This window comes from Pleurodeles waltl, chromosome 3_1 (assembly GCF_031143425.1).
Source record: "Pleurodeles waltl isolate 20211129_DDA chromosome 3_1, aPleWal1.hap1.20221129, whole genome shotgun sequence".
In the NCBI taxonomy this organism is placed as follows: Eukaryota; Metazoa; Chordata; class Amphibia; order Caudata; family Salamandridae; genus Pleurodeles; species Pleurodeles waltl.
Genome location: NC_090440.1, coordinates 1,444,361,561 through 1,444,433,649, shown reverse-complemented (window position 1 = coordinate 1,444,433,649; position 72,089 = coordinate 1,444,361,561). Strand labels below are relative to the sequence as shown.

Genomic DNA, 72,089 nt, shown 5'->3' with positions numbered 1-72,089 from the left:
CCAATAAGTATGTAATCAATAATGCTCCCCTTCAGATTACCTGTAAAGGTTGGTATATTACAGGCATCAGCAGCCAATTTCTCTGTAACGTGTACCAGATCAAACTTACAAATAAAAAAGTTTAGGGCATCTCCTTCAGTAGTATGATTGAAATGGATTAATGACTCTCTGCCCTCAGCAGGGAAGGCACACAGTTCCATGTGTTCCTTGCTACACAGAGGAGTGTTAAAATCGCCCACCCATAGGGTAATTAGGTCACTATTTTGCAAGACATTTGATGAATCTATGAGGTCTGTTACCTCCTCCAAGTGACCCATAAGGAGGCCCCGAGGGATATTATTATAAAAATTTAAACTCAAGATATCTTTTTGTCCACTAATAGAAACTAAAACAACCATAAAATAAGGGGAAGACCAGATTAAGGACATGTTTAAAAGAGGGAGATGTTAGGAAACAAGAACTAGAAGGCTGCCACATGCTCTCCCCATTTGGGAGGTTAGTGCCGGCTGACAAAGAGAAGTAAATCCATTCAGAAGGAACGTATCCTTAGACCAGGTCTCCTGTAGACAAATTATGTCATAAGAAGAAATAAAGCTCCTCCAATCTGAATTGTCAATTTTGGACCGCAGCCCTGCTATATTCCAGCTAAGCAGTGTTAGTGGTCTAGACCCAGGACATTGAGTTAAAACTCTAGTATTTATAGGAGTTGACAAGTCCAATACAGGCTTTCCTGTGTCCCAAGTGCATTCATTATAGACATTCCCAGCTATTGATCTCTCCATGTTAGAGGAACAGGGGTAGACCAAAGCCGTCATTCAGTCATTCTCGTCAAGATAATTAAGAGCAGAAAACCGATTGCTAGTAGGTACATTTACCTGTAATTGGGACCTTTCTGGGTCAGGTCTGTGGGTTCTTAAATTAGTAACGATACGTTGTGGTAGGAGCGCGGGGTCATAAAATTGACACAGTGGATGTATTTGGATCCTATTACATGACCTGTTACATTGTTCTGAGTTGGTCAACAGATAGTCCACTGAACGAGGATTTGCAAAATTTAAAACAACATAATCTTCCTCCTCCATTTTCTTTGAATATCCAACCCTCCTCACTCTGCGGGCCATAAGAATCTTGTCATTATGATAAAAATTAGATTTAATGTTGTATTTCAACCAGTGACCAGCTTTCCTAATTAGGGATTGGGTATCTTCTGGTTTAGAACTCTCCAAAAGGGGAACATTTGAGAGAACCAAAACATACGGATTACAATCAGGGGGTAGATGTAAAGAATCTGCATGACTTGTAAATTTATTTGGACCCGTATCTTGCAACCTAGAGGAATAAACTTCCCTTGTCAGCCCTTGTGCAGGGTCGTTAGTTAAAATTCCTTGGCCAGAAACGGCCTGTAGATCAAGCGAAGGGTTACTTGCTCCTTGAGGTACCAAGGTAGAAGGAGGGTTAGTTTGGGAAGCCGGTTCTATGGATGTGAGATATTCCCGTACTTACTAATCCTGGCTTGAAAAAATTAGATAGAGTACTGGTCACGCCATTACAAAAACAATCAAGCTTCCTAGTAATCAAAGTGATAAGTTTCATCTCTATGGTTGCACAAAAAGATTTGAGTGACAAGTCTATAATACTTGAAAAATCTTCAGGGGCATCCTTTCTCAGAAAACATTCAGGGGTAGAAACCAAGGAAACTGGGACTTTGTCACTTAAAACCGGGGGGGGGGGCTATTCTCTTTTTAGGGCCCAATGCCTTTTTTCTGTTTTTAGGCTTTTTTCCCGGCTCTCCTCTTCTTCAAAGGAGGAGAATCGGCCTGAGAACTAGAGCTTTCCAGGGGTGGAATAACTAATAGGGCAGAAGAATTGTTCAAATCTGTGGGAGGGAGTATGTCGTCGCCCGACTGCATAGTACTCGAAGGCAGGATCGGTAGTAAAGGTACGGTTCTTGGAATAGAGTTTATGTGAACAATAGGTTCCAAAGGGGGCTGCTGTACAGTGCTTTGGACAGCCCCAATCCTTTCCTCTACTTGTTCTAGTTCGGATTCAATAGCCCCATCACAGAAGATAAATAGCTAGTAATCAAGGACTGGAGAGAGCTGGGCCCGCCTTCCCCCTTTTGCACATTGATCTTTCTTTTCCCCATTATGGATAATGGTCTAACACAGAACCTTTCACAGCTTCCGGAAGAAATTACCGCAAGGTGGGAGGAAGAGACGTTAGAGGGGGGGCCCAGCCCAGCCTCTTCCGGTCGATGACGGGCGAAGGACGGGCCTGCCCTTGGCCCGCGCGCTTCCCGCGAGGCGGGAGCGCTGTGAGTGATTTAAAGGGCTCCTGCCCTCTGGTGATCTTGCCGCCTCCCCCTGCTCCCGAAAGGCGCTGGCAGCGCGTGTCCCACGAGGCGGGAGCGCTGTGAGTGATTTAAAGGGCTCCTGCCCTCTGGAGATCTTGCCGCCTCCTCCTGCTCCCCAAAGGCGCTCGCAGCGTGTGTCCCACGAGGTGGGAGCGCTGTGAGTGATTTAAAGGGCTCCTGCCCTCTGGAGATCTTGCCGCCTCCGCCTGCTCCCCAAAGGCGCTGGCAGCAGCGCATCCCGCGAGGCGGGAGCGCTGTGAGTGATTTAAAGGGCTCCTGCCCTCTGGAGATCTTGCCGCCTCCTCCTGCTCCCCAAAGGCGCTGGCAGCGCGCGTCCCGCGAGGCAAGAGCGCTGTGAGTGATTTAAAGGGCTCCTGCCCTCTGGAGATCTTGCCGCCTCCTCCTGCTCCCCAAAGGCGCTGGCAGTGCGCGTCCCACGAGGCGGGAGCGCTGTGAGTGATTTAAAGGGCTCCTGCCCTTTGGTGATCTTGCCGCCTCCTCCTGCTATCCAAAGGCGCTGGCAGCGCGCGTCCCCATATACTCATAACACTTCTGGAATGAGAACATTGTACCAGGAAGAAGGACCCTGGGGCTGTCAGGAGGAACTCCCACTTTGCTGTTTGCTCTGCTGTGTTGGCATGCTACCTTCTACTTCTTACCTGGGAGTGAGAGGACTGGATCTAACTCTCTACATCCTGCAATCTAAAGTTTCTCCAAGGGCCTGGCTGAATTTGTCTCCTGTTTCTGAAGTCTCAAGGATATCAAATACTTCACCTGCATCCTTCTACCAGCACCTTGGCTCCTCTGCTCTGGGTCCTGCTCTGCCAAGTGGTGGCAAATCCAGTACTGGGTCACCTGGAATTGACGCATCCTGCTGCAGAAACACTGCTTTTTCCGCTACCTGCACTGAAGCAGTGGACCCCACTCTCTGACTGTGCAACACTATGACCCCAACTCACAATGCATCCCTGGCTTGGCAGATGCAGCACCGACGCATCGGTACCAGTACTCATCACTTCTGGCCCAATCAGGAAACCAAACATCGCCTGCAAGCATGACACATACCCTCATTGGATCAACACAACATCTCTGAGCCTCGACGCAACCAAGGTACTATCAGTAGGTATGTGGGACTCCTCTACTCTATCGTGGTCAGACTAAACGTTTGGATTTGCCCCAGCCCAGCACAACCAAATAGCCCTCGGTGAGAGCTATTGTCTTCTAAGCACTACATTTCAATTTAATTTTTCAAAATTCATAACTTGACTTGTGTATGTTGGATTTTTGTTGTTTTGGTCTTGTTTGAATTAGATAAATATTGGATATTTTCTAAATTGAAGTGGAGTCCTTTTGTGATGTTTTCACTGTGTTACTGTGAGTGTGGACAAATACTTTACACATTTCCTCTTTAGATTAGCCTGACTGCTCTGTGCCAAGCTACCTGAAGGTGAGAACAGGTAAACATTTAGGCGGTCATTCCAAGTCTGGCGGGCGGCGGTAGCCGCCCGCCAGGCGGGAACCGCCATTTGCCCGCTACACGGCCAAAAGACCGCTGCCGGCATTACAACCTTCCCGCTGGGCCGGCGGGCGCTAACCATGTTAGTGCCCACCGGCCCAGCGGGAAGGAGGCCTGCACCACAGAAGCCGGCTCCGAATGGAGCCGGCGGTGTTGCGGGCGTGCGACGGGTGCATTTGAACCCGTCGCGCTTTTTACTGTCTGCTAGGCAGACAGTGAAAAGCTGGCTGGGGCACTGTTAGGGGGCCCCTGCACTGCCCATGCCAGTGGCATGGGCAGTGCAGGGGCCCCCAGGGGCCCCAAGACACCCGTTACCACCAGCCTCTTCCTGGCAGTGACAACCGCCAGAAACAGGCTGGCGGTAAGGGGGTCAGAATCCCCATAGCGCTGCCATGGCGGATTCGCCCAGCCGGGGCAAAAATGGCGGGAAACCGCCGGCCCCGGTTTTCTGACCGCGGCTTTACCGCCGCGGTCAGAATGGGCTTGGAAGCACCGCCAGCCTCTTGGCGGTGCTTCTCAGAATGACCCCCTTAGTGTTTATCTAACTTGCCCTGACTAGGATTGTGGTCTCTACTTGGACAGAATGCAAACCTCTGCCAACTGAAGACCCAATTTCCAACAGAGATTATGTACAAATCATGAGTTGTTTATATAATTTATGGGTCAATGTAATTGAGATGTTAAGAATGAACATCATCAATCCAAGAGATGTTTTTCCAAATTAACTGCATCTAAATGAATCTCCTGATGGCACTGTGGTTGTTTATTGAAGGCCCACAAGTAGCCTTTAATTTACAGGCCATAGGCACGGGTAGTGCACATTACTACTGACTTATAAGTAAATTAAATAGACCAATTGAGGATAAGCCAATGTTACCATGCTTAAAGCAGAGAGAACATGCACTTTAGCACTGGTTAACATTGCTACACTGCTCAGAGTCCTAAAACCAGCACAAACAAGGTTAGCAAAAAGGTCTGAAGGCAAAACGTTAAGGGAAACCACATCAAGGATAAAAGTTCTAACACATGTTCCCCCACCTGACAGTGGAGAGGGCTACCCAACCCCTTGGGAGTTTTCTTCAGTAAGACAAAAGAATCTGGAGAGACCATCGGCATTGGTATGGTATGTTCCAAGATTGTGCTCCAGCATATAAGGAAATAGACCACCTCAACAGTTTTGGATTTTCACCCCTCATCTGCATTAACCATCTAAGGGGCCTGTGGTCTGTCTGAACCCGGAAGTGAGTACTTTACAGGTATGGCCTCAACATCTTCAGTACCCAGACTACAGCAAAGGTTTCCCTTTCTATTTGCTCTACCTCTGTTCCCTGGAAAGTAGTCTCCTACTGACAAAAGCTTCAGGCTGATCCAGGTCCTCTTGACTTAGCTGTGAGAGCACGGCCCCTACACCACGCTCTGAGGCATCTGTCTGTACAATTAATTCTTGGGAGACGTCAGGGGCCTTGAGGATGGGTGCTGTGCTCAGGGCCTCCTTCAGGGTATCAAAAACAGTCTGCCATGCCTCTGTCCAGATCCCTTGATGTGGTTGCTTCCTGGAAGTCTGTCAAGAGGGCAACAATGATCCCATACCCCTTGACATATCCCCTGTAGTAACTAGTGAGACATAACAAGGCTGTCACTTCTGTTTGGGTCTTGGGGATTCCCAAGCCAGAATGATTTCAATTTTGGCCTGGAGGGGCTGCACCGGCCACTGGACCCTGCCATATCTGGCACTTTCTGGCCTTGATAGTCAGGCCTGCACTCTGCAGAGCCTGAAGCACTTCCTGGAGGTGGCATAGGTAGTCCTACCAGCTAGAATTGAGGACCGCAATGTTATCTAGGTGCGTGGCAGTGAAGTTCTCCAACGCCGTTAGGGCCTTGTTGACTTACCTGTAAAAGGTGTCAGGGGTGTTTTTCAATCCAAAGGGCATTGCCCAGAACTGGAAGTGCCCTTCTGGGATCGAGAACTCAGATCTCTCTTTGGCCCCCTCAGTCAAGGCAATCTGCCAGTACCCGGACATCAAGTCAAACGTGCTGAGGAACTTCGCAGCTCCAAGCTGATCTATGAGCTCAGTCTTAGTTACTGTGCCCACGGTAGCCTCCACTGAGCCTAAGCTCAGGTGTGACACATGGAAGAGCAGCCGTGGGGAGCAATACCACTGGGCAGGACGAAGAGCTGTTTGAGGGCTCAAAAACCCCTAATGCCTGCATCTTGAAGACCTCCATCTTAATGCTGGCCCTCACCTTGTCAGACAAAATGTACATTTTGTTTTTCACAAGAGTGCTGCCTCCTGTATCAATATCATGGGTACATCATGTAGTGAGTACTAGATTAAGTGAGAACAAAGAGGCAAACTTTCCCAGCAACTCAACTGGGGGTAGTCTCTCTGTTGATCTAGGGTCAGTGTAGGGGAGAGGCTGCCACCCTCAATTGACCCATCAAGCTCCTTGGAAGACAGGAGGTCAGGGTGAGGCTCACTTTCCTCTTCCACTCCATCATCAGTAGCCAGGAGCCTAGTAAGCTCAGACCTCTCATAGTGGGGCTTGAGGCTATTGACATGAAAGATTCTTAAATGGTTCCTGGGAGTCCTGAGGTCCACCAAGTAGGCGACTTCACTCATGTGCTCTTTAAAAACATAAGGCCCAGGCCAGCTACTTGCAGGGCCCTAGACTCTACGGGCTCCATCATCCACACTTTTCTCTTCTTGGCAGGCACCTGGGTGCTTCTTCCAGGCTTCAGTTCCTCTTGAATACCATCTTGGGTACCATCAACCATGTGGTCAGGCACACCCACTCAGGCAACCCTAATATCTCCAAGTGAGACCTAAGATCCACCTCCTTCCTGGTGGTATGCTCCAGGTCATTGCCACACAGACAGGCATGGACAGACTCTCTCCTAACCTCAAGGGACCTAAGACCCCCACATTCAAAGGGAACCAGAGCCACTGGGTAGTGGTTCTCACAGTTGTCAGCTGTAACAACTTGGTGGAACACATTAGGGACTACCTTTTCTGAGGACACCAGAAGGCACCTGATAGTTATCATGCTAACTCCAGTGTCTCTCATAGCCTCCACGCTCTGCCCATTATTAGGGATCCACTGCCTGTACTGCCTAATATTACTAGGCATGTGGGTTTGCTGCATCATTTCTCCATCACAGAGGGACATTAGAGTAATCTCTAACCTGTCCCCCACACTCTCCTCCTGGGACAATCTCCTCCACAAGCACAACCCTAGCAAACCCAGGTGACTGCCCATCGATGGGGGCTGTGCCCGCTTGCAATGCTTGGCATCTCCCTTGAAGTGCCATTCCTCTTGGCACTCAAAGCACTTAGGGGATGCCTTCCCAGCAGACCTACTGTCAGGGAACTATCTTTTCATCTTCTCAGTAGGGAAATGGGAGTCCTGACCCGAAGAATGATTCTCAGGCCCTTTAGAGAACTCCTTGCTTTTGTTTTTGCCCTCCTTTCTTCAGGTGAGGACCCTGCCCACCCTTGTGGGGATCTCCCTAGATACCTTCCTGTGGATAATGGTGCTGACCCAGAGGTCCACCTTCTTAACAAGGTCAGAGAGCTTCCTGTCAATCAAATGTTGGCATAGATCTGGAAAACAAAGACTTAACATGTGCTCGTTTGCAATCAAGGTATGCAGCCACTGATAAGCCTTAACATCACTCCACTTCCACCCAACCATCAAGAGCCTTACAAAAAAAATTCAACACAATCAAACCAGGTATATTGGGATACCTTCTGACTGTCCCTGAACTTCTGCCTATACTTCTCTCGGATCAAACCATACTTTCTGATCAGGGATTATTTAATGTGGGATAGCTCATCCTGTCACCAGCATCTAGGGCCAGTAGGGTGTCCCTCCCCTCACTAGGGTTATACCTCCACAGATAAGCCCCCCAATCCCTCCCAGGGATCTTTTGCCAATCTCATAAGCATCAAACCATCTATCTGTGTCGTCTCCCACCATAAAGCCAGGCACTCTGGGAACAGGCCTCTGGAAGGAACACTGCTTCCTACCCTGGGAGGGATATCCAATCCTGTGAGTATGTTACCCCCCCTCAACAGGCCACAGTCTAGAACCCTCCTGCGGGCCTTTGTCCAGTTCCTCATCATCATCATCCAGCTCCTCCTCATCATCCTATTCTTCCTCCTCATCTGCTTGGCAGGCCGATGCCCATGCTCTCAAGGCTTTTTGGAGCTCTGCTTGTCTAGTGCTCCTCTTAGCTAGGCAGCCCCTTGTCCTGAAAAAACTCATTAAGTTGGGCTATGGTGTTGCTCTCCAAGTTGGCCATCTCGAACTCCATCTTTGCAGGTAGAGGCCAGGTAGAGAAAAAAATGATTCCAATCAGGGGAAATTGACTCAAATTGGTCTTAGTGGGGAATGATAGTGTACACCAAGTCACTGTAAGGCACTACACAAGTCCTCACTGCTGATCACCAGTGTTAAGAATTGGGTTTCTGGTTGGCAGAAGTATGCACTCTGTTCAAACAAGGACCACAATCCCAGTCAGTTAGTCACAGACACATCCTAAATTAACCTGTGCTTACCCTCTGGCAGCTTTGAACAGATCAGTCAGGATTAACTTAAGAGGCACTGTGTAAAGTATTTGCGCAACACTTTCAATAGTAAAACAGTGAAAACCCCACACAAAAAGATTCCACACCTTGCTAGAAAAATAGAGCTTAATTTAATAAATAAAACAAGACCAAAGGAACAAAACTCCGATATGTAGACATTGAGGGGGTCATTCCGACCCCGGCGGGCGGCGGGCACCGCCCACCGGACGGAAACCGCCCAAACACCGCCCGCGGTCAAATGACCGTGGGGAGCATTTTGACTTTCCCGCTGGGCCGGCGGGCGATATTCAAAAGATCGCCCGCCAGCCCAGCGGGAAAGCCCCAGCAAAGATGAAGCCGGCTCCGAATGGAGCCGGCGGATTTGCTGGGGTGCGACGGGTGCAGTTGCACCCGTCGCTATTTTCAGTGTCTGCTATGCAGACACTGAAAATCTTGTTGGGCCCCCAGGGGCCCCACGACACCCGTTCCCGCCAGCCTGGTTCTGGCGGTGAAAACCGCCAGAACCAGGCTGGCGGGAAGGGGGTCGGAATCCCCATGGCGGCGCTGCATGCAGCGCCGCCATGGAGGATTCCCTGGGGCAGGGGAAAACCGGCAGGAAACCGCCGGTTCCCCTTTTCTGACCGCGGCTTTACCGCCGCGGTCAGAATGCCCCGGAAGCACCGCCAGCCTGTTGGCGGTGCTTCCTCTGCCCTCTGCCCTGGCGGTGAGACACCGCCAGGGTCAGAATGAGGGCCTGAGATATGAATTTTTATTAAATAAACTGTGAAATAGTGCTTAGAAACAAGAAGCGCCAACTGAGGATATCAGGTTGCACCGGACAGGAACAGAGCCAAAATTTCAGGTCGACCACAATGGAGCGTGGGTCACCTACAGAGACCCTGATGGGCCCGCTGAACAAAAGTACCTTAATCCTGGTTGTGTGGAAGATGTGGGAGCAGGCTGAAGCAAGGAGTCATTGATGATCCCCACAGTGGAGGTGATGTGCAACCCTTCACATCGGTCGATTTGGTAGTTTAACACTACACAGTCTTTGCAATAGCAGGCCTGAAACATGTTTGAAGTGCTACAGAAGTGGGTGGCACAATCAGTGCTGCATGCCCCCTAGTAGCATTTAATTGACAGACCCCAGGCACAGGGAGTACACTTTACTAGGGGCTTAAAAGTAAATTAAATATGCCAGCTGTGGATAAGCCAACATTACCTCATTTTAAACAGAAGGCACATGCACTTTGGTACTGGTTAGTATTGGTAAAGTACCCAGAATCCTAAAGCCAGCAAAATCGAGGTTAGTAAAATAGGAGATCTAAAGGCAAAAAGTCAGGGGAAACCACGCCGAGGATGGCAGGTCTAACAGGACACCTAGCGAGCCTGTACTTTTCTGAAAACTAGACACATAGAGGAATCCAGCATGGTGCCACTTGTGTAGCTCCCACAAGGTTCTCTTACCTACAAACATTGACTAACAAAACACACATTTTCCTCACATTTCTTTGAGGAAAACTTGTGGAATATCTGAGGAGCCACACATTTACTACTACCCAGCATTCCCTCAAGCCTCCTGATGAAACTGAACTTCACTTGTGTAGGTAGGGCTAGTGCCAGCTGCTGGAAAGACCCCAAAATGCAGCATGGACATATTACACATTTCAACAGAAAAATGACCCTTTTTTTGCAATGTGGCTAGCTGTGGATTTTGGATTTGGATTTTCAGCAACCACCTAGGGAAACCTAGCAAAGCTGCACATTTTTTAAAACTAGACAGGAGGAATCCAGGATAGGGTGACTTGTGTGCCTCTCACCAGGTTTTCTTACCCAGCAACCCTTGCAAACCTTAAACTTAAACTAAAATAACACATTTCCGCCACATTTCTGTGATGGAAAGTTCTGGGATCTGCAAGGAGCCACACATTTTCTACCACCTACCATTCCCCCAAGTCTCTTGATAAAAATGCCCCCTCACTTGAGTACGTAGGCCTAGTGCACACAACAGGAAAGGACTCAAAATACAAGGTGGAGAAATCAACATTTCCTCTTACAAAAATGATCTGTTTTGGCAAAGAGGGTAGCAGTGTTTTTCTGACCATGGAATGACGGTCACCCATAAAAACCTACCAAAACTAGACACCAAGGGGAGTCCAGGGTGGTATACCCGTGGTGGATTCCACAATGTTTTTTACCCACATGCCCTATAAACCCCAAACTTTGCCTGAAATTGCACATTTTCCTTGCATTTCTGTGATGTAAGCTTCCAGAATCAGCAGGAATCCACAAACTTCCTACCCCCCTGCGTTCTCCTGCTTGTCTGGATACAAATGCTACTTCACCTGTGTGGCTGGGCCTAGTGCCTGTGGCAGGCACACATCAAACCAAGGTCAATGGAAGTCTTGCTGAGCATGGGTCCAAGCACTGCAGCTACGTCTATTGGTGATTTCTCCACATTGCATTTTGGGGGCTTTTGCAACATGGACGCTACGCCCAGCCACACAAGTGGGGTAACATTTTTATCAAGGAAAGTGAGGGAAGGCAGGATAGTAGAAATTTGTGGCTCCCTGAGGATTCTGTAGATTTACATCACAGGAATGGAAGGAAAATGTGCAATTTTAGTCAACATTTGAGCTCTGCAGGGCAATGTGTAAGAAAATGTGATAGGATCCACACTAGGCACACCATCTTGGACTGCCCCAGGTGTTTAGTTTTCAAAAATGTCTGGCTTTGGTATGTTTCCCCATGTGGCAGCTGACACAAACTTAAAAAGTGCAGCTTTTCAGCTTAGAAGTAGGACTTCGCCCAACTCTGCTACCCATATGAAAAAAACACCCAAAATCAAAATGACCCTACTTGCCTTAAAGATGGGGATGCTTTTGTCCCCGGGGGTGCAGAAAGACTGTTGGGGTCATATTGGGGATGAAGGCTAGGCCCAATGTGTAAAGGGGCGGGCTGGCCACCCCCACACCTTGAAGCAATAAAAAAAGACCTGTTGTGTCTAGTGGGCTTTCAACCCTCCGCTGGGGACAGATAGGAGTAAAGCAGCTCCTGTCTGTCCCCACTAGGGGGCAGAAATACTGCTCAGTGAGTGCTAGATCTAATGCCTAGGAGGGCCGCCCCCACCCACAGTGGCTCCAAAACAAGAATCCATGGTCCAAAGTTGGCTTTCCGCCCCCCCCACTCTCCTTCTTGGGTCACACTGGAGGTAACAATCTCCAATCTGCCCCCTGGGGGTGGGAGGGCAGAAATACTTTTTGGCCAGAGGGGAAGGGAAAGCATCAACCCATTGCCAGGGGGGCTGCTCAACGCTCCAAATACATTTCTTGGTGGCCCACAAGGGGGCAGATTGCGTTTGGGTAAGTGTCAAAATATTGTATATGTGTGTAACACAACATGGGCGGTCATTACAACATTGGCGGTAAAAGCCGCTTACCGCCATGCAGAAGACCGCCAACACACCGCCGCGGCCGCAGAAAACCCGCCACAGCTATTATGACCACATTTCGGAATCCGCCAAAAGTCAGACACCCACACAAGCCCGCCACACCAAAGGTCAGTGATAAACTGGCGAAAACAAAACCTCCACCGTCACGCCAACAGAAATACTCCTACACTATCACGACACACAAATCCACGCGGCGGTCAAAATACACACACTCTTACAAAACACATTGGACAATTCCAAATACACACACCTGATAAACATACACACACCACTCCCACACACCCAATACAATATAAAACACACATCCACATCACCCACAAACCCCCACGACAAAAATGTTTGAAAGAAGGCCAGAGAGAGAGACCACCAGCAAGAACAACAGCATCCACAGGCACACAACAACATCACCCACACAACTTCCACGCACCTCACACAACACACCACTACATATCACCACACTTATCACCACACACTCCCCCCCACACATCACCTACACCACCCCATGGCACGGCAAAGACACCCCAGGTTCTCGGAGGAGGAGCTCAGGGTCATGGTGGAGGAAATCGTCCGGGTAGAGCCACAGCAATTCGGATCACAGGTGCAGCACACCTCAATTGCAAGGAAGATGGAGCTATGGCGAAGAATTGACAGGGTCAACACAGTGGGACAGCACCCAAGAAATCGGGAGGACATCAGGAAGAGGTGGAACGACCTATGGAGGAAGGTGCGTTCCGTGGTCTCAAGACACCACCTGGCGGTTCAGCGGACTGGCGGCGGACCCCCACCTCCTCCCCCACAACTAACAACATGGGAGGAGCAGGTCTTGGCGATTCTGCATCCTGAGGGCCTCGCAGGAGTAGGTGGAGGAATGAACTCTGGTAAGTCAAAGCTTTACTATTACATCCCCCACCCTACCTGCATGCTATCACATACCCCCACCCTCACCCCCAGCACCCCAACTCCTCACATATGTCCCAACATCCCAAACCACACATCCCAACCCCAAGCCCTGCATGCAACAACAAAGCATAGACCCCCGTCACCAAAGCATGCCCACTGCACATACCCATACACCCCCCTAAACCATCATCACACAAGCTCCCACACAGGAATGCTAGCACTGGGGTACACGGTCACCCACCCATTGCACACCATTACACACACAGATTTAATAAACATCCTTTTATACCCCGGCAGGACCCCTACCCAACGTCACCGGACAGGAGGGTCTACACATGTCCACACCACCAACAGAAGAGGCCCACAGTGATGACAGCAACTCTGTCCAACTGGATCTAGATGACCAGCCCAGACCATTGGGGACCTCTGGACAGTCGGTTCCCCTCATACAAGCACAGGCCACCACAGACCTTCCCCCCTCTGGAAACACCAGCACAGCACCCACCCAGTGGACCCATACCTCCGTCCCCAGGACACGTCAATCAGCAGTGTATCCACCACTACAGGGAACCCAGGATAACCCACCACCCCAACAACAGGGACCTGGGGGCAGTGGTAGTGGGCACACGGTCCGGGGGATGGAGGCCCAGGAACACAGGGGATTTGGGAGGGCTGCTGTGCGACAGGGGGCGGACAGGCCAAGGGAAACCACTCTCCACGAGGCCCTCTCCTCCATCATGGGAGCCTACCACCACTCCCAGGAGACAATGTCAACGGTACCGGCCAAGTTTCAGGAGACCCAGCACATGCAGGAGGAACAGTATATGGGCTTCAGGGAGGAACTCAGAACCATCAGCTCCACCCTGGGCACCATCGTAGGGGTGCTGAAGGAACTACTCAACACCAGGAGGGACACTGTGGCACTACAAGGGGCCCCTGACACTAGCATGGACGATGAACTGCCCACCACCTCCGCTAGCACTATTGGACAGGACGCCCCGCCACAGGACAACCACAGCAGCACCCCACCCCCTGCAGAGGGAGAACCACCCCGCAAACGGTCCCTGAGATCCAGGACAAAGACAGAGCACGATGCCAAGACCCCGCCAAGAAATTAGACCACTCTGATTGTCATCCTTTTGTCCCACTTTGTCACCCTGTCCATAATTTAACTGCCCCAGCTCCACTTCCTATGCCCATATGGGCAATGCACCTGTGAGACTAATAAACTGGACTCTGCCATGGACACTCCTCCGCCATCACCCCTCACCATTTCACTACCCCCTCCAATATTGAGCATTAAAATAAACACACCTAAAGCACAAAACGAACTGGAGTCTGTCTGTGATTTTGAAATAGTCTATTAGCAATTACAGTGCTACAATGTTTTTAAAATAGTAATGCCAACATACCTATGTCACACAGCTCTAGTCCATGAGGAATCCAAACAGATGTCACACAGTGGGACCCACATCTGTGAAATCGTAAGGGAAAGTGACAACTCAGTTACCATACACTGGGTGAAAAAGACAGACAGGAGAGAGGTAGTAGTGTTAAAGTACATGTAGTAGGCAGGTTTGTATTCCTACCTGTGTCTCACAGGAAATATTGCAGGATCACTGAGTCCCTGTTGTGCATGTCTTCTTCCTCTGCTTCCTCCTCATCACTGTCCACAAGCTCCACAGCTGCCACAACACCGCCATCTGGACCATCCTCCTGCAGAAAAGGCACCTGTCATCGCAAAACCAAGTTGTGAAGCATACAGCAGGCCACGATGATCTGGCACACTTTCTTTGGTGAGTAAAATAGGGATCCACCTGTCATATGGAGGCACCTGAACCTGGCCTTCAGGAGGCCGAAGGTCCGCTCGATCACCCTCCTAGTTCGCCCATGGGCCTCATTGTAGAGTTCCTATGTCCTTGTCCTGGGATTCCTCACTGGGGTCAGTAGCCATGACAGATTGGGGTAACCAGAGTCACCTGCAAATGGCGAGGGACAACTGTTAGACACACACTAACCTGTAGGGATAACCCCAGACCCAGACAACCATTCCCAACACTTGCTTCCAGGTGCTCAGCTAATAGCCACACACGGTGCCTCTGGAGTTGACCCATCACATGAGGGATGCTGCTATTCCGCAGGATGTAGGCGTCATGCACTGAGCCAGGGAACATGGCATTTACATGGGAGATGTACTGGTCTGCCAAACATACCATCTGTACATTCATCAAATGATAACTCTTCCGGTTTCTGTACCCCTGTTCACTCCTGTGGGGGGGACCAAAGCCACATGGGTCCCATCAATGGCACCTATGATGTTGGGGATATGTCCCAGGGCATAGAAATCACCTTTCACTGTAGGCAAATCCTCCACCTGAGGGAAAACGATGTAGCTCCGCATGTGTTTCAGAAGGGCAGACAACAGTCTGGACAATACGTTGGAAAACATAGGCTGGGACATCCCTGATGCCATGGCCACAGTTGTTTGAAATGAGCTACTTGCAAGGAAATGGAGCGCTGACAGCACCTGCACTTGAGGGGGGATTCCTGTGGGGGTATTCCTGTGGGATGGCGGATTGCTGACATCAGGTCTGGCTCCAACTGGGTACTGGGTCAACCAACTCAGAGGTACGTACCCACAGTTTACACAGAACACCATCCATACACAAAAGGTGGCCTGTATGTGTGTTGAGTCTAGGCCTAGGTCTGTGTGTTGCAGTTGAAAATGAAGCCATCTGGGCCCCTGAAATGGCGGCTGCCTGACCTCTAAAGTGGGACAATGGGATGTGAGGTAACTGCGCTGGCGTTGTACACCGTCGTGGTAGGTGGTCGAAGACAGCGGCGCAATGCTGCATTGGTTAACATTGGACCCTATGGGTCCCAGGAGCCAATGACGATGTACGCCGGCGGTGACGGTACGCACCGCCGCGGACATGACCGCCATTTTCTATCTGTTCAATCACGCGATACCTGATCTTCGACAGGAGAGGACCTGCACTGCAAGTGCTGCTGTGACCTCGGTCTGGAAGAGACAATGGCACGTGCGTCTGGGGAAAGGGCCCCTGCCTTCACATCGGAGGAGTTGGAGAAACTCGTGGACGGGGTCCTCCCCCAGTACAAGCTACTCTACGGTCCTCCAGACAAACAGGTAAGTACACAGGGAGCATGTTGTATGGGCTATGCCTGTGTGGAGAGGACTGGATGTAAGAAGGAAGGGGGCAGAGTGCTGCGTGCATGAAAGACGGTGAATGCATGTGCCACATGGCAAGGGTAGGGATGTGGGCCAATCACTTTGACGGTGCAGTTGGTAATGACTTCTCTTTTTCCCCTGTACATTTCATGTAGGTCAGCACCCACCAGAAGAAAGATATTTGGCGTGCCATCGCCATGGACGTCCGGACCCTGGGGGTCTACCACAGACAGAGCACCCACTGCTGGAAAAAGATGGGAGGACATTCGCCGCTGGAGCAAGAAGACGGCGGAGGCTCAGCTGGGGATGGCCTCCCAACGTGAGAGGGGTGCCCGCCGAATCATGACCCCCCTGATGTTCAGGATCCTGGCGGTGGCCTACCAGGAGTTGGATGGGCGCTTGAGGGCATCACAGCAGACACAAGGGGGTGAGTACACTCTCATTCTGCTGACTTGCGCACAGTGGAGGTGTCTTCTGGGTGGGGGAGGAGGGCTGTGGGTTTCCCTAGGCCAGGGCGAGTTCCGTAGGCAAGGCCCCTCCATAAGGCAGGCCATGTGGCACCCCACCCCACCTCTGTAGAGTGCCAAGTACAGCTATTCATGCCCCTCTGTCATCTATGTGTGCAGATGTCGTCCATAGCCTTGTAGGCCATTTCCCAGGAATTGAACAGTGGGGACCAAGAGCACGGCGTAGTGCAGGGGCCTTCTGTGTCTGTCGTGTCCGCCAACGGTAGCGGTAATCCATGCACTCAACATGTCTTTCTTCTGTTTCCCCCCCCCCTTTTTGTGGTCTCCCTGTTCTTGTGTGCATTAGCATCATCAGGTGGAGGAGCAGTGGCACCGGAGCACGAGGGAGCTGCATCCAACATGGCCATGGAGGGCGACACTACGGAGTCTGAAGTCACCAGTGGGATGGAGGGCGAGTGGAGCTCCACTGCGGGGACAGGAGCTGAGACCAGCGACATGGACTCATCCTCTGATGGGAGCTCCCTTGTGGTGGTGGCAACATCTGTGCCCCCCGCATCTACAGGTACAGCCGCCACCCCCTACCAGCACCGCCCTCCCAGCAGCCCCTCAGCCTTTGCCCCGTGCCCGCTCACCCAGGAGGGTGGGCATCACCTTCACCCCAGGCACCTCAGGCCCTGCCCCAGTCACCCCGGCTGCCCTCATTGAGGAGGCCATTGACCTCCTCAGGTCCCTCACTGTTGGGCAGTCTACCATTTTGATTGCCATCCAGGGTGTAAAAAGGCAGTTGCAACAAACAAATGCATTCCTGGAGAGCAATCATTCTGGTCAGGCGGCCCTTCAGCGAGCTTTTCAGACTCTGGCCTCAGCACTGATGGCAGCCATTGTCCCCGTCTTTAGCCTCCCCGCTCCAACTTCCTCCACCCCGACCCAATCCCCTGTACCTCTGCCTATCCCAAGCACACCATCAGACCAGCCTGCACAAACCTCAACACACAAGGGAAGCTCAGGCAAACATAAGCACCACACATCCCACAGGCACACACGCAAGCAACACACACATGCAGACACACCAACATCCACTGCCTTCACTGTGTCCCTCCTCCCTCCCAGTCTGGTCTATACTCACACCTGAATGCACTACCTCCACAGTCACTACGTCCCTCACCAGCACACCCACCAGCACACCCCGCTCACGTTCATTCACCACCCCCCTACCATTCATACGTCCCCTGTGTCCTCTCCCAGTGTGTCTGTGACGCCCCCTCCCAAGATACACAAACGCAGTCACACACCCACCCAACTGCCATCCACATCACAACAGCCTCCAGCGCATTCACCTTCACCCAAAGTCACCAAACGTACACCTCCTACTACCACCACCTCTTCCTCCACTCCCAAACCCCCTCCAGCTACCCATCCCAGTGTGTCCCAAAAACCTTTCCTGTCCACCCTTGACCTTTTTTCCACACCTCCCCCACCCCGTCCATCTCATAGGTCCTGAAGTAGCACCTCAGCCACAACATCTCCGGGACCAGTGGTGCCTGTAGTCACCGGTATGTGGAGTGCACCGGCCACCAGGACAGCCAGTGTGGCACAGAGCCACAGCACAGACAGTCCCCCACCTGTGAAGCATCAGAAGTTGGCCAGTGCCCGGCGGGAGAGGGGGAAGACTCCAGCCACCAAAGCCGCTCCCAGGGGTCCCGTTGGGAGTGTGGAGTCAGCTGTGACACCTTCCAAGGTAGGGAAGGGCCACAAGAAACCCAGCAAGTCTGGGAAGAGCAGCATGGCGGAGAAGACCGCCATCATCCCCGCTGCCCAGGAGGCCACCACCAGCCCCAGCCCAGATGCCCAGGAGGCCATCGCCAGCCCCAGCCCAGCTGCCCAGGAGGCCACCGCCAGCCCCAGCCCAGCTGCCCAGGACGCCACTGCCAGCCCCAGCCCAGCTGCCCAGGAGGCCACTGCCAGCCCCAGCCCAGCTGCCCAGGAGGCCACCGCCAGCCCCAGCCCAGCTGCCCAGGAGGCCACCGCCAGCCCCAGCCCAGCTGCCCAGGATGTCACCGCCAGCCCCAGCCCAGCTGCCCAGGAGCCCACTGCCAGCCCCAGCCCAGCTGCCCAGGAGGCCACTGCCAGCACCAGCCCCGCTGGGCAATGAAGGACCGCCAGCACAAGCCCCACTGGGCCATGAAGGACTGCCAGCAAAAGGCCTGCTGGGCCATGAAGGACCACCAGCACAAGCCCCGCTGGGCCATGAAGGACCGCCAGCACAAGCCCCGCTGGGCCTTGAAGGACCGCCAGCACAAGCCCCCCTGGGCCATGAAGGACCGCCAGCACAAGCCCCGCTGGGCCATGAAGGACCGCCAGCACAAGCCCCGCTGGGCCATGAAGCACCGCCAGCAGCTGAGACCCTGCAAAGTTGACATCCATCTGAAGCACCGCTGAACAGGGCACCGCAATCTCAAGCACCGCTGCACAGGGCACCGCCATCTCAAGCACCGCTAGCCCATGAGCGGCAGGGGCACTGACGCAACTGGGTCCTTCACGGGGTGAGTAATTACTCTGGGCACCAGTCCCCCTCCAGAACCAGTTGAGAGATCCATCCACTACCTTTGTCCTTAACAGGATGAAGCACTCTGGGCACCACTCCCCCTCCAGAACCAGTGGAGAGATCCATCCACCACCTCTGTCCTTAACAGGATGAAGCACTCTGGGCACCAGTCCCCCTCCAAAACCAGTGGAGAGATCCATCCACTACTTCTGTCCTTCACAGGATGAAGCACTCTGGGCACCAGTCCCCCTCCAGAACCCGTGGAGACTGTCATCCACTACCTCTGTCCTTAACAGGATGAAGAACTCTGGGCACCTGTCCCCCTCCAGAACCAGTGGAGACTGTCATCCACTTGAGAGACTGTGGCTTTGTACTCCCCAGGATTGAACAGTGGGCAAGCCACCCACTGTAGAGACTTGAGAGACTGTGGCTTTGCACTCCCCAGGATATGGCAGTTGGCAAGCCACCCACTGTAGAGACTTGAGAGACTGTGGCTTTGCACTCCCCAGGATATGGCAGTGGGCAAGCCACCAACTGTAGAGACTTGAGAGACTGTGGCTTTGCACTCCCCATGATTGAACAGTGGGCAAGCCACCCACTGTAGAGACTTGAGAGACTGTGGCTTTGCACTCCCCAGGATTGAACAGTGGGCATGTGGCCCCCTCGTGGATTTGGCGTCGTGCACTCAAGCGGCTGAGGTGCCCCCCCCCCCTTTCCATCCCCCTGAGGTGCCTGTTTTCTTGCTCTCTGATGCCCCTGCAGTGTTCTCTCCGTCGTGGTCGGAGATCTTGTGTGGGCCTCGCCCATACCGTGTGGTCCCAGTGTTCCACGGACTTTCTTTGTGCAGTATCTGGACTACTATGCCTGGTATTTATTTTGTACATTGTGTATATATATATTTCTGCCTACTTGTTTTTAATATATTCCGATGGTTACACTCATTTTCTTTGGTCTTTGCATTCTTCTGGGGGGGTTTGGGAGGTGTAACTGTGATGTATTGATATGCATTAGTGTTTGTGTTGTGGTGGGTGAGGGTGGGGGTGTTGCGTGTGTGTGTCCCTGTTTTTCCCTCCCTCCTCCCCTGTGTCGTAGGTGCTGTACTCACCGTGGTCTTCGCTGCCGGCGTTCGTGCTCCTGGTAGAGGAGCAGGAAGACTATCGCAGGGAGAATTTGGAGTTCCGGTTCCATGGTGTCCTTGTTCCTCGTGGAGTGTGTAGAGGTGAGCGTTTTCCCTTCGAAATTCCTGTTTCCGCCGTGTTTTTATCCGCGGTGAATCCGCCCCTGAAAAGGTGGCGGATTGGCCTGTCATAATAGTGTGGGCGGTACATTGTCTACCGCCTGTCTGTTGGCGGTGACTGCCGCGCTATTTGTTTGTACCCCCGTGGCGGTCTGAGTGTTAAAGTGGCTGTCTTTGTTGGCGGTTTCCGCCATGGTCGTAATTGCAATTTTTTTACCGCCGCTTTAACACCGTCCGCCAGGGTTGTAATGACCACCATGATGTTTATTCCTGGTTGTTGTTCGCTAATCAGGCAGGCAGTCAGGTTAGGTCATATCGTTGCTGGCTGCTCTTCGATTGCCTATAAATTAACCCATTACCTTGATTAACAAATGATCAACATAATTTTCTTTCAACTCAGACTTGATGTGGTCTCATTCTTCCTTTGAATAATTAAATGTATGTATCAACTTCTTGACTTTACCTTGGGATAGCAAAGCTATTTAGGATGCAAAGAAGCTGCTTTTAATATATTAATATATTGTGATGAACAAGTAGCTGTTCTAATGGCTTCTCTCAAAGAGATTAAAAAGAGGTACTACTTACACTTTATCTTTGCGTGCTGTTGAATCTTTTTGAGACCGTACAAGATGTGTGGCCTCATTACAGACATCCCTTTAATGTTTTTAGTACCTTAAATGTCAGGTGGAGTACCACGGAGAAATGAGGAATAACCAAGGGAATCGGGACACAATTATTGATTCCTTGGTAATTCCTCAGTTTTTAGTGTTTACTGGGGCGTACACGTTATAATACCGGGAACCTCACCTCTCTCCCACCCCCTGGAGACACTTATGCTTCCAACATTGAGAACTCAGGGCGCAACTCAGGCTACACTCAAATGAGGCCTTTGTTGTTGTATAAAAGCACTATTTTGAAACATTACTTCATTGGAATATACAGGTACACTGAGTAAATACACGTGGCCTCGAAATTCAATAAATGTAAAAAAAAAAAGCATTATTTAGATAGTATTGAGAAATTGAACCGCAAAACAATATTCAGAATTAGGGAATTTATGGGAAAATGTACCACCTGTTATACAGTATAAGTACATTACAAGTCATCGAGGAGTTTCATAACCTTAAAGAGAACATGGCTGCACTCGGAGATGACTTACAATATGCTTGGGATGTCCATAGGGGGTAGTGCAATGCTAAACTATCAAAAAAGCTGTTAGAGATATATTGCAAAACCATATTAGCATCAGTTTGGTACAGGTGCAATAGAAACATGCAGAAAGGTTCTAACTTTTCTAGAATTACATAAGAAGCACAAGAAAATAAATATATATTTTCTGCTGCTACAGCAAGAAAAACCCAGGAGAAAAAAGAAAAGTTTCATTTTCCGACTTTAGAGAGCTGTTTTAATTATGCTTCTTGACCTGACCTATCTTCTCCCTCAGCTGATGCTCTGACAGCAGGCATTGTGATGTCAGAACTCACCTGTAATAAGTTATTACAGTTTAACAATAACGTCATATCTTTATAATAGGCGGTTGGGTGCGTCACAAGTCATCTTTTATAAAGAAATTCGAGACAGGGTTTTATACAGGGATCCTTTTTTAAGAAATACTTGGATTCTGGGCAAATTGAGCAATGATACGACTTCTTAAAAGATTTATATGGACAAAGAATTGACGCAGGGATATGTACTGGCACACCGTTATTTAGACTCTATCCTCCTGACCTTCATTCTTATTAAAGTTCCTCAGCCACACATCTATCTTAGCTGATCAATAGATTGATTCCATTTCTCAAGTAGGCAAGTGACACTGTTTTTTTTTACCATACCCGTTTTGGGTTTCAAAGCTCTTTAGAAGCTTTTTCTAGATTTAACACAAATAATAAACTGGAAGTGAATGTTAAGCAGCATAATAACAGCACAGTAGATTGCGTATGAAATTTTAATTGTCTTGGCATCTGGGTATAATACAGAGGAAGGACATGAATTATCATTTGGACTATGCTGAATTTTCACTGTTAGTAAGTGATTCATCTCCAAGTATACATAAAATAACACAGGATACATTTGTTCCTGCCCTCCTATATGTCCACAAGATGCTCCACTGTAGATCTGTAAAGTGTTAGACCTAGCTCATTGCTCAACCTTTAGTCTGAATATTTACTTCCACTTTCCACGAAATGTCAGATTAGGCAGGAGTGAGGATTAAGAGGGCAATCTGTAGCTGCTATGGAAAATGCTGATACATTTTGTTCTATAAACTTAATGGCTCCAGTAACTTGATTAAATGAATGAACTGGTGCTGCATTAATTATTTGTGTATTCAAAAGGTCTCCAATCCCTGTTCCAAATACTTTTTCGAATCACTGAATATGTTAAATTTGTCCAAAATGTGGATTAATTCCCAATCATTTAAGCAAATGGTGAAGTAGAATCTCTGTTTGTCTTCCAATAATCTGCAGGTTACTCAGTTTCTGATATCCACATGCTACCATTATGTAGTTGAAAGGTGTGACAGACTTAAGCCTTTGGTTACCTAACATTTCCCACGAATATGAATCTGCAACACAAGTTGAACCAGATTAGATGTTTCTCCTAACATAAGAGTTTAGACATGGTTGGCTCAGTTGTAAAGTTTGGTCAGGGAAGTGTTGCATATGTGACAGCCATAAACACTTGCATGCTTTATATCGGTGTTCTAAATTATCAAGTGAGCTATTTATGCTTTTGAAACCAAGTGTTTTAGATCTAGGAATCTACATATGTAAATATCAAGCTAATTTCAAGATTAGATAACTATTTTGAACATGTTATCTGCAGCAGCGGCCATCGCTTAACACATGGAGGGGGGGGTGGGGGCAGGGACGGAGTTGAGGTGAAAATAAAAAAATGAATAAAATGCAATTACCTTGCTTTCGTCCATGCCACCTCGCTCATCATTCCTCTTGTGGTGACACCAGCACAGGCTCCCCAGCAATCCTGGCACTGCTTTCATGCTAAACTTAGCATGAAAGCAGTGCTTTTATGTTAAACCTAGCATGATAGCAGTGCCAGGATTGGTCTGAGTAGCTCGGACTGCCACATAGACACAGCCCTGGGGACTGTGCAGTTTCTCCAGCCTGGCTGTTAAACACATCTGGGATGGAGAAAACTAAGTTTGCATGTGTGTTTGGCCGGCCTCAGACAGCTGGCCAAACACACAAGCACCTTTAGGTGCACTCTCCACTCTTCACCCCCCCACCCCACCTCCATCTCCTGTGGCCTAGCCCCGCCCCTCCCTGCTGTCTGTGCCAGAAGCAGAAAAATAAAACGATAGCAAACTATCATTGAATTTCCTGCTTCTGGCTCAGCCAGTGGGACAACGCTCCTTCGCCATAGCCAAGGAGCCACCCCTGGTTATCTGGTTACTGTATGGCCGCGAATAACTGGCACTGCCACTGAAAGATATTTCATCTGTACAATATTGTTCTGCATGGATTTGTTGTCTTAAGAAAGCCAATGATAATGGTCTTTGCAGGGACATCTTAAGAATTTTGGGGGCCCTGGGTGAACCATGTTTTGGGAGGCCCTGTTCCAAAAGGTTTGTGTTTATGATCCAATTTCACCTTTTCATATTCTTTTTGGCTAGGTCACTGACAGTCCACGGGCACACTTGTTAAAATTCTAATATCCAGGGATAATTACCTGTTTTCAGTATTGAAACAGAGCACCAGCTCACTAATAGTAATGAAAATAATCTGTCTGACACCCTACCATTTCCCATATGTGAGTTCTTATTTTGATCTAAAATAAACTTTTTAATGGATGTTGCATGAAACATAAACACATAATTTCTCTGCAAAATGTCTGCAATAGACCGTCACACATCACCCACATTAATAAATAAATTAAAGGAAATGGCATTGAAAGAAAACAATATTTTTAAGAATTATTCAAGGTCATCAGGACCAGTCTCTCTGCAGAACAGAACTAGCTCTATCAGGTTCTATCCTGAAAGGCAGAGGTCCTGGTCCAGAACCTACTTTGCCTATGCCTAAAATGTATCTGGATCTTGAATCTCTTAAACTTAAACTTTCAGCGTGATTTATCATACAGTGAACGTGTTTTAATTCACTGAATATTTAACAAATACTAGGCAAAATATGTTATTCGTGCTATATTGATTGTATATATTCATGTTGGAATCATTTTTATCATGGCGAATTCACCCGTTAGTTGTTTCTGTGATATGTAAGGACATGGCTGTTTAAGAAGTTGTGCTTCTTTTCTCGCATTTAAATGATTCGAAGTAACCATCAGTACATATTGACTTGAAGTGTACAAAACATAAAATGAGCCCGCCAGAAGGCCAGGTTAGAAAACATGAAAAAAGCTGATATTTTCCATGAGACTCGCTTTATTTTGTTTTGTTCATTAGGTCAATGCATTCTAACTCTTTTATACTGCTGTTTGCCCCAAAGAGAAGATATCAAACAGACACCCAACGAAAGTCAATAATAAATATATTTGAAACATGCTTTAAACAGCGCTTAATTGCATGACAATAAAGATTTTATTACCTGTGAACGAGATTCATTTTTTAAATGTTTCTCATGCCATTCTCTCATGCCCCTAACTTTCATCCTGTCCAATATATGACATCTTTTCTAAGCACACATATGCAGATATATTCTTGATCGGTGAAAGCTTATTTAATTAGAAGTAGGCAAAAGGCCAATCCAACCGAAAGTCACATGTGAGTGACCTTTTGTGTGGTTACATGCCCAAGTCCCCGCCCTTTTCGCTTTCTGCTCTAGGGCAAGGGGTTCCAGGCTGCATCATTTTCAGCTTCTCCCGATTTTTCAAAAGTTGCTCGATTGTAATAAAACGATACTGGAGCTCCCACAGGAGTGAGTCCTTCTGCTCCAGAGCATCACTTAATTCTTTGAAAACACCTGCGGAAAGTCATAAAAAGGCTGTGAATCTGCTTACGGTTTGTTGACTCTCATAGCAAGTGTAAATCTACATGTTGGTAGCATATATGATTGATAAACCCACTCTATTTACGGTTAAGCATTCTGTATTGTAATACGTGTAGTTACCAACTCGTTTCTCTCATTTTTCCATTTCTTACAAGTGTTTTATATTTTGTTCACCTAAGCACCGATACTACTTGCATGGCGTATAGTACTACGTAAACATTACATAAACATTTCATAACACATAACATTTGTGTGGGGAAAAAGGTTGGAAAATGCATGGTGCCCCATTTTAGCATGGGCGGCTTTGGTGGCAATATCAGCACCAGAATTCAACACACCTTGACTAAGGGCCTGATTTGGAGTTTGGCGGAGGGATTACTCCACCACAAACGTGACAGATGTCCCGTCCACCATATTACGATCTCCATAGGATATTATGGGATCGTAATACAGCAGACGATATATCTGTCATGGTTGTGACAGAGTAACCCCCTCCGCCAAACTAAATCAAGCCCTAAGTCAACTGTTGTACTAAGTGCTTTCTTTTTTTCCTTTGTGGGCTAGTTGTGATAAGTTTGTGCCCTTGAGTTCTTGTGTGTTTAGTAGAATTTTGAGTAGGGGAAGAATGATAGCCATAGATTAGAAAAGGAAAAGTACTGGTCGTGTGCGCTTGTTAGTATGGTAAATTGGAGGGGGACGAATGAGAAGGATGTTTGGGAGCTCATAGTAGTCAGAAATGTTTGGAATGATTCAGAGAGGAGGGATGGGCCATGAGGATGAAGGGAGTACTTAAAAAAAAAAAAAAATTGACACACATATATATATAATCAAGACTGTGCTGGGAGAAACGCATTATCTGGTGGATTAAAAGTATCTGTTTGTGATACGGCTGACTTGTGTGGCTCATCGTTTCACCAGGTCCCAGGGTCATGCCCATATATATCAAAATAAAGGAAGAGGGCGCACAGGAACCCCCTCCTGAGACTCCAGCAACCCCTCAACTCCCCACCCCCCAGGGCTTAAATATGCCCTGGGGACCACCACCTCCCTAGGGGTAGCTAAATTTAGATGCAGGGGGTGAGCGGGTGCTCTAGTTTTAACTGTAACCTCTGGGTGTGCCAGGTCCCGGGCCATTGTTTAGAAAAAGAAGGGGTGCACAGGGCCCCCTCCTGAGGCTATTGGAGCCCGGGGATGATCACCTCCCCGGGGCTTTATTTATAAAAAAGAAGGGAGCGCAAGGGGCCCCACACCTGAGGTTCTAAAAGTCCAGGGGACCACCCCTTCCCCAGTAATGGGGGGACGTGTGGACCCCCAAGGACCACCATCATCCTAGGGCTAAGTTAAATATGGATCAGGGTGGCCACGCAGAACTCACCAAACCCAAAACCTGCACCATCGACCCCCCACACTCCCAAGACCTCTGCAACTCCCTCTCCAACTATTCCACCGCAAAATTGCAGACATGCACGAGAGCTTCACATCATCAGAACCCACCATCACCACCACCGATACAACCAACACCACAACACCCTGCCGCACCAACCTACTGAACACGATGGACCCCAACCAACAATGAAGAAATCGGCAAAACCATGAGCTCCATCCACTCAGGCTCCCCAACAGACCATTGCCCCCACCACACCTTCAACAAGGCCAGCCAAATCATGGCTCCCCAGCTCCGGGCCGTCATCAACAGTTCCTTCAACACCACAACCTTCCCAGATATTTGGAAGCACGCTGAAGTCAACGCTCTTCTCAAAAAACCCAAAGCAGACCCTGAAGAACTCACAAACTACCAACCCATCTCTCTTCTTCCCTTTCCCGCAAAGGTCATGGAGAAGATAGTAACCGTAAAACTGTCTCATTTCCTAGAATACAACAACATACTTGACGTCTCCCAGTCTGGATTCCGCAAGAACCACAGCACTTAGACCGCCCTCATCGCCTGCACAGACAACATCAGGACCAGATTGGACAAGGGCGAGACCGTCGCCCTCATCCTCCTAGACCTCTCTGCAGCTTTTGACACTGTATGCCACCAAACCCTCCGCACACGCCTTTTCGACGCCGGAATTTGCCACAAAGCCCTGGACTGGCTCACCTCCTTCCTCTCTAAAAGAACCCGAAGAGTTTGCCTCCCTCCTTTCCGGTCTACAGCCGGGTCCCCCCATGATCCTCCCTCAGCCCCGCCCTCTTCAACATCTACATGGCTCCACTCGCCAACATCCTCCGCCCACACGGCATCACCATCATTTCATGCGCTGATGACACCCAGCTCATCATCTCCCTCACTAGGAACCCAGCCACCACCAAGATTAATCTGCATGCCGGACTCCTCGACATCGCCAGCTGGATGTCAGCAAGCCACCTCAAATTGAACTCAGACAAAACAGAGATCATCATCTTCGGCCCCAACAAGGCAGCATGGAATGACTCTTGGTGGCCCACCACCCTCGGACCACCCCCAAGACTGACCACCCACGCACGCAACCTTGGCATCATACTGGTCTCGTCTCATCCCATGACCCAGCAAATCAATGCCATATCATCCTCCTGCTTCAACACCCTTTGCATGCTACGCAAGATTTTCAAATGGATCCCTTTAGAAACAAGAAGAACGGTCACCCACACCCTCATAAGCAGTAGACTGGGCTACGGCAACGCCCTCTATGCAGGGACCACAGCCAAGCTTCAAAGAAAACTCCAGCGAATTCAGAACGCAGCCGCACGTCTCATCCTCAACCTTCCTCGCCACAAACACATCTCCACCCACCTCAGATCCCTACACTGGCTGCCCATCAACAAAAGGATCATTTTCAAAATCCTGGTCCACTCTCGTAAAGCCCTCCACGACATTGGACCTGCCTACCTCAACGAACGAGTCAACTTCCACATACCAACTCGACAGCTCCAGTCCTTAGGCCTCGCCCTTGCTACAGTCCCCCGCATCAAACACACCATCTCCGGCAGCAGATCTTTCTCCCACCTCACCCCCAAGACCTGGAACTCCCTCCCCACCAACCTACGCAAGACCCAGGACCTCCTAACTTTCACAAAGCACCTAAAAACATGGCTTTTTGAGCAGTAACCCCCCCCCCCAGCGCCTTGAGAACCTACCGGGTGAGTAGTGCGCTTAAGAAATTATTTGATTGATTGATTGATTGATTCCCATCTTTTGCCAGGATGATGCCCCCCCAGTGTGTTTCCCACTGACTTTGGTGGCACGTTCTTAAGTCTGAAGAATATGAGGAAATCTCCACAAAACAAAGAAGCACTTAGGTCATAGAGTTAACAGGAAGGACCCTAGTTTGGTAGAGATTTAAATCTTTATAGTCTTCTTGGCCTCTCTATATGAGGACTCATGTTATCACACAATTCTCAATAAAGATGCACCAGGAACAATCATATTGCCAAAATGCATACAAGGTCACTGGTGACATTTCCTTGTGCTCCATTACGCAGCTGTAGATGTAGAATATGTACTGGACATTTATCCAAGGAGGTAGAAACAAGTCCACTTGGGTAGATATTTTGGCAAAACTGTGGACTATTTTTTCATAAAAAGGCAGGTGAGGTTCCTTTGTGACAAAATCACTCACACAGCTACTGTCACACCCACACAGGTACTCACACACCCACTCACAGATGCACTCAGGCACACACTCACATACCACCTCAGACATTCACTCATGCACTCAGAGACCCACTTAGACTCTCATGCACCCACTCACAGACCCACTCAGAGACTCACGCACTCACTCACAGACCCACATAGACACTCATGCACCCATTCACAGACCCACTCGGACAATCACGTACCTACTCACAGACCCACTCAGACAGTCATGCAACCACTCAGAGACCTACTCAAAGAGTCATGCATCCACTCACACATCCACTCAGAGACTCATGTATCCACTGACAAACTCACTCAGAGAACTGAGACCCATGCACCCACTGACAAACCTACTGAGGTACTCATGCACACACTCAGAGACTTATGCATGGAGGTTTGGGTGATTATAGGCGGTTGGCCAGGGCTTGTGGCCAACACACACCGCACATGGCCAAAGGCTGTGCTAGTGTTGGTTGGATTAACATATAGTAATTAAAATTGTTAGGATCTGAATTTACTTAATAACACAAAGCCATGCTAATTACCCCACATATTACATCACTCATGACATCTTTGATAACATCATTGATAATTTCAATGTTACATTTGCAGTAAAATTATTTAGAAGAAAATGGCTGGAGCGCAAGTTATAGTTACCTTAGGACACAAGTTATAGTTACTTGAGCTAACTATAACTGCTGAATTTCTATGGTTTTGTCCGAGTAAATTCAGATCCTAACTATAACGTACCTATAACCTTTAGTTCTTTAAGTGGCAATAGGTTTTATATATATATATATATATATATATATATATATATACATAATTACCTAGTGGCAGTCGCACTCACTCTCACACTCAGAGAGACACTCTCACACCTATCCTTGCATCCAAAATTTTATTTTTTTTCTTCTATGAGATCCTCTGAGCCATTTGTAGCTGAACGGCATTTGAAAAAAAAAATAACTATATAAATATTCACTGAAAAAAACAAAGGTTACAGGGATGTTATAGTTAGGTAGTAGAATTTTTTTTTTAAAACTTAGAAATTCACTGAAAAAAACAAAGGTTACAGGGACGTTATAGTTAGGAAATAGAATTTAAAAAAACCTTAGAAATTCACTGAAAAAAACAAAGGTTACAGGGACGTTATAGTTTGGTTCTGAATTTACTCATACAAAACCGTAGAAATTCAGCAGTTATAGTTACCTGAGCTAGCTATAACTTGTGCTCCAGTATTACACTGCTCATGACCTCACATATTACATCACTCATGACATGATCAGTTTTGGATTACACAATGCAATCTTGCTGGCCTTAACTAAATATCTCATCTGTCATCTTCATATTGAACAAAGTTAACTTCAGCATGCTTCTGTTAAATCTCAGTTGGAATTCTTCTATAGGTTACCAATAAGTAAATGGATCTTTTTAACACGTGTTATTGAGCTTGAGGCACTTGCTGACACTTGTCCTAGTAACTCTGATGTAGTCTTCAGCTGTCTGTGTCACCTCACAAGTTCCATTCTTCTTCTCATGCACTCTTGGTTGGGCCCATGTTCCACGCTCTACAGCAAGTAGTCCTTTTTTCTTGGTTCTCACTCTAATTTTCAATATATCAGAGGCAAAAGGCTCTACACATTTGAGTGAAGGATGAGTGGTGTGTGCCTGTAAGAGTGTAGGGTGCTACACTTTAAAGCCAGAACTATTGGCATCATCAATACATGTTCTCCACCTGGAAACCATTACTCTACATGCACCTGTCCATGATCATGTTCATGTTATTCCTTTTAGGGGTGGGTAGACCTTGCAGAGTTACATAAAACTCTGCGAGATTCTGCAGAGTTCCGCCAACGGGGAGAAAATATGTAGCTCATGCTGCCATTTAGCACCAGTAGCGCGAGCAGCGCTGACTAATCAGCGCAAATGACACTTTGCATTGCACAAGAGCAAGCAGCCATTTGAGTTTATTTTGCTGCCACTCAAGTAGAAACTCTACTTGCGTGGCAGCAAATATGATTCAGCGGAAGCCCTCTGACCGTGACCATTCATGACCGCCCACCGTAGAAAATCGCTCTTGAGGATTCCAAATCTCACTCGCGCTTGACAGCTCACATTTTCTGGAGCCTCATGCGAGAAACAAATCTGCCATGAAGTGCCTGGCAGAATTTTTGGCTAGAACTCTGTGATAAAGAGTAAGGCAGAATGACCAAAATCCAGCCAATTCTGCAGGCGTAATGAAACATTCCGCATGACCCTAATTCCTTTAACCAATGTTGCTGTATTTGATGAGGAGCTCACTCTGTATTTTAAAATATTACCTCTCATAAAAGCATTACCTATTTCCACTGTAGACTTTCCCTCTGTGAATGTAGTTACCACAATTTGCTCAGCAGATTTCTGTGTGGATACCCTCATCCTGTGGACAAATAGTGTGTCACTAGACCATGGATAAGAAAGTAGGTCCAAGTAGACTACATTTTGAGGATTACTACTGAATATGTAAATGTTTTTCTTTTAGTTACATTGTTTGTAAATGTATCTTATGTGGATATCATCAACATTTGATATGTGTCTGCCTTCCCATCGAAGACTCCGACATTTGTCCATCAAATTTGCCTGTTTCCTCAAGGTAAGGTCAAAAATCCAAACACTCAATATTCCTACAAAGAATACAAAGATTTGACCATGAACCCACAGAAGAAGGAAGAACATTCAAACCCATGGGCCAAGAAGCATTTGTGCCCCTCAGGCTGTCTGAACAAAACATGCAGGTGAAATTATCACCAGAATGAGTAAGATTGATTTTATTGACGTCAGAAAGATAAAATGTTTATCTGGCCCTTACAGAATACAAAACGTGACAAATGCATGCAACAAGCGCTCAATTCACTGTGTATTTTTGTATGGTGTATAACATTCATAATTTTAAAACTACATTTAGTAACATTTAGACAGTACCTCGCACCCTGCACAGTATTTTCCGATTAATTAATTGTAGCGCATCCATTGACTTCTCTTGCACTGTAAAAGAACACAGAGGAAAACACAATCAACGAAGGAAATTGATGTAAAATGATTTTTTTTTAAACTCTGAGAGTATTCGATAATAGATTCCAGCCGCACATGTGCCAACCTTTTCCCCAAAATCCTCCATAAATTTCTGAGGAGGTTGAGAGGTGAAGATTCCCATTTGCTTTCTCTATGGAGGGAATATTTGTATCTGAATTTTATTTTGTGAATCTGTAACTCTCACAGAACATCACTATTCAGTGAAAAACAATCTGTATTGTTTTTATTCAAAGCTACATGTCTTATCACCGATTAATTTAACATTTTCAACTGGAAATTCAATTGTGTGCATCTCAGTTGCTAGCTCATGAACAAATCAGAAGCTGTAAAATTGGGCAGCAATCATCTCCTGAGTCTCCATGTGCTCTGCCAATGTGCTTTTTTCTGTTTGGCAGAGCAGGGACAATAGCTGAGCAAATTTCATTCTCCCCTTCCCCACTCCTTCTGAGGCTCTTGTGACACTGAGAGCAATGGGAAGGGGGAAGGTATGCTTCGTGCTCTCTTGGGCAGCCCCTGGCTCTCTCATTTTCTTGCAGAATCCACATAGCCTGCGGAGCGGCAGGTGAGAGGGAGAGTCAAAGGGCGTGGATTGGGACATTGGAAAGTTGGCAGCAGCTGGCTTATACCAGTGTTTATAGCCCTCTGTTGCCCCTTTGTCTTCAACGGTGCTGTCAACATTTCAGTATTCTTATACCTTGGGTTGGTGATGCTTTATTTTTTGTTTTGCATTAAATCGATATCAGCACAAAATGTTATTAATTATGTTCCTATACTTTTAAATAAACCATAGCTAATGTAGGCCTGTATTTTAAAATTGCTCCCTTTGGTTGCCATCTTCCTTTGTGATAACTATTTCTACGTGAAGGTGGAGTCCTATTTAACTAATTTGATGTCCTTTTGCCTTCTTTCCCATGTGAAGAAATGTTTTCTTTTCTTTGTGGTAATCATGGAATACTTTAATGAATAGCGCATTCAGAAGATACCTGCAGGGTATAGGCTGGTTCCTGTATCTCATCTGTTACAGAAACTTTAAGTTTGAAGAACCCTGGGAGAAGCCATATTGTGAAGAGTCCCGAGATATAATGAGCATATGATTGTATCATCTTGGGTTTAACAGGATTGTACCATCTCATTAGAACAGTTTGTAGGTGGGGTAGTGTTAGAGTTATGTTTTTAATAGTGCGCAGATTTGAATTAAGTAGTCGGAGCTTGGTTTAAGCATAGAATGGAGCAGAATAGCAGATTTTAGAGTGCTCTCCCAAGAGAGAGAACTAACTTCTCTTTGCCTTCCATGCTGTTTCGTCCTCTCATTTATATGACTTCAATTTGATTTGAACTTCATATTATGTTATGCTTTCATATTTTGATCATAAGCAGTACTAATCTGAGTTTTGCTCTCTGTAAACCTGAAATTTAATATACCTTTAAGGTTTAAAAATTGCAATCATCGTCTACCATTCTGGTGCAACCTAAAGTGCTTCATATTTCTTAAATGCATTGTTTTGTTGGCCAAGTTCAGTTTTGAACTTTGATCCATCTGATAGAGCGTTATGGTCTTCGAAATTTGCACAAGGAAAGCACTAACATAATTCATAGCCAAATCATTTTGCTGATTTACATTGATTTAAATGCTGGGTTGTATTTCATGACAGTGAATTGATACCATGTGAATGACAGTAACCGAGGTGGACTGCCTCACAGGGAATCTCCGAATTTTCCAATGCAATGTATTCGCTTGCTACGGACATCCGTTACAACTGACCTGATTTGAAGAGCCCTGTGAAAATACTTGAAATCTAGTCCTTGTCTGTGACTCTTGTGTGGCCAGAAGTTTACAAAGAATTCCATAAGTACTTTAGTTCTGCGTTTACTGGAGTAGCCTAAAGTTCAAAATTTGCATGACCCTCTTTTTCCAAGGCGAAAAAAAGCATATAACTGTAATTGAGTAGACAGTGTTTATTTGCACATGTAACTTGTTTTTAAACTCACATGGTGTCCCTACAGAGAAACGTTTTTCCATACACCCCCCCCCCCCTTCAATTGTGATGGGATTTCTGACTTTTTCCACTCTGGAAGAGCATCTAAAGGAGCCTTTGGCAGGAGTACCTTTTTACATGATTGCAGGAGGGAAACCTACCTTAAAATTATGAAGAATACATACAATTTACCATTCGTAGGTGTTCACTACATTTTTTGCAGCGCCACCTCCTGAGCCCACAATCTTCCCTGCAAATGTCAACTTGGCAAGGGCACAGTTCTACCATCTGAGGGAGTTTCCTAATTTTTTAACGCACTCACGGATGACATTTTGAAATTTGTGAATAGTCAATTCTGTGTGAGGTAGGTGTGCAAAAACAGTTGTGAATCAGGCCTAATATCTACGCCGAGACGCTATTCCTCGATATCTCACTTGTAACCCCTCCTCTTCCCTTTGGAAAACATGTACTCAGCACTCGCGGGTGGCAAAGGAGGGTTTCAGTTGTTGCACATACTTTGTTCTCTGCTGAGTGTCATTTCTCTCTCCACTTTTGTAGTAGGTGTGGTGTCTGTTTCCATATTTGAGTTGTTGCTCAGCGCAGTCTTCCCACTAGCTCGTTGGTGAGCAGAAATCGCCTCGATATGTTTTTCAGAACCTGAAATAAATCAAAGTTTGCATTAGTGAAGGATGCGCTTTGAGATAGGTTTCGTGACCCTGCACATCATGAGCTAGGTGGCTGAGTGAGTAGGCAATTGAGTACTGTGATTGGCTGAAATGGTAAGTGTGTTAGGAAGGCGACTGAGAGACACGGACGAGAGAATTAGTGCGTAGGCGAGTAAGAACGATGACAATGTGTAGGTAAATTGAGTGGAAGGGAGAGAGACAATAAGGAGACTTGTGCAGAACTCTCTCTAGTTGCTGAACGTAGTGCTCAGACCCTTTCTCCTGCTCCAGGATGTCCAATGGATGTGACATTGAGGAGCAGAATATTGTGACACCCAGTAGTTCTCCCATGATCATGAGGCAAGAGGTGCTGAAGAGGTTCATAAAGGATGTTGGGATGCAGAGTGAGAAGTCTTGATCGAATGGGCAGGTAGGTGGCGACCTATAAGGGTGTGGTAAAGAGCTCAGTGCAGGGGACAGGGCAGCTGATAGACACCTCCATTCACCCACTCCTACTGCTCGGAAGTTAATCATGAAAGCTGTTCACTGCAGTTTTCAAATTTTTTAAAACAGGCAACGTTTCAGAAACATTTTGAAGTTGCAAGTTGGAGTGTTTTAAAACTACACAGACTATTTATTAATCATAAAAGTGAGTTTGAGGATTTGTGAAAAGGAATGATATTATCAAACCTCTTTTTGCACAATAATAACTGAAGTAACAAGATGGCAATATGTTTGCTCGATAAAAAAAAATTAAATATTTAAAAGTAATGCTATGTCAGCTTAACTAATGAGGTTTCCTTTCAGCCTTTGTATCAGTCTCCTGCCAGGCATGGGGAATAGTTGGGGGTCAGTTGTTCAGTGGTTGTGGTCCACCCTTTGCTAAACATTTTTTCTCTACCACACAGGGCACATATACGGTTGCGGCTCACTGCGCACTGAAGTGGCGGGCGGCAACCGGGGAAGGGAGAATAAACATTAAATTAAAACAAACACGTACCTGCCTTGCCATAACGCCGCCGCTTCTTCTTGCTGGTCATTGGAGGCAGGCACATACTCAAAGCCTGCCCTGTGGCTAATCCGGACGCTGCTCGGAGCAGCATTTGGATTGGCTGGGAGCCCCCAGCCAGGGCGATCCCAGGCAGACTGGGAGGCTGTGTCTGCTCTCTCCAGCCTGGCAACACAGTGGAGAAACCCCAAGATGGCCGGCAAACATACATGTGCACTCCCCCTCTGTGCTTGTCAAAGCCTGTGGCCCCGTCCCTTTACAAGAAAACGATAATCAACACAGTTTATTATCCTTTTCTTGTAAAGGTTTGCAGCTGCTAATGCTGCTGCTGCTGTCGGGGTGGCAATGCTCCTCCGCCATAGCAGAGGAGCCGCTGCTGCACATACACAAGCCCCTAGTTTTGTCAACATCTGGTTACAGACAGCTTTAGCTGTCTGTTGTTGCATAATGACGTCAATGATTATTCATACAGTGCACGTGGCATACCGCAGGTGGTTACAAGTTTAGAGTCTAGGGGCCATATGTATCAAAGTGTTTTGCGATCGCAAACTGCCCAAAGGGATTTTGGTATGTAACAAATCCAATTTGCGACTACATACCGATTCGGTATTAGGAGCGGGTGTGTCAAGGGTGTCCCTTCCTAATACCGAATCACAGAGGTATGTATGATTGTTTTGTGACCCTGAAGGCGGTAACCCATTTGCAAAAGGGAAGGATTCCCCAAGAGACCACTTCCCTTTTGTGAATGCATGCAAAAACATTTTTGAAGAGCAGGCCTACTCTTAAAAAATGAAAAGAAAACTTTTCATTTTTCATTTTTAAACGCATCCTGTTTTCCTTTAAGGAAAACTGTTAGCATCTAAAAAAAAAAAAGACTGCTTTATTGAAAAGCAATCACAGACATGGTGGTCTGCTGAGCCCCGCAGGCCACCATCCCTGTGATTGTAGCCATTCGTAATGGCTCGCAAATTGTGACCTACTTCATGAATAATAATGAGGTAGGTCCATTTGCGAGCCCTTGCGAATTGCAGTATAAAACCCCTGGAGTTTCAGACATTCCAATAGCGATTACTTAATTGTGATTCGCAAAAAAATCGTAATTAGGTAATTGCTATTGGATAAATTGATACATCTGGCCCTATGCGATTGAATTCACTTTGTGGCTTTGTCACGTGGAATAGTGAATATAACTCAAAGTCCTGAAAGTCCTGACAGAAGGCAAATACTGATCCTTCAAAACAACAAATGAGGCATGGAAATGGCTGGAAGGATGGTGGCCGGGAGCTGCTGGTCAGAAAGGAGGCTCAAGGACACCGCAGAGGGCGTAGGACTGATGGGATGCACCACAAATAGATGTTGAGGCTCAGGTAATGGGCAGAGAAACACATGCCACCTGAGGCCTATCATGACCCCAAAGGACCATTTGTTGGGACTCCAAAATCATGCAAAGATCATCAAAAACAGTATACCTGGAGCGATCGGAGGCAGGAGCCACCCTTCAGTGATGCATCAGTTGGACAGTAACTGATTCCTGTTAGCACAGCTTGAGTGTTAAGAAGCTGAGGCAGGAATCTAACAATGTTTGTTGTTACGAGGAGGCAGGCATCAGGTGCATTGGGGTGGCGGGTAGCTTCAAACTCGCACCTCTGGGAAGTAGGAAGGGGCTTTATTTAGGGGTGTGTGGAAGTTGTCCAATACAGCAGCCAGCAGACACAGAGGAGGAGGAAGGAGCGGGTCCAACACTTTAGGATATCCACTAAAATAGGATGCAGAAAAGACTGGCATTGAATACAACATCTCTTTCAGTCCTTTTATGAAATGTGAAAGAGTTAGACAGTATGGTGAATAGGGTGAAAAGAAGGATGGTATCCCAGTTCTTGTACAGGCACAACCCAGACCTCATTCTGTTCCAAGAGATGCACCTGGTGGTGAACCGGTGTAGATTCCTAAGGTAAGGACATTACCGAACCGTGTTTCACCACAGACTTCTGGGTGGGTCTGCACTGCAGCCTAGCATGCAAACCAGTCCCCCTTATGGTCACAGACAGATGGACAGAACTAAGTGGCTGCTTCACAGTGCTGCCAGGAGATTGGAATGGGGACAGACTTACAGTGGCCTCATGGTACTTGCCACCCAGACTGGAGACCGAGGGATTGGGGCAGTTGGGAGATTGGTTGACAAGGATGCAAGACTCATTAACTCTCGCAGTAGGTGAGTTTAACCTTACCATGAATGGGGACCTGAACTAAATAACCTGGGGCTCTTACGCTGGGGAAGGGGACAACAGAATGTGGTCCTTCGTTTCACCCTTGGGCCTGGGACCTAAGGCGAGATGAGCATCTAGGCACCTGCAAATACTCATACATGGCAAGAACCACTCTCCAATATGCACACACATCATCTCTGCAATGCCGTTTCAGCGTTCAGAATGAAGATATAACCTAAGGGAGTTTACAGACTGGAACACCAAAAACTTAATTACAGAGGGCACAAAGCAGTGCTTTTCAGACAATCAGTCGGTCATCTAAAAAATAGTAGTCTACAAAACAGTATTGAGGGAGCAGTCGATCTCACATACCACACGAAAAAGGAGGGCCAAAATTAAGAAGGGAAGACTCTCAAGGGCAGACTGTTGGACAGGAGGCTCAATATGTACAGACCCCAACGCCACTACTCCTACACCAGGTCCACATAGCCAGAAATGAATTCTAGTGATTAGTGGAGGAAATGACAAAGACATGCTACAGAGCATGCCAACACAGACTGTACAAAGTTGTAAACAAGGTGGAGAAACTGCGAGCAAGGCTATCGAGATGTGACAAGGGATCAATGTGGATCAGAATGTTAGAAACTGCCGGGCGTATGAAAGTCAGCAAATCAGTGGAGCTAGTCCGGATATTTGTGTTGCCCTTAGACAAGTTGTATTGGGCCCTGTGTGTGGAGAACCCAGCAGATAAAGAGAGATTCATAGTGGATATTCCCACACCAGTCATCGAGGAGGACGACAGAGCAATGCTTAATCGGGACCTGGTGGAGATGGAGTTAGGAGAAGCAATAAGACAACTTAAGAGGGGGAGACCCCATGCCTGTATGGGTTTGATCCAGAGTATTTTAAAGTTGTGGTGGAGAAACTGACAGGGCCACAATAGGACATGTTTTACAAGGCTGAAGAAAGGGAATGACTCCCACACGATCTATGATCTGCAACCGTAGTCCTTATAAACAAACAGGTTGCACCAGCAGAGCAGTGCTACTCTTACAGACCATCTATGCAGCTCTAAACAGAGGTTAAGATTCTGGTGAGAGTCTTTGCGTGCTGTCTTCTACATGTCATAGCTATATTGGTAGCCATTAATCAGTCTGGCTTTATGCTTTTATATTTGACATGCCGCAACCTTCAGCAATTATTTGGATGCCTCACTAAGAGCTACTTAATACATGAACCTGCGATCATCCTGTCTTAAAATGCTGAGAAGGCTTTTCACTCAGTAGAGTGGTCCTATCTGTTCTCCACCTTGCAGAAGAAGGGGACAGTCTTGAGTTTCTTGTCATATGTACACATACAGTAGATCGACCTGGTGGCCTATGTGAGGGCTAATAGTGCATTTTCAGACATGTCAGGTTGGAAAGTGGGACCAGACGGGCATGCCCTCTGCCCCCGCTGTTCACCCTGGCATTGGGGCCTGAATCATGCTGGACGAGAATAGATGCTAAGATCAGGGGACCCTGATTGGGAAGATGTGATTTCCTTATATGCAGAGGACATGATGTTCTATCCAACCAGTCCACAACAATGAATACATTGTGCCTTGGAAGAGATATTTGGCACATACTAAGGGATCCGGATCTATTGGCATAAATCAGTGAAGTTTCCGATCACCCAGTGGAGGCCGCTAACAGAGGGAGGAGTTCCTCTGGTTTGTGCAAAAACAGGGTTCAGGTACTCAAGGAACCATGTAATACCCAACTCAACTGAGTTCTACAGGCAGTATCTCGGGTGGATCCTAGAGGAGTACCGTAGAGATGTGGACATTGGAGAGGCATCCCTCTTTTACTACTGGGCAAGGCCACCCATTACAAAATGGTGACATTGCCCATGTTTATTTACGGGCTGCAGAACACAATGTTTGAAGTCCCTAATACCTTCTTTCGTAGGTAGACACAGTGATACGCACACTGCACTGGTATGGATGGGTCCCCAGAGTGGCACTGGTGACCCTAGAAAGGGGTAAACATGACGGAGGACTCCCGCTCCCAAAACTGCAGCTCTATTACAGATCGGTCCAATTGCAGGTGGTTAATAAATAGGCAGGAGCTGGCAGCACTAGCAAATAGGCAAACTATGGACCCAGAAGGATACGTCCATAGGTTATACAGTACATAACAACTGGTCAGATCTCTCTCCCCGTAAGATGTGGGACCTGATTTAGAATTTGGCGGATGGGGTTACTGCATCACAAACATGACGGATATCCAGTCTGCCGTACTATGATTCTATTATGTCCAATGGACAATGTAATATGACAAACAGGATATCTGTCAAGTTTGTGATGGAGTAACCTGTTTACCAAACTCGAAATCTTCCCTTAGTAATCTCAATATGGAGGGCAGCAACATGTTGGATGGGATGGGGTAGGTGGTGCTGGAAACCCCCATTGTAGGGCTACGACAAGCTGAAAGAGCTCCGATCTCTGTAGGAATGGAAACAATGTGATATAGTGCCCACTGCAAAGGTGGTGGGACGTGCGAAGCCCCCAAGGGAAGCTCACCTTCCAGGAGTTCTGGGGACAAAACAAGCTTACAAGCAACAATTCTGCTACATACATCTATGCCATGCACTCATGAGATGCAGTGCTAAAATGCAAGACATAGCGGAGGAGACACCTCTATGTAGACTGCTCGCAGCCCCACTGAGGGCACATGCAGTCTCACGGATATACAAGACATTTATAGCACACACTAACCCACCATTGGTGGTATTAAAGGAGAGATGGGAAATGGATCTGGAGATCTTAGAGCAGGGGGATGGGGTGAAGCATGCCAATACCCCCAAGAGGTGGCTATCAGGGTCGGGTTTTGCCTAGTCCAGTTCAAGATTTTCCACAGGGCATGCTTCACCAGAACTAGGTAATGACACATGGAGAAAATAGACAATAGCAGGTGTCTGAGAGGCTGTGCTCAGGCAGATACACTGCTTCGCACAATATTGGACTGTTCAAAGATATGCTCCTACTAGGTACAAGTGGAGGAATAGACCACTAAGGTGATGGGAGAAAGGGTGGCTCTGACACTAGCACTGGTCTCCCTGGGAATATTGGGTGAAACAACCTTATTGAGAAATACACTGCTATTTTGAGCATAAAGATACAAAATTACGTTATGGGACAGCTCAACAGTGCTGAGATGGGAGAACTGGATACAGAATTTGGACGGGTGCATGAGGACAGAAGAGACAGTCTACGCAGCCGATCAATGTCCACAAAAAGAGCAGAAAGTTTAGGGATCCTGGAGGGCACTCCGAGATATGGAATAATCTTCGGTAGCGGGTGAGGGTGGTTGTAGTGAGGCTGCTTCCATTGGCACATCAAATGATCCCAATGGACATCGCAGGGGCTTCGGGGGTCTTTTTTACGCCACTGGATCCAGGTTTCCATACATAACGTAATGAAGCCCCAAAATTAATCTATGCCACTTAATGTGTCTGTTTACTTCCTTTCAGACTTGGAATTCACAGAGCATTACAATTCTGATGCAGCTGACCATGTTATCTCTCAAATCTCTATGACCTCCGTACAAAACATTGGCGCATACTGTTTATGGTGGAGTGCATTGTGCTCTAATATCGGTGCAAGCTAACCACCCAAGACTGCCATGAAAAACGAATTTTAACTGGAAACACAAAAACAAGAACAGCAAAGTGAATCATTGGCATTTGACTCATATTTGCCCTACTACAAGGCAGTTGTGTATTAATATCTGTGTTTGGAAACTGGGAGCCTTATTTACGAGGTTTGGGTGCAGGGCAGCACCAAAATGATTCTTACTGTGCTGCCCTGCATCAAAAGAAAGGTGCAGGAACGCGCCGTATGTCAGAGATACGCCACATTCCTGTCCATTCTCCTCTGTGCTGGTGCACAATGGGCTGCCATGCACCAATGCGGACACCCTTGCATTATGGTGCAAGGTTGTCTGAGTTGCAGGGATGCTTGTTTTTGTGCAGCAAGGGAACCCTTCCTGCACAAAAACAATCATGATAGGAGGAAAAATTAGGAGAAATAAAGATATTTCTCCTCGTTGTATCTCCCTTACACATTCCCTGGGAAGGCATAGGCTTCTGACACATTCCCAGGTTTACAAAATCTTGTAAACCTGGGAATGTGTCAAAATCCGTGGGTGTTGCATGGGAACACCGACCGCAACACCCGTGGAACACCTCTTTGACACAAAGTAAGGCAACACAGTGACTTGAGCTGCATTGCCTTACCTCATATCTAGAAGGCCATGAAAAGACATGCAAAGTGGCTTTGTCTGGCTTTGTAAATATGGGCCTGCAGACTGTGCTGCCGGTGCATCAAAAAAAGCGATGCCCCAGCGGCACAAGCCGCTTATCAATGAGGCCCTGTTTTTCTAATTTAAACGGTGCAGGACAAAGCACTGCTTTGACTGCTGCCTTCTCCGAAAGCCGGCATGAGCACTAGTAAAAAGAAAAAAGCAGCCACCAAATGAAAAAAAGGATCAACTCTGATTTTTAGGAGATATGTAAAACAGGCAGTGAAGCAGGGTTACAGATCAGTGAAGTTAGAAATCCCAATGGGTGTTACGGTCATCGCACCAGATCAATTTCAACTTCATGGCAAGGAGCTGGGGTGGGGGAGGGCATCCCTGCTAGACATTTGTAGGGCTAAAATTTGGTCAAAACGCTTCACTTTGTGTCAAACATTAGAGACTCGACTTGAGTCATTACGCTGGATCACACTCCTCCTCGTCCCGGTCCCAGTAACCTCCCTCCCCTCCCTGGATTTGCACCTCCAAATATTGATTTACTTGATATTACAAGGAGGATGGAAGTGGAAGGGATCATGGGTATTGAAATGGGACTAAAGGAATATGGTTCCTTACAAGAACTATTTGATATACTAGTGGTTCAATAGGGAAGGGGAATAACTCAACATGAAGGAACTGGGATGAGCAGGACTCTGATTTGGGAATAACAAACAGCCCAACGAATAATACTTGTCTCTGTACTAGTGGGATCAAATACACGTTATGGGGGTCATTATGACCCTGGCAGTCACTGGTGGTCTGACCGCCACATTATGACCGTGGCAGAGCCGCCACGGTCCAACCGCAACACCACCAGGCTGCCGCCAGCCTGCAGCCTGCCAGTCCCGGTGGTTGTAATCCACCACGGCAGTGCTGCAAGCAGTGCTGCCATGGGGATTACGAGTCCCCATCCGCCTGCCTCTCCATGGTCGCATTTGAAAGGCTGGCAGGATGGGGGACTCAGGGGCCCATGGGGGCCCATGCACTCCCCATGCACTTGGCATGGGCAGTGCAGGGGCCCCCAGACACAGCCCCATCACGCATTCCACTGCCCGAATTACAGGCAGTGAAATGCGCGAAGGGTGCTGCTGCACCCACTGCACCTCCACATTGCAGCCAGCTCCATTTGGAGCTGTTTGCAAAGTTAAGGCCCTGTTCAAACCATAATAGGGCCGGCGGGATTCAGGCTGCACAGGCCACCTGATGGAGATATGGCATGTGCGGGTGGCTTCCACCGCCCGCCAATGTCTTTTAAGGGATCAAAACTTTGGAAACCTTCTACCCTTGGCACACTAAAAGAAACAAATGTGGTGTGAGTTTAATCTGTGAGAAACCTCTATTTCTCTTGATTCATCACTCCAATTCATCTAAATAACAGCAACAAGAGCAAAGATAAAAACATATAGGAACCCGTGATCTCTTTAGTGTCTTGCATGGTTTGAACTGAATATTTGTGGCTCCCTGAGGACTTTGTAACAGTGTGTGATGTATTCACTAGCATAGAATGTATGAGAGTTTGCTTTAGAATGTTGGGAGTTCACAGATGCATACGGAGGAATAAAGAGATCTGATTTACACCTCAGTGTGTGGCCTAGTCATTCAGCGTGTACAAGGCTGGTGAGGATGCTACAACTGGTGATGAGATAGGGGATAAGAAACCAGAAGAAGAAAGTTCTGACCTGGAGAGTTTACCGTGCTCCAAGCAAACTGCTTGTGCATGCTCCATGTGCCTTCGTCAAAGGTCCAAGTCGACGGTTGCCATAGGTGGAGTCAAAGCACAACTCCACCGGATGTGAAGCGTGTGAATGTAAAGAGAGCTTCACAGAAAAGTTCTCGCATTGTTGGTCAAGAAACTATAACCAAGATCCTACAAAAAGGTACAGCACTGCCACACAAAATAAAGTTATACAATATACAGAGTGGTAATGCTAAAGGAGGATTCAACCAAGGTTACAAAGCACAGTTAAAGACAATTATCAAATACCAAATAGTGCCAAAGGTGGATCAACCAGGTGTGAAGCAATACAAATTGAAGTATACAAAGAATAAAGGAAAGGACTTACTGAGCCTGAAAAAGATAGTTGCTGCATTACGGCCGAAGCGGGGACAAAGAAGAAGCACATGGGTTTTGCTAAAGGAATAGTCCATATCTCCATCGGCCAGAGCTTCGACAGAGGGCTGTTCTGCCGATGAAGCACATCAAGGATGACCTTGAGTCTGGGCCCTCAAAGGGCCAGAGCTGGGACCCAAATAGAACAGATCCTGACTTCCAGTCAAAAAGGCAAGGGAAAGCAATACTCTCAACGTCAGTAGGTTCCACGTCAGTTTACAATGCTGCCGCCTTTCTTAAACCACTACCACCATTTAACACTGCCAAAAAGCTAAATATTGGTAATAGATGGGCTGCCTGGGGAGACTTTTGATGATTTTATTGATGCACTTGAAGCGACTGATAACAGAAATATTATAAATATCTCAGAAATCTTGCTGGTGATGGTGTGAAAGAAGTCATAGAGAAAATGCCGGGAACTGACAAAGAAGTCACATATGGTCAGATTAAGAATGTGTTGAATATCAAGTTTAATCCAGTACCAAACTTTGAATATGAATGCTATGTTGTAGGAAAGTACCATCTTGCCTGGCATGTTACCCCCATTTTCACTGTATGTATGTTTGTTTTTGTGCATGTGTCACTGGGATCCTGCTATGCAGGACCCCAGTGCTCATAATGTATGCCCTGTATGTATTCCCTGTGTGGTGCCTAACTGTATCACTGAGGCTCTGCTAACCAGATCGTCAGTGTTTATGCTCTCTCTGCTTTCTAAAATTGTCACTGCAGGCTAGTGACTAATTTTACCAATTCTCATTGGCACACTGGAACACCCATATAATTCCCTTTTATATGGTACCTAGGTACCCAGGGTATTGGGGTTCCAGGAGATCCCTATGGGCTGCAGCATTTCTTTTGCCACCCATAGGGAGCTCAGACAATTCTTACACAGGACTGCCACTGCAGCCTGAGGGAAATAACGTCCACGTTATTTCACAGCCATTTTTCACTGCACATAAGTAACTTATAAGTCACCTATATGTCTAACCCTCACTTGGTGAAGGTTAGGTGCCAAGTTACTTAGTGTGTGGGCACCCTGGCACTAGCCAAGGTGCCTCCACATTGTTCAGGGCAAATTCCCCAAACTTTGTGAGTGCGGGGACTCCATAACACGCGTGCACTACACATAGGTCACTACCTATGTGTAGCGTCACAATGGTAACTCCGAACACGGCCATATAACATGTCTAAGATCATGGAATTGTCACCCCAATACCATTCTGGACCCGGGGGACAATTCCATGATCCCCCGGGTTTCGAGCACAGAACCCAGGTACTGCCAAACTGCCTTTCCGGGGTTTCCACTGCAGCTGCTGCTGCTGCCAACCCCTCAGACAGGTTTCTGCCCGCCTGGGGTCTGGGCAGCCCAGTCCCAGGAAGGCAGAACAAAGGATTTCCTATGAGAGAGGGTATTACACTCTCTACCTTTGGAAATAGGTGTGAAGGGCTGGGGAGGAGTAGCCTCCCCCAGCCTCTGGAAATGCTTTGATGTGCACAGATGGTGCCCATCTCTGCATAAGCCAGTCTAAACCAGATCAGGGATCTCCCAGCTCTGCTCTGGCGTGAAACTGGACAAAGGAAAGGGGAGTGACCACTCCCCCGACCAGTACCTCCCAGGGGAGGTGCCAAGAGCTCCTCCAGTGTGTCCCAGACCTCTGCCATCTTGGATTCAGAGGTTTTGGGGCACAATGCTCTGAGTGGCCAGTGCCAGCAGGTGACGTCAGAGACCCCTCCTGATAGGTGCTTACCTCTTTCAGTAGCCAAGCCTCCTTCCGTAGTAGCCAAACCTCCTTTTCTGGCTATTTAGGGTCTCTCCTTTGGGCTATTCCTCAGATAACGGATGCAAGAGCTCACCAGAGTTCCTCTGCACTTCCCTCTTCGACTTCTGCCAAGGATCGACCGCTGACTGCTCCAGGACGCCTGCAAAACCGCAACAAAGTAGTAAGATGACTACCAGCAACATTGTAGCGCCTCATCCTGACAGCTTTCTCTACTGTTTCCTGGTGGTGCATGTTCTGAGGGCTGTCTGCCTTCACCCTGCACTGGAAGCCAAGAAGAAATCTCCTGTGGGTCGACGGAATCTTCCCCCTGCCAATACAGGCACCAAATTACTGCATCACCGGTCTTCTGGGTCCCCTCTCATCCTGACGAGCGTGGTCCCTGGAACACAGGAGCTGGGTCCAAGTGTCTCCCACAGTCTAGTGGCCCTTCTGTCCAAATTTGGTGGAGGTAAGTCCTTGCCTCTCCACGCCAGACAGCAAACCTGTATACTGCGTGATTTGCAGCTGCTCCGGCTTCTGTGCACTTTTCCAGGACTTCCTTTGTGCACATCTTAGCCTGGGTCCCCAGCACTCCGTCCTGCATTGCCCAACTCGCTGATATGAAATCTAACGTTGTGTGACCCTCCTTTGTGACTCTGAGTTGACTGCTGTCCTCAGATCTTCTAAGTGCCTGCTTTGGTACTTCTGTGGGTGCTGCCTGCTTCTGCGGGGGCTCTATGAGTTGCTGAACGCCCCTTCTGTCTCCTCCTCTAAGGGGCGACATCCTGGTCCTTCCTGGTCCCCAGCAGCACCCACAATCCTCAACTGCAACTCTTGCAGCTAGCAAGGCTTGTTTGCAGTATTTCTGCCTGGAAATATTTCTGCAACCTTCAGCACACCATGGGACATCTTCCATCCAAAGGAGAAGTTCCTAGCCCTTTTTGTTGTTGCAGAATCTTTGGCTTCTTCCACCCAGAGGCAGCCCTTTTGCACCTTCATCCGGGGTTTAGTGGGCTCCTGCCCCCCCGGGACACTTTCGTGACTCTTGGACTTGGTCCCCTTCCTTTACAGGTCCTGAGGTCCAGGAATCCATCTTCAGTGTTTTGCTGGTGCTTGTGGTTCTTGCAGAATCCCCTATCACGACTATTGTGTCTTTCTGGGGTAGTAGGGTAACTTTACTCCTACTTTTCACAGTCTTGGGTTGGGGTATTGTGGACACCCTTAGGCCCATATTTATACTTTTTGACGCACAACTGCGCCAGCGCAGTTGTGCGTCAAAAATGTTACCGCCGGCTAACGCCATTCCAACGCGCCATGCGGGCGCCTTATTTATGGAATGACGTTAGCCGGCGCTGCGGACTGGTGTGCGTCAAAAAAAATGACCCACACCAGGCAGCGCCGGCGTATTGGAAAATGGGGGTTGTGTGTCAAAAAATGGGGAAAATCAGGTCTGAGGCAAAATTCAGGCCTCAAACCGGATTTGCAACATTTTTTTGACGCCCAACCTCCATTGACATGACTCCTGTCTTAGCAAAGACAGGAGTCATGCCCCCTTGCCCAATGGCCATGCCCAGGGGACTTATGTCCCCTGGGCATGGTCATTGGGCATAGTGGCATGTAGGGGGGCCCAAATCAGGCCCCCATATGCCACACAAAAAAACTGAAAAAAATACTTACCCGAACTTACCTTTCCTTCCCTGGAATGGGTCCCTCCATCCTTGGGTGTCCTCCTGGGGTGGGCAAGGGTGGCAGGGGGTGTCCCTGGGGGCAGGGGAGGGCACCTCTGGGCTCCTTCTGAGCCCACAGGTCCCTTAATGCCTGGCGTGACCCAGGTGTTAAAAAACGGCGCACATCAGGCTGTGCGCCGTTTTTTAAGGCCCACCCCCTCCTGTGCGTCAAAATGACATCAGAGTATAAATATGGGGCACAGGCCTTAAAGTCATTTTTTGGAAGGGAACGCCTACCTTGCATATAATTAACGCAAGGCTGGTTCCCCCTTCCAGAAAATGACGCACATGGTGGAATTTTGAGGCCCGCGGGGTCGGACGTCAAAGTATAAATATGGGGCAGGGTTTGCGCCGATTGTGCGTCAAAATTTGTGACGCACATTTGGCGCAAACCGAGTATAAATATGCCCCTTACTGTTTTCTTACAGTCCCAGCGACCCTCTACAACCTCCCATAGGCCTGGGGTCCATTTGTGACTCTCATTCCACTTTTGGAGTATATGGTTTGTGTTGCCCCTAGGCCTATGTCTACCTATTGCATCAAATTGTGATTCTACATTATTTGCACTACTTCTCTTACTGTTACATACCTGTTTTTGGTTTGTGTACATATAATTTGTATATATTACTTACCTCCTAAGTGAGGGTATCCTCTGAGATACTTTTGGCATGTTGTCACTAAAATAAAGTACCTTTATTTTTAGTAACTCTGAGTATTGTGTTTTCTTATGATATTGTGCTATATGATATAAGTGGTATAGTAGGAGCTTTGCATGTCTCCTAGTTCAGCCTAAGCTGCTTTGCCATAGCTACCTTCTATCAGCCGAAGCTGCTAGAAACACCTCTATTCTACTAATAAGGGAAAACTGGACCTGGCACAGGGTGTAAGTACCACAAGGTACCCACTATAAGCCAGGCCAGCTTCCTACATATGTTTTCAGTTGGGAACATCAAAGAACTGGCAAAACAATCGATAAACTCATGGAAAGGCTTGACATACTCATCAAGCACTGTAAATTCAATTAATTTAATCATGAAGAAGGCATGAGGCTTAGAGTGATAGATGGTTGCTTGTCTGATTTATTCATACAACAAATACCTGAGAAACTCTTAGGATCGTAGAGTTTGGCGGATGGGGTTACTCCATAATAATCGTGACGGATATACTGCCTGCAGTATTGTGATCCCAATATAGCCTATAGAGATCGTAATTTGGCGGATGGGATATCCATCACATTTGTGACAGAGTAACCAGTTCCCCAAATTCTAAATCAGGCCCTTAGTCTGGAGCAAGGGTTGATAGCTGTCAGAGCTGAGAAACGTGCTGAGAGAAAAGCAGCTGACATGGAGCCTGGAGGTGCCCAGAATGAGTCAGTCATGAGTGTGAAAAAAAGTCATTAGAAACAAAAGACTGAACAACACAAAGTGATGTCTACACACAAAAAGAAGTTGTGTTTTAGATGTGGATGTGCGTTTGCACATGAATCAAAGTGTCCTGCCATTGGTCAAGTATGCAAAGGCTGTGGTAAAGAGAACCATTTTGTGATGATAAAAAGAGCGGAGGAAAAAGCATCATGGCACGAAGACAAAATGGCCACCAGATTGTTCCAGAAACAAGGCTCGAAATACATGCCCACAACACCAAGCGGCTACATCAATTGAGGCAAATATATAATAAATGAAGTTGAGCATGATCTAAATCTTCACCAAACAGTTCTTCAGCCTCAATAATTAGTGAAAGTGAAAAGAGTGATTTGGCCATCAAAGAAAAGTCGACATGTCAAAATAAAAAAATCATACAAACACTGTCCAAAGATTATACTGAAAATAAACGGATGTTGAATACCCTTGATCATCAATAGTGGTGCTTCGATACATAATGCCTAAAGAAGAATACAGTGAACTGGCTCCAGCACCGTGGGTCTTCATCAAGGACCAAAGTATTGACTTGGGCTGCATTGACACCCATGAAGAGTAAAGGTTCTCTTATAGCGCCAATGAAGCAGTTTGCTCAGTTTTCAATACAACTGCTGACATGGGACTGATTTCAGTAAATTACTACATTGAATGCTCATCATAAGATAGTAAATCGATTCTCTTCATTGTTTCATGGTTTGGGAAAGTTAAAGACTATGAAAGTAAAACTGCACATTCATGAGGATGAAGACATAGACAAGCTGCTGTTCATTTACAAGAAGCTGTTTGTTGCTAAAAGACAAAATCATTGAATGTTCCACCAGTCAGTGCCATGGGTTTCTCCCATAGTAGTGCCTAAAAAAGACCAGGAAGGATCTGTGTGCATATGCTTTGACATGCACCAAGCAAACAAAGCAATTGAACGACAGAGACATCTACAGCTGCACATTGCAAACATCATTATGCAATTAAATGGTGCCAAGGTATTTTCTCAACTTGATTTGAATAAAGGTTATCATCAGTTAGAACTAGAAAAAAACTGCCTATATATTACAACTTTTGCTACACATGTTGGTTTGTTTAGATAGAAGAGACTTAGTTTTGGTGTGTCATTGGATGCAGAACTTTTGCAAGACGGCATACAATGCATAGTTGTGAATGCATTTAACTATAGTGATGACATATTGGTTTTTGGAGCTACAAAGAAGGAGCATGATAGAGCCCTCACACAAGTATGTCAATTACTCAGTGGTGCAGGTTTGAAGTGCAGACAAGTGTTAGTAAAATAAACCAAAATTGACATTCTTTAGCCACATTTTTCTGATAGGAGCATGACACCTGATCCTTCAAAAGTACAAACTTTAACAAATGTTGAATCCCCACAGAATGTTTCAATGGTACTCTCATTTCTTGGAACGCTCAGGTATTGTTCACAATACATAAAGGACTTTGTCACTGTCAGTGGCCCACTACCAGAGTTAACCAAGAAAAATGTTTTGTTTGAATGTTCAAAAGAATATGAAAAGAGAAAATGCTACAGAAATGGCATACGTCAATCCAAAGCTCCATAATGAGATAGTAGTTGATGCTAGCCCTGTCGGGTTAGGTGCTATACTTGCACATCATGTGGACGCCCAAATGCAGGAAGACATATTTTGATCTATGCTAGTTGAAGTCTATCTCAAACAGAACATGCTTACTTACAGCCAGAAAAGGAAAGCTTGGCTATGGTATGGGCTTGTGAACATTTCTATGTATTTCTATATGGAAAACCTTTTACGCTGGTTACTGATCATCAAGCCTTGCTGACTATCTTTGGCAATCCAAAGGCAAAGATGCATTCTCGAATTGAAAGATGCGGACTGCGATTGCAGGAGTACAATTATACAATTATGCATTGACCTTGAAAGGGTCAAAATCCTGCTGACTACTTTTCAAGAGTGCCTATTCAAGGTCAAGGCAGTCCTTCCTAATTGGCTGAATCTTACATCAATTTCATTGTTAAGTCAAAAACACCAGCTTTTGGATCACTGGCCCATATTGTCACTGCTACAAATGATGATAGTGGCATGTTAAGGTTAAAAGACATTATCAGACTTCAGCGTGGAAGAAACATGATCGATCACTAAGGGGCTCATTATGAACACGGCAGTAAACACCGCCGTGTTCATGCTGGCAGTCTTTCCATAGCCTGCCGGCCCCCTTGAGACTCCGCCGGCCGCAATATGAACACTATGCTGGGCCGGCGAGCGAAAACATTGTTTCCGCCCACCGGCCCAGCAGAATTCAGGGCCGGGACATTGCCGACGGCTCCACATGGAACCGTCATCAATGCCTCAGTGCGGCGGGTGCAGCAGCACCCGTTGCGCAGATCACTGCCCGTAAATCGAGCAGTGACCTGCGCAATGGGGCATGCCAATGGCATGGGCAGTGCAAGGGCCCCCAGAGGGGCCCCAGAGCACCCCTTCTGCCATCCTTTCCCTGGCCGGGGAACCCGTCAGGTAAAGGCTGGGGGAAACAGGGTACATTATCCGGAGGGCAGCGCTGCTTGCAGTGCTGCCCTCTGGATAATGTATTCCGCCATCATCAGGCTGCCTGGCGGTGGCGGAGGGCCGCCACAGCCGGCCCTCCATGTGTATATTATATGGCGGTTCAGACCGCCATGCCAGTGGCGGTCTTTTCCGCCGCCGCTGGCATGGCGGCCTAAACCGCCGGGGTTCATAATGAGCCCCTAAGTGTTGATGGCGAATTTCAAAAGCACAAGTATGTCAAGGATGAATTATCCATAACTCAGGAAAGAATTATTCTGAGAGGATTGAGCATTCTGATTCCAGGGAGTTTACAAAAAAGTGATAGAAAGGGCTCACTAAGGACATTGTGGTATTGTTGCTACAAAAAGTGGTTCAGTTTGGTTTCCATACCTAGATGAAAGAGTTGAAAGGGAGCTCAAAGCCTGTCACATATGCAATTGCCTGTCACCCAAAGTCACTCAACATAAGTTAAATATGTTCGAACTCTCCAAATAGGCCTGGGAGAAAGAATACATTGATTTCGTTGGTCCACTTGATAATGGACATCATTTAATGGTGATAATAGGTGAATATTCACAGTTTCCACTGATTGAAGATCTTTTGTTGTGTAGCCATTTTAGCTATAGCTCCATGCACGCTAGTTTAATACACTAGGGCGCTGTGCACTTTGACCTAGATATATTTTATTCAGCTTCGCATTGTTATTTTTACAATAACCAGTTTTACGGTCTTGTTTTAGTTTCTTCTATCTAACTGTTTTGCTTAGCCCAGCACTGTGTTCTCAAACAGGACATTCTTGATCACTTTGTGCTTCAGTCAAGGCTACAGTTTGGTACATTGCCGGTGAACGTGGTAGAAGTTTAGTCTCCAACATTCGTACAAAATACACATCCTTACGTAGGCACATTTTCTTAGAGCATTAGCTGTGTTATTATAAAAACACTTCCTAGTTCCATTACACATTAAGAGGGAGATTCCAGCCAGGGAACCACGACTGTATGCTGATTACTGAATGCTTCACTGCAGATGCTAACGCAGACTACAGGCCTTTGCTTAGGTATGAGGGTCGATGTCCTCCCGGGGGAACGTGAAAGGCAGGATTAGAGTTTAGCATGTTGTGCTCAAACTATGATTCAGATAGAAAATAGTCCATCCATTCTAGGGGCTGTATGATAGCGTTATTCTTATGCTTCACTCTTATCGTCACCATTTTAATATTGTCATGTTGTGTTGTTCTGGTTATTGCAGCTCACTCTTTGCTATCTAAAGTGCAGTCGTTTTAATAAACTAGTCTTTAAAATGTATACTGTTTTCATTGTCATTTATATATGAGGCCGAATTGTGAATGAGAGAACCAGATGCGACCTGAGTGACCACGACTTCCCTGAGAAGTATGATATGTCATGCGCTCGGCTGCCCAATCATCTCTACCTTTCGGGAGGGACGAGGCACTACTAGTTAGCCGGAGCAAAACCTGGATTTAGAGCGACAGGTGTCACACACTGTGGGTCAGACTCAGTCTCCCATACTGTGGACGATCTTGCTGCTCAAATCCAGTAGTCTCATTAGATTAATGAGAGCCTACGCAACACTTTCATCCACAACACATGAAAGGCTGATCAAGACATTTGATGGCATATTTGCAACAGGTGGTTTGCCATCCGTTGTAAAGTTGGACAATGGTCCACCCTTTAACAACATAGAATTCAAGGAATTTTTGGAGCATCTGAATGTGAAACATCAAAAGATCACATCCTTGTGGCCACAGGCCAATGGACATGTTGAGCATTTTAAGAGTGCACTTAAAAAAAACAGTGCAGCATGCAGTTCTTAAGAAGCTCAATTTAAGAACAGTGCTGAACTTTACTCTGAGAGCTTATCTTCAACACCCCACTTGACTACTGGTGAAAGTCCTGCGACTCTGATGTTTGGGAGAACAATGGCAACAAAGAGAACCCATTGGACCACCAAGCGAGATACTAATGAAAACTTGATTCCTAAGAGGGACTTGATTCAAAAACAGAAGATGAAAATGTATGCAGGCAAGAGGTGACATGCCAAAGACCTCTCATTCCAAAAGGGAGATTTGGTAATTGCTCCACAGCTACATAAAAGAATATCTGATGCTCCTTACGATGCTGAACCATTCCAAGTAGTGTCTACCAAAGAACACATGGTGGCTGTCCACCGATCTGGGAAGTTGGAAAGTCCCTTACCGGAGACTCTTCTCACTTTAGGCCTGTGTTTCAACAATGGCCGACTTGAAATGCTGAAAGAAAGACTGATTGTGAAAATTCAGTGATTGTTGCTGATTCATTAACATCTTTGGCAATTTCTGATGGTGAAGACGACCATCCACAGCTTTCAGTAACCAGAACGGGTAGACAGATCAAAGCGCCTAGAGGATTATTTGAAGAAATATAGTTGTACATGTTTCTGTGTGTATATATATATATATATATATATATATATATATATATATATGTGTGTGTATGTCTAGTGATTTATTTTAAAAATGAAACTTTTCCTTTAACAGGAGGGGAGATGTAGTGTCTTGCATGGTCTGAACGGAACCTTTATGATTCCTTGAGGACTCTGTATCAGTGTGTGCCCTAATCTCTAGAATAGAATGTATGAAAGATTGCTTTAGAATGTTGGGAGTTCACAGATGCATGCAGATGAATGAAGATGTGTGATATGTAGCTCCGTGTGAGGCCTAGTCATTCAGCAGGTACCAGACTAGAGAGGACGCTCACTGCAATCTATATTACTAATATCCACAACAGCTATAATATTAGAAATATTGACACACGTGGTCTCATAATATAAAAACAACAAGAGCAATAATGATACTACAAGTGACAATAACATGGTATTTATATTGTTCTAAAATCCTCAGGCTTGTCATTTGTAAGCTCTGTAAGTAGCTGGTGTTATTACCCTTAGCCCCAAGGTTCTCATTGTATTGTCCTTGAAACGATGAAAGGATGAGTGAGTACCTCTGTGTTTTTATTCTGTGACTATATTTTCTGTGTTGGGATGGAGGGGTGTGATAAAAGATGTTGTTCTTTTGTTCAAACCTTTCACAGATTTGCCACAGATTCAAGGACATTAAGAACAAGCATTAGCAGACCTAATATGACTGGAATTGGTAAGCTGGTGCAATAAAAATGTGTTCTTTGGAACCAAAAAACAGAAAGCATGTGTGCATCTAAATGTGGAGGCCCTAAACAAATCTAAAATAAAAGCAAGTGAACAATTGCACACATTTGTATTAGAACAGTTCAAGAGCTTGCTAGTAGGTGGGTGTACTTAAGAGAGATACAGAAACACTTTTTAAATTATGGAATGCCATCACAAGATAATATGATTCTTATTGAAGAAAAGAAAATGACTATTGAGTCGAAGTAATGTAAACTGAAATACAGTTTTAAACATGAGGATGACTAAAAAGAATAAAGGATGGAAAGAATAAAAGCAAAGTAAAATATTGGTGCACCTCACAAATGTGATTAGGAAACATACAACGGAGTCAATGGACGGAGTGTGTTGTTGTTATCCAGGAACCAGGGAGGTGGAAAGCCTAAAACATGTATACATTCTATCCTCCATTTGTAATGTATTTATTGTACTCTTACTAAATAGACACCCTAGTCTGGTACTATTATTCAAACCAGCATTTTTGTCAAGATGCTCCTGTCCTGGAGATGCTGCCAAAAAGGATAAATGCCATTGCACATACTTTGAGTCATGCTTAATCACTGGGCACCTTCTGTGCACAAGTCAAAGCGGGCCTAAATTCCGGCTCTTTTGTGTTGTGATTCGCAAAGCATACCTGTGCTAAACTCAAGAAGGCCAAAAAAAACTAACATTTTGTTGTGCCCACTATCCACAACTTTAAACAACAAGGAAAGAGATATCATCCTACTTCTCATTTCCTACTTTGTAGGTATTTTTCACTCTGTTCTGTCTCTCTGGTCAATAACCTTTTTCCCGGACATGTGGCCCTCCATTCTAGCTGCCCCCTCCTATTGGTGTATCGTGACTGTGGGTTGGGAAGGGAAAAAAGCAAACCACCGGATACCAGGTAACTGCTAGGTGTTGCAAGTCCAACTGGTACTACTCCTACGGGGAAAAACAGGCAACTCAGATCGAAAGTTATTAAAATCAGCCCTCCCTTTTCATCGTGGGCGTCTTAGTACTAACTGTAGCCCTTATTCAGGCTGTTCTTGCGAGCACACATATGAATGCTTACATTTCTTTCACATGTTAACAAACGTTTTCGTAATTACAACTGAGCCCCACCACATTACATGTAAGGCATGTATTGCAGCACGCCCTGACCTTGGCAAAGTTTCAGAAAGATATTGTAACCAAAAGGCCTTTTGAACTCTACTCTTTCCACAACATTACCTGTATGTAAAAATGCAGTCAAAGGTCAATTGTAATGAAGCAAGGTCCTGGAGCCTCCTGGGTCACCGTAAGGATTTGGGAGGCCTAGTCAAAACATAATTTGCGGCCCCCTAAACGGAACAATTCTCACTTTCATTACCCATTTCAAACTCAAATGATGCCAACAAATCATAAGTTACACTTTAACAAAGCCATACATAGTTGAAATATGTCTTGCCCAGGATCCCCATAATTCTTAAGATGACAGTGGTTTTGAGAGGATTTAGGGTAATAGTAGGCAGAGAAAGAGAGGTAAGCTGGTAGGCAGTGACAGAGAGAGAGAGAGAATAGACCAGTTGTGTCTCGCTGGGGTTACAGGGGGTAGTGCGGTGCGGGGGGAAAAGTGGGTGGGGAGTATTAATAAACGTTAAAAAAACAATTTAAAAAAACGTACTGCTGCGCCGCACCGCCACTCCTCCGTCTCCGCAGCAGGCAGGCACAGGCTCCCAGCCTGCCCTGTAGCCAATCCCAACACTCCTCAGAGGAAGAGTGCTCCCAAGCAGACTGGGACCCTGTGCCTGCTCTCTCCAGCCCGGCAACACACTGCCAGGCTAGAGAGAGCACAGTGCTCATGTTTGTTTGGCCAGCCCAAGACGACTGGCCAAACATACATGTACACTGAGGGGAGTGCTCTGTGCACTCCCCTCCATGGCTGTCATTTCCAATGCCCCACCCTTTTTACTACAAAACAATAATAAACACAGTTTATTATCATTTTGTAGTAAAAGGTTTGGAGCTGCTGCTGCTGGTGGGGGGCTATATGCTCCTCCGCCATAGCACAGGAGCCGCCACTGGAATGGACGGAGGTTAATTGAGAGAAAGTTCAGCTTCCCTGGGAGCAGTGGTTTAGACGTTGGGGGCCAGGGCCAATTGTCCACTTTGGCTATACCTTTAAACGTCTCTGGTATCCTCTTAAAGGCACTGCACATTAAATTACTTAGAATAATTTTATGTTCAGCTGGCTGCAAAGTGATAGCAATTTAAATGTATTTACTTACCTGGTGCCCTACAAAAGGTGAAAGAAAGAGGTATGTGAAAGGTGTCCTAAGATGTAAGAAGCAATTTCCTGATTCCTTTCTAAACCGTACACATATTACGAACTAAGCCCAGTAAACGTCTTGCTGTTTGAATGTAATGAGAAGAAAGTTTTGCATATGACTGATACAACAAATCACCACACATTCTTTTTACATTGATTATTGCTGGCAATGTTAAAATCTCTTGTTTAATATTGCAAAATTATATAAAAAAACAATCTTTGGAACTAAAACTGACCCAATTGCAACTCCAGAAAGCAATGTATGTTGAGACATTATAGATAATTCTAATACATTACTGGCGTACAATGTTTGTGACCACCACTATTGTGTCTTATTGTACTCTTTCACCTTGTAGATTCAATACACCTTGGAAGTCCCTGATATGCTGGTTTGGATTTGTTGGGTTGTGTAACATACATGATGCAGATCGATTTATGGTGGTCGCTTTGTCCTCGTGTTGAGGTATTTTGTTATGAAGACAGTAGGGAAATAAAACCATTGAGCAACAATTAATTAGTTGTCCCGCAGCCCTTGTTAGGAGTCCATTCCTAGTCCTCCCATTTTAACTGTGTCTAACTTTAACAATATAGAACACCCTAGCTAAAATATCTTTATGTTGAAGACCTGGGGTTATATAACTTCAGTGTCAGAGAAATTGTACACAATTCACAAAAATGTAGTAAATCTTCACTATCAAAGTATTACTATGAATGGATGCAGATTTACTAGTTTTCAAGTTCACCAAAATTTCCAGTAGTGCGCCTTGAAAGAGTACAGAATTCTAGGCACACTACTGAGGACCTCATATTACCTATATCCAGGCTCTCATTTCCCAAAGGCGTAATTGTACGTTCATCCTACAACCAGCTCTTGGTTGGAGTGAATTTCTGACCATTTCTAGGATAAGAAAGTGTTGGAATTCAGTTTTTAAATGCCCGCAAATGTAAATGTTTGTGAATTTTCAAATAGTAACAAGCTAACAATGTCTTGTTCCTCCCACTTGTAACCCTTCAGTGACATTTACTACTGTGGATTTCTGAGCACTCCTGGCAGAGCAGACCACAGTTGTGAAGTCTTCCAGGATTCCTTTCGTGAATTCCTGGCAGGTGTAAACAAAGAGGGCACCCTAGACATCGGCGTATGTTTGCAGCCAAAAATAACGAATCATGCCAATAGAGCTTACTCAATTCAACACACATTTAAGAGTTTGAAAAAATAAAAATCAGTACCTCTTCTCTGATAGTTATTTTGACAACATTAGAGACAATTTTGAAAAACATACTCTAAACAAGAAACTTGGTCACACAACAGGGCCATAAGTTACACATTTTCTTACAACTAGTTATTGAGATTTCAAGAATAGGTACATCACATAAAACTTGGTAAACACATGAAAATACATTTCCAGACTTCGGCAGCAGTGACAATCCCCCGAGATCTCACTACCCTGGGCAGGCACGGGAGGCCAGAGATGCGGGTCGGCTGGAGGCTGGGGCAGTGTGGCCCCCGGAAGCGATGTGATGAGGGGTCAGAATGCACAAGCAAGGTGGCCCTTAATGCCTGACACCAGAGCTGGGGGCAGGGGGAAGAGAGTGGCAGCCTCCTGGAGCGGGGCGACAAGAAGGCTGTGCCTGTGACGCAGGTTCAGGCAGGCGGTCTGACCCCGCTTGGACAGAGACAACCTGAGGAAGCAGCCCCAGGGAACCAGGGCCAGATGTGGCCTGGGCACAGGAGAGTGGATCCTCCCCCAAGCTGCGATGAGAGTTAGTGCAAGTCCACGGGGAAATTGCTTCCCCGGTGGGCCAGCTGGGAGGACTGTGTGGCCTGCAGCAACCTGAGGAAGCAGCAGAAAAAGACTTGGATTCTCACAGACAGGAGTGGCTCCTCCACTATGGCGGAGGAGCGTGCTCACTCCGCCGCGAGCAGCAGCAGCTGCAAAACTTTATAGTAAAAACATAATAAACTCTGTTTATTATGTTTTTACTATAAAAGGTGTGGGGCCACGGGCGTGACAGGGACAGAGTGGGAGTGCACAGCACTCCCCTTCAGTGCGCATGTATGTTTGGACGGCCATCTTGGGCTGGCCAAACACACATGCGCATTGTGCTCTCTCCAACCCCGTACTATGTTGCCGGGCTGAGAGAGAGCAGGCACAAGCTCCCAGTCTGCCAGGGAGCTCCCGGGCTGGGCGCTCCATCCAATCCTAATGCTGCTTTCATGCAGCATCAGGATTGGCCGCAGGGCAAGTGGGGAGCCTGTGCCTGCAATGCAAGATGGAGCGGTGCGGCACGGAAAAAGGTACGTTTTTTTTTATTTTTAAATATTTTTGTGGGTTCTCCCAACCCTCCCCAGCTAGGTGCCACCCTGCCTCTTTTCCCTCCCTCGAGCCTACTCGCCCGAAAGATCCTGGAGGCGATTCACAATACCAAAGGCACCCTTGAATACAAGATTGAGGCAGTGGCCTGCTCCATATGGACCATAAAAAATAGGCAGACAGAGTGGCAGAAACGGAGTCAACTGTGGCACAGCTTGGACCCACAGTCACCAACCAGGACGGCAGACTTCAACAGCTGATAAACTTCCTCACAACCAAGTTAGATATTGCAGGGTGCCGGAGAAAGTGAAAAGGCCCACCGCAGAACTCTTTGTGGAAAAGTGGCTAGCGAGGACAGTACCAGGAAGCAAGGTATCAACCTTCTTCACAGTGGAATGGGCACTCAGGGTGCTGGGCTGGCAGTGGTGCCACCCAGGCCCATACAGGTGAGACGACTCAATTTCCGAGACAGGGACAGCATCCTGCAAATTGCAAAGGTCCACAGACCCTGGCAAATCAAGGAAAGCCCAGTGAGTCCCTATCCGGACTGTACCACTGCAGTGCAACATCAATGCAAAATATCCCTGAAGGTCAAAAAACATTTGCAACATCTTAATATTAAGTATACCTTGTTGTTACCAGCCCATTTGTGCATTTCAATGTGCTCTAAGACACACTTTTTTGCTACTGCCAGGGAGGCATGTGAGTGGCTGGAATGGCAGGACCACGGCACCCCACTGAAGTTGGACAGAGAGCATCCCACCAAATTGTAGGCATGGTGATTGAGGCGGTGTCTCCACATAGGGGCAAGGGCGACCCCAACGAGGGATGTAAGAGGAACAGGCAAGTTGCAGAACTACATCAAACCCTTGGTCAGAAACTTGGGGCACTTGTCAAGGGTGTCCTTTGTCCCCACTGAACTTTGCGGTAGCGATGGAACTACTGGCAAATTGGTTGACACAGGAAGCGTTCCTCAGAGGACTCATATCGAATGGAGATTGGGAGGATGTGATCTCGCTCTATGCTGATGACTTCCTGCGGATCTAGACCATTCTCTCCCAAGGGCCCTGGAAATCCTATTGATTTTTGGGCTCTGCTCTGGTATCAAGATCAACTAGGGAAAATCCATTGCCTATCCTTTGGTGCAGTGGATACTGCAGAGATGGGACCCGTCCCATGATTTGCCGGCTCTACATACCTATGTATCAAGGCAGCCACAGATTGTGATCAGTTCTACGTAAAGAACATGGGATGTATCTTAGCTAGCTTCTGTTGAGAGGTGGCACATTGGAGGAGACTCCTGCTTTTTCTGCTGAGAGCAGCCCTGTACAAAATTATTTACCTCCCCAAGTTCTTCTATTCCCTGTAGAATTCAATGTATGAGGTCCCAGATCAATTCTTCCAGCTGCTAGAGGTGGTGGTTAGGACTCTTTTGTGGAAATGCCACAGGTAGTCCTAGGTACGCTGACCAGAAGAACAACAGACAGAGGCATAGTCTTGTCCGACCTGCGTCTGTATTATTGGGTGATCCAGCTGTTGGTAGTTAATGACTGCAATGGACTACACTGTTGCACACAGTCTGGGAGTTTCCAATGGAAAAGGTTTCTGTAAGGGTGTGCAACAGAGGCTCTAGGAGGTGGTGGTGCTCACTCCCGGGATAATACTTTGTATGTTTCTGCGGAGAGGTGACCCTTGACAGGTACATATTCCTTCTGTGCAAGTGGCCCGGTGGCTTGAATGGTTATCAGAGGAGGCTGAGGGAGCCTGATGGTCCCAACAGTAAATGGTTGGTTGTCCAGTGTTCAGTGATGCAGACAGGCAGAGGAGCCAATATACCAGGCTAGGGGAAGCCCTTAGAAATTCACTAAGGTGTGGGCCCGATGGACAAAAGGTTGAGATGCGTGAACGAGGGGGTGGGGGGTGATTACCCACCGGTATCTGGACCTTGAGGTTGCACCCAATTGCAGGGGGGCATAAACTAGAGGAGCGAACACCAGATAAAGAGCGATGGTTGGGGACTGGTGTGGGGAAATTCTACCCCACTCCATATTTACAATTGTTATCTAATTGGGCTTGTATGGCTGTACGTTGCAGCACCTGTGTGGTTTGGTTGAGAATGTTTTTCCACTATGTTCTCATGGTTGTGATATATAAACAATAAAAAGATTTCAACAAAAATGCATTTCCACAAATCACATGTATTTATTTGTATTTGGTTACTGAAAGAGATGACCACTTTCTAAGAGTTTCGTTCAGAATTGTAAGAGTGGAGGGAATTGTCCTGGCTTTTTTGCCCCTTTCATCCACATCTGGGATCTTTCCTATCTGAAAGGACTGAAATTGTTCTCAAGTAAACTGGGCTAGATGCCTGTTTGTGTGCTGTTTGCGTTGGTAAAGTACAGACTTTAGTTCAGATTTTATTCCAATGACAACTGTCCCATCGCTCGTCTGTAAATTCACCACATTTGAATTAACCATCTGCGGCTTGAGATAAAAACAACCCCTTTGCCTGCGTAGGGAACTAATCTGTGAAGGTGCTTCCCATGTAAAGCTTTGTGTTTGAGAGCTTGAGATGTTACAAATCCTTGTTCAGGTGGCAGCAGTCTCTCGCTGCCAAAAGTGTCGGAGCAGTTCACATCTTCATGCCCTGCTCTGACCTCTGGGCACATATTTGCGTTACCAGAAGTGGGACTTGCAGTGTCTTTGGGCACTATGAAAAGCAGAGCTCTAACTAAGCTTTATTATCGGGAAAAGGCTCAAGTGTTGGTATTATCAGGACTAGAGCCCTGAGTGTGTTTCATTTTCATAGAAGTTCGATTTACTGAAATGTTTAAATTAGAAGGGGCAAAGTTGTGAGAGGGTCTTGACAAGAGCAGAGCTCTGAGTCTTGGTATTGCTAAAGCAGAGCTCTAGGGGAGTACGGGTATTGCCAGGAACATGGCCGTGGGTAAGGTTCTGAACTATAGGGAGCAAAGCCGTATGAGTATGTGCAATGCCATGAACAGATTGTATGGTGTGTTTGTATATTACCAAGAGCAAAGTGTGAGTGACTTTAGGAATTCATAACCAAATAATTCTGAGCTGCGACAAGTATCATCACATGTACATCTCCAGGTTATTTTATGTTATTAAGAGCATAATTCTGAGTAACTCTGTATTTCTGGATCTGAGAGTTAGAAAGGCAGGAGTTCTAAATTAAGCTGGCTATTATCAAACGCATTGTTATGGGCGAGTTTTGGTATTACCAGAGTTTCGGCTTCAGTTGGTCTAGGCATTTTCTGAAGTGCAAGGTTAAGATAAATTTAACAGCAAAGATTTGTGTGGGTATGGTATAAACAGGAGAAGAATTTCGAAGTACATTGTGTATCTTTAGGAAAACTTTGAACGAGTCTCAGTATTATCTGGAGCATGGCTCTGAATGGATATAGGCAACTCTGGAACCAGCTCTCAACCCCAACACACAAACACACACTTCTGCTTAAGGTACTTTGAACATTCTTTTAATTCACTCTTTTAGTAAAATCAGGTTCCTATAAATTCTATTGAGCTGATGCAACTGACCAGCACCACACACTGAAAAGTTTTCCAACACCACAGCCTAACACTTTTTCCTCAAATCAGTCCATGAAGGGCTTCTATACTAGATTACCCAATTGGCGCTATATTCTTATTTTTCAGGGAAATAAGGACCAAGTCGAGTAGGTACTCAAAATGCAAGTACTACATTCACTGTTAATATAGGAAAACCGATTTTGCGATTAACTTATTTGCCTACAAAAATGTACCCGGTTGCCTACTTCTATCCCTCTGATTGTTTGCCGTCCTGGACAATACTGTTTCCCTGAGCTATGAATCAATGTCGGTAGAGGAGCGATTTTTAAGGACGCAAGCTGTCCCCAAGCTGATCCATTGCCTCACACTGTATAAGCTGTGGTATGTGGAGGAAAAATATGAATGACAGTTGAACAGACCAATAGATGAAAAGAGCTCATCCAGACACCCCTCCATGCATCTAAACGTGGATGTATTTAATTATGTTTTTTTTTTTTTTATTGCATGAGGCTTGAGAAGTGATTTAAATTCGCCTTTTACCAGCAAAGATTTTCTGCGCTTTCCAAGATAATTTTCACCTCACTGCAAGATAATTTTAATTCTAATTAAAATAAAACTTACTACAGATTGAATGTGGGCGTTTTTTAACAGGTGTATCTGTAGCAGACTTTTCTCTGCACAATGGTAAATGTATTCAGAATGTCTCTCTGCACGTTTACTTTTGAGACACAAAGGGCGTCATTACGAGTCTGGCAGTCCTTGACCACCAGCCTTGCGGTGACGGTTGGATCGCCACAACTGTCAACCCTGTCAGGCGGACCCACCAGGAGTCCGCCGTTCCCACTGGGAACATTGTTCCCGACGGGGTGACGGTGGTCTAAGTTGTATTCAGCCAGGGCGGCGTTGAACTCAGTGCCACCTGGCTGCTAACAACTCACTTTACCACCAGCCTGTTCATGGTGGTCACCCCACCACGGAAAGGCTGGCGGTAACTATGTGTTGGGGGCCACAGGTGGGCCCCTGCACTGCCCATTCCCATAGCATGGGCAGAGCATGGACACTCCTGCCCAGCACCCTCGGAATGCGCACTGTTTGCTTTGCTGACAGTGCGCATTCCGAGGGTGCTGGAGTGCTACGATGTTGGCCTTCGCTCACTTAAGTGTGCTGAGACCAATATCGTAGCACTGTTCCCGCAGAATGCATATTACAATGTTCCCGCTGGTCAGCCAGGAGGGAACATTGTAATGCGCTCGGGGGGAGACGGCACCACCATAATTAGGCTTAAAGTATCCAAAACGTTATGTATTTCATGCAAATTGGGAGAAAGCGGAAATCTTTGCAATCGCGAATAATTGCAAAGTTTTCGATGGGACTTGCAAAAGTAGCAAGAAAAAGCTGCGCACAATCTTTTAAACTCGTTCTAGGTAACTCTCTACTGAACCTTCCAAGGTGGATTACGTTTTTTATGCAACATTGTATCTGCTTGCACACACAAATGCAACTGGGGTCTTCTGTCCTCAAAAGCTGGATGGAAAGTAGGCTGGCTGGGTCGGGAACCTGCTGCAATGACTTATCGGTCGGAATCTACTTATTCAGACAACTAAGTGTGTGAAGCGTGCTTTGCATCATAAAAATGTGTGGTAAGCAAAAACATGCGACCAGTCCTTTGCAGGGAAAACTCGACCTCTGTCCATCTGTAAGAAATGCACGCTGCTGCTGCAAAATATGTTTCTGAACAGATAGATTTCACGTCATTAAGTCTGCTTTACATTCTTCTACCGACCGGAATAGTAGAACGTAATAAAAAACATACAGAATTATCTCTAGGCTCTTCTATGTTGAACAAAAAGGTCCCGTTTTTAAATGTACTGTTTATGCCAATATTCATTTAGTTTATTAGCGCTGTCAGCTTAGGCCAGATGGGCACAAAAGAGGAAACTGAGGCACAGCGAGATAAAGTGACTTGCTTGACCAATTTCATGCAACTAGGTCGAGTGCCGAAGCCGAGATTAGATCACATACCATCTGTTTCCAATGCGGGTAATTCAACTACTAGTAGAACCCTCTAATAAATCAAGTATTTACCTCGAGAGATGTTTTTCCATATAGAGAGGGCAGGCTCCTTCTTTGCCAGGCTGTCTGATGTCTAACGCCTGCTCTCTTCGCCCGTTGTTTTAAATGTAACGGGGTCTCCTCCTCCCATTGTTTCTTTTAATCGTTATCTGAGCAGGTCCCTCGGCTGAGGTACTCCCTGTCCAGACTTCACACAAGGTTCCTTCAGCCACACCCACACTGAGTGGCTCATTTAATCCCATTATCCCAAATGAGGGACGCAAGGGTGGAAGAGCGACTGTTCAAAGGCTGCAGAGGCACTACACATAAAAAGACAAACAGCCCTTTTTCCTAGCAGAAGAGCTATCTGTGGTTATATTTAGGACTGACTTTGTACAAAAAATGGTGGGCCTGATTCACAAAGGAAAATTTACACTTTTGTGTAAGTTTATGATTTTTTGCAATTCACAAAGTAATTTCCTGGGTAGTATCTTTACGACTGCCTATCTTTAGGTGCGAAGTCTCGACCACGAGTGCGGAAATTCTACAGTTATAAAGATACTATTCCTAAAATTGTTCTGTGAATTGCCAAAAACCGTAAACTTACACAAAAGTGTAGGTTTACCTTTGTGAATCAGGCCTGGTGCGTATAATATACCTAACTATAGGGGCTTACAAATAACCCTCTTCACCCATCTATCTGTTTTTGTTTCATTCGCCCTTTTCTTCTGCCCGCAACAGCAGGTCATACCATGATTCAACACATGGCTTTCCTACGCATGCGTTTACCATGGAGCCTTTACCATGCATTGTATTTCCACATGTGCCTCTACCATGCAGATGCCTTTACCAACCCACCTCCAAGCTTTAAAATGACCCTCACCGCCCTTTGCCACTATCCACCCCTAAACTCTAAAATTACCCCTACCACCCTTTACCACTACCGACCCCGTAATCCTACATTTATCCTTACCACCCCTAAACCCTAAAATTACCCTGACCACCCTTTACCACTATCCCCAAGCCCAAAAATTACCCTTACAACCGCTGCACCCTAAAATTACCCTTAACATCTTTAACCACTACATACTAAACCTTAAACACATCACTTGCCACACTACATTAAGTATGCACTGTATTTTCAGAAATTATGTCACTGAGATGTAATAAGTGACTGCTATGATTTCACATAGTATAAGCCAGTGGTTCCCAAACTTTTGATTTCTGTCGGCCCCCACTTTATCATTACTGGATCTCGGGGACCCCCACTAAATTATTATTGAAATCCAGGGATCCCCCACTGAGTCCATACTGAAAGCTGGTGACCTAATTTTTTAATCTTATTTAATTTTCTAAGCAGTCGTGGACCCCCTGAGGAGGCTTCATGGACCCCGGACCACAGGTTGGGAACCACTGGTATAAGCTATATATTATGCAATGGTATAACTAGTACATGGAGAGGGGGTGAGTTATAGTTAATGTAGTGTGGAGAGTGATGCGACAAGACTGTGTACAGAGGTGAGAGAAGTATAGGAAATTGAGGGCAGTGCATAAATGATAAATGTAAGGTATACATGGCAATGCATAAATTAGAAATTTGAGTTATACTATATACTATACTATACTATAAACTCTAGCCTTAGAATTTCTATGGTTTGTATAGTCCAAGTTGGGTTTCTATAGAAAGAATAAATAAAGTTTTCCTAACTATAACTTAGCTTTAACCATTGTTTTTTTCATTAAATTTAAATGTTTTTTATTTTTTGATAAAAATGTGTTCCAGTCGTACTGTTGAGTGTTATTCAGTTGAGTGTTGTTAAGTGGAGCGTGGTAGAGTATAGTGAAGGGCATTGTCATAGAGTGTAGTGTGGTAAAGTCTAGTCTTGTATAGTGGAATAGAGTGTAGTGTAGTACAATGGAGAGGAGAGGAGCATGGAATAATGCAGTGGCGTACAGTTGAATACCATGGAGAGGAGTGGCATATGGAGGAGTGAAGTAGAGTGGAACAAAATACAGTATAGTAGTTTATGGACCTGGCTTTTTGACAGGGTCATCCCCGAACTTTTTGCCTCCTTTCTCCTATTTTTTCTGACCTGTTGCTGTTGGCTTTGACCTCTGGGCACATTACCACTGCTAACCAGTGCTAAAGTGCATATGCTCTCTGTGTAAGTTGTACTATTGATTGGTTTATCCATGATTGGCTATTTAATTTACCTATAAGTCCCTAGTAGAGTGCACTATATGTGCCTAGGGCCTGTAGAATAAATGCTACTAGTGGGCCTGCAGCACTGGTTGTGCCACCCACTTCAGTAGCCCCTTAACCTTGTCTCAGGCCTGCCATTGCAAGGCCTGTGTGTGCAGTTTCACTGCCACTTCGACTTGGCATTTAAAAGTACTTGCCAAGCCTAGAACTCCCCTTTTTCTACATATAAGTCACCCCTAATGTGTGCCCTAGGTAACCCCTCGAGCAGGGTGCTGTGTGGGTAAAAGGCAGGACATGTACCTGTGTAGTTATATGTCCTGGTAGTGTAAAACTCCTAAATTCGTTTTTACACTACTGTGAGGACTGCTCCCTTCATAGGCTAACATTGGGGCTGCCCTCATACACTGTTGAAGTGGCAACTGCTGATCTGAAAGGAGCAGGAAGGTCAGATTTAGTATGGCCAGAATGGTAATATAAAGTCCTGCTGACTGGTGAAGTCGGATTTAATATTACTATTCTAGAAATGCCACTTTTAGAAAGTGAGCATTTCTTTGCACTAAAATCTTGTTGTGTCCTTCAATCCACGTCTGGCTAGGTTTAGTTGACAGCTCCTTGTGCATTCACTCAGACACACCCCAAACACAGGGTACTCAGCCTCACTTGCATACATCTGCATTTTGAATGGGTCTTCCTGGGCTGGGAGGGTGGAGGGCCTGCCCTCACACAAAGGACTGCCACACCCCCTACTGGGACTCTGGCAGACAGGATTGAACTGAAAGGGGGCTTGGTGCATTTCTTAGACACTCTTTGAAGTCACCCCACTTCAAAGGCACAACTTAGTATAAAACAGGGCCTCTGCCCTACCTCATCAGACACTTGCTGGAGAAGAAACCTGAACCAGGAACTACATCCTACCAAGAAGAACTGCCTGGCTGCTCAAAGGACTCACCTGTCTGCTTTTCTACAAAGGACTGCTGCCTTGCTGTTGGCCTGCTGCCTTGCTGAACTGCCTGGCTGCTCAAAGGACTCACCTGTCTGCTTTTCTACAAAGGACTGCTGCCTTGCTGTTGGCCTGGTGCCTTGCTGAACTCTTGTCTGGCTGTAAAAGTGCTCTCCAAGGGCTTGGATAGAGCTTGCCTCCTGTTCCCTGAAGTCTCAGGACCAAAAAGACCTATTTTTTTCACTTGGGACGCTGAAATTTTCGACGCACAGCTTGTTCCGTGGCGAGAAAAACGCTGCACACCGACGCTGATCGACGCAACGCATTCGGGACGACCGAAACTTTGACGCACGGCCTCGCAAGGACAACGCCACCCAACTTCCAAGGAGAAATCGACGCGCCACCTGCCGTGAGAGTGAAATTTCGACGTACAGCCATGCGGAACGACGCGCAGCCGGAAAACAAGCAAGAGAATCCACGCACAGATCCGGGACATCTGGTAATCCCCGCAATCCACAGAAAGAGACTGTCCGCGCGCCGGAAAACGACGCACGACTTCGCCGCGTGAAAAATAACGACGCAAGTCCGTGTGTGCTGGGGAGAAATCGACGCACACACCATTTTTCCACGTATCTCTTCTTCTGCGGCCCTTTGCGGAGATTTTCCACCAGAAACCAGGTACTTTGTGCTTGAAAGAGACTTTGTTTGCTTTTTAAAGACTTAAGACACTTAGGCCCTCATTCTGACCCTGGCGGTCGGTGATAAAGCGGCGGCCAAGCCGCCAACAGGCCGGCGGTCTAAAATATGCAATTCTGACCCTGGCGGGAACCGCCAACACAGCCCGCCAACTTAACACTCCGCCCGCCACAGCGGTACAAACAAACAGCGCGGCGGTTCCCGCAAACAGCCCGGCGGCAGACAAAGTACCGCCCACCCTATTACGACCCACCAATCTGCCACCTTTTCCGGGGCGGGAGCACCGCCGATAAGAACACGGCGGAAACAGACTACGAACGGGAAAACGCTCACCTCTACGCACTCCACGCGAGATTCCGGCAGTATGGAGCCAGAGTTGCAGGTCATCCCCGCACTCCTATTCCTCCTCATATACCAGGAGCACGCCCGGCGGCGCGGAAGACATCGGTGAGTACGGCACCTACGACACAGGGGAGGGAAAAGATTACCGGCACACACCCACCCACCCACACCCACTACAACACACACATCAATGCATTCCCACAGATCACTGTCACAACCCACAAACCACCCCCCTCCGAAATAATGCAAAGACCAAAAGAAGAGATCATAAACGGGCAGATATATTGAAATATGTACACCATTAGTCCCAATAAATAAATAAACTATGTACAAAATATATACAGCTACTAAATGTAGTCCAACCACTGTCCGTGGATCACAGGGGTCCTGTGCAAAGGGGCAAGGCCCAGTCCCACGACAAGAACTCCACGGAGAGAACACTGCAGGGGCATCAGAAAGAAAATAGGACAGGCACCTCAGGGGGAAGGGAAGGGGGGGCACCTCAGCCACTTGAGTACACGACGCCAGATCCACGAGGGGACTCCATGACCACTGGGCCATCCTGGGGAGAGCAAAGCCACAGTCCATACAGTCCATACAGTGGGTGGCCTGCCCAATGGGCCATCCTGGGGAGAGCAAAGCCACAGTCCATACAGTCCATACAGTGGGTGGCCTGCCCACTGGGCCATCCTGGGGAGAGCAAAGCCACAGTCCATACAGTCCATACAGTGGGTGGCCTGCCCACTGGGCCATCCTGGGGAGAGCAAAGCCACAGTCCATACAGTCCATACAGTGGGTGGCCTGCCCACTGGGCCATCCTGGGGAGAGCAAAGCCACAGTCCATACAGTCCATACAGTGGGTGGCCTGCCCACTGGGCCATCCTGGGGAGAGCAAAGCCACAGTCCATACAGTCCATACAGTGGGTGGCCTGCCCACTGGGCCATACTGGGGAGAGCAAAGCCACAGTCCAAACAGTCCATACAGTGGGTGGCCTGCCCACTGGGCCATCCTGGGGAGAGCAAAGCCACAGTCCAAACAGTCCATACAGTGGGTGGCCTGCCCACTGGGCCATCCTGGGGAGAGCAAAGCCACAGTCCATACAGTCCATACAGTGGGTGGCCTGCCCACTGGGCCATCCTGGGGAGAGCAAAGCCACAGTCCATACAGTCCATAACAGACCCCACTGCCACTGGAGGAGGCAAGTTGGCCAGAGGACATCCTGCAGCCCTGCCCGAGATAGATCCTGCCCTGCCACGTCTGCCAAAGGGCCAGCGGTTCTTGCCCTGAAGGGCCCAGTTCAGCGGTTCTTGAGACGGCGGGGCCCAGTTCAGCGGTTCTTGAGACGGCGGGGCCCAGTTCAGCGGTTCTTGAGACGGCGGGGCCCAGTTCAGCGGTTCTTGAGACGGCGGGGCCCAGTTCAGCGGTTCTTGAGACGGCGGGGCCCAGTTCAGCGGTTCTTGCCTTGAAGGGCCCAGTTCAGCGGTTCTTGAGACGGCGGGGCCCAGTTCAGCGGTTCTTGCCTTGAAGGGCCCAGTTCAGCGGTTCTTGAGACGGCGGGGCCCAGTTCAGCGGTTCTTGCCTTGAAGGGCCCAGTTCAGCGGTTCTTGAGACGGCGGGGCCCAGTTCAGCGGTTCTTGAGACGGCGGGGCCCAGTTCATCGGTTCTTGAGACGGCGGGGCCCAGTTCAGCGGTTCTTGAGACGGCGGGGCCCAGTTCAGCGGTTCTTGAGACGGCGGGGCCCAGTTCAGCGGTTCTTGAGACGGCGGGGCCCAGTTCAGCGGTTCTTGCCTTGAAGGGCCCAGTTCAGCGGTTCTTGAGACGGCGGGGCCCAGTTCAGCGGTTCTTGCCTTGAAGGGCCCAGTTCAGCGGTTATTGAGACGGCGGGGCCCAGTTCAGCGGTTCTTGAGACGGCGGGGCCCAGTTCAGCGGTTCTTGAGACGGCGGGGCCCAGTTCAGCGGTTCTTGCCTTGAAGGGCCCAGTTCAGCGGTTCTTGAGACGGCGGGGCCCAGTTCAGCGGTTCTTGCCTTGAAGGGCCCAGTTCAGCGGTTCTTGAGACGGCAGGGCCCAGTTCAGCGGTTCTTGAGACGGCGGGGCCCAGTTCAGCGGTTCTTGAGACGGCGGGGCCCAGTTCAGCGGTTCTTGAGACGGCGGGGCCCAGTTCAGCGGTTCTTGCCTTGAAGGGCCCAGTTCAGCGGTTCTTGAGACGGCGGGGCCCAGTTCAGCGGTTCTTGCCTTGAAGGGCCCAGTTCAGCGGTTATTGAGACGGCGGGGCCCAGTTCAGCGGTTCTTGAGACGGCGGGGCCCAGTTCAGCGGTTCTTGAGACGGCGGGGCCCAGTTCAGCGGTTCTTGCCTTGAAGGGCCCAGTTCAGCGGTTCTTGAGACGGCGGGGCCCAGTTCAGCGGTTCTTGAGACGGCGGGGCCCAGTTCAGCGGTTCTTGAGACGGCGGGGCCCAGTTCAGCGGTTCTTGAGACGGCGGGGCCCAGTTCAGCGGTTCTTGCCTTGAAGGGCCCAGTTCAGCGGTTCTTGAGACGGCGGGGCCCAGTTCAGCGGTTCTTGAGACGGCGGACGGTCTATGGCCAACTGCTAATTGCCTGGTGGTGCCCTCCTGGGCAGCGGGGATGGTGCTCCTTCACTGCCCACCTGGGCTGTGGGTGGTGGGGCCCTCCTGGCCAGCTGGGCTGGGTCCTCCCTGGGCAGCGGCTATGGGGGTGGTGGGCTCTCCCGGGGCACCTGTGCCGGTTCCTCCCGGGGCAGCGGCTATGGGGGTTGTGGGCTCCTCCTGGGCAGCAGGCCTGCTGCCTGACCTCTCCAACTTGCTGCCCTTGCCCTCCTTAGTCGTCGGCCTGTGGCCCTTTCCTCCCTTTGGAGCTGTGGCTGG

General features: G+C 47.2%; 1 protein-coding gene across 1 annotated transcript; it reads right to left on the bottom strand.

Moving 5' to 3' along the window:
* Positions 1 to 24,608: 24,608 nt before the first annotated feature.
* Positions 24,609 to 65,143, bottom strand: LOC138283368 (protein EURL homolog). The gene is made up of 4 exons (XM_069221351.1): positions 65,060 to 65,143; positions 34,372 to 34,512; positions 31,769 to 31,831; positions 24,609 to 25,164 (listed from the first exon to the last, which is right to left on the bottom strand). The coding sequence occupies exons 2-4, from the start codon at positions 34,433 to 34,435 to the stop codon at positions 24,986 to 24,988; spliced, it is 306 nt and encodes a 101-aa protein (XP_069077452.1). The 5' UTR covers positions 34,436 to 34,512; positions 65,060 to 65,143; the 3' UTR covers positions 24,609 to 24,985.
* Positions 65,144 to 72,089: the final 6,946 nt, after the last annotated feature.

Coding starts and splice junctions, on each gene's coding strand:
- LOC138283368 (XM_069221351.1), bottom strand. CDS start 34,435: ATGGAAACAGACACCACACCTACTACAAAAGTGGAGAGAGAAATGACA. Junction 31,832..34,371: donor GACACTCAGCAGAGAACAAA/GTATGTGCAACA, acceptor GTTCTTTTACAG/TGCAAGAGAAGTCAATGGAT. Junction 25,165..31,768: donor AATACTGTGCAGGGTGCGAG/GTACTGTCTAAA, acceptor GACTTTCCGCAG/GTGTTTTCAAAGAATTAAGT.